The following is a 71,930-nucleotide window of genomic DNA, read 5'->3' as shown; positions in this document are numbered from 1 at the left end:
AAAAAAAAAAAAAGTTGAACCCCAACCTTGAGGGCCCCCACTGTTCCGCCCCTAGAGCCTTGTGAGGAAGGTAAATCGTGGGATGTACCTCAACAGGCCAGGGAACAAAAATTGCCTGTACACTGCGCCTGTGGGAGAGTGCTGCTAGGATCGGAAAGAAGATAGAGCCCCTATTTGTTTTGGACAAAAATTATAGTTTTAAAGGGTGTTTTTTAATAGTAAATTGATGAAAAATGTATGGTTGTAAAATAAGGAAAAGTTTTTTATTACGTGTAATATTATTTTAATAAAGAATGTGTGGTTGAAAAGAAGAGAGAGAAAAATGCATTTTGAAAAAAATGGGTACCAAACGGGGCCTTAATATATTTTGATAAAAATTGCATAAACATGTGATTACAAAGTTAATAAAAATTGTAGTAATCATAAAATGTAGGATCGAAATGAATTTTAAGAAATAAGGTCAAACACGGACTGAGATATTTTTTTCTTTATATGTTCTTTTTTTTTTCTTTTCCTTTTCTTCTTTTCATTTATCAATTATTTTTATTTTTATTTTTTAATTTGAAAACGCCGAGATTGTTATAAGACTATGAAAAAAGAGAGAATAATATAAGAGATTTGAGTAAGAAAAAACTCAGGAGTATTTTAATTAGAATGAGGCCTGGGAATAAACCTGAAAAATCAACCAAATCGATGGAATCGAACTGACTTGGATCGATTTGGATTAGATCGGTTTGATACAGCTAATTGGGTTGGGTTGATTTCGGGTTAAGACTCCAACTCGCCTATGAACCAACCCAACCCAAACCAACTAATTTTATTATTATTTTTTGAATTCCTTTGACTTAAAAATAATAATAATAAATCTAAGCCCGTTTAAGAATTTGCTTTTATTATACAGGTTATGATAATTAAACCTATGCAAAATTTGGTGTAGAACTAGGTAATTTATGCGTTAGTTACAAGTTATGAATCTGTTTTGATTGGAGGGTATGGATTTGTGTTAATTACAAAATTGAATCACCATTTTAATTATATATTATAGATTTGAGTTAATTACTGGTTGTGAATTAAGTATTTCCATTATTTCAAATTTCAATTTCAAGTGTTGTAGTAGTTTAAGTTTTATTCTTTTGATTATTAGCTATGAAGATTGAAGAGAACGTCAAAATTCAACACATTTTTTTTTTAAAAATTCAACTTGAGCCAAAGTCCAAACCAACTAATCGAATTGAACCAATTCAAACTGAATTGATTTGGGATGGTTCGATTTAAGAGCTAAATTGGGTCGATTTGGGTTGAAATTCACCCAAACTACTTAGTCGGTTTTGGTTTTGGGTTTGGATTGAAATCGACCCAATCTGAACCGTGCAGGTTGACAATGGGGGTAGGTTTGGGGTGGGACGGTCTCTCCTACCCCCCACCTTGTCAAGCATTTTCCTACGCCATTACCCATTTAAGGCGGAGCGGGGCGGTTGCATCATTTACGTATCCATTTAATTTTTTTAATAGTTTTTGATAATTTATTTTTATTGTTCACATTCATTCAAGTGAGACAATAATATAGTTATTAAAATTTTTAATTAATTAATTTATTATTAAATGTTAAATTATTCGAATATTTTTTATAAACAAAGGTTTTTATTGTTTATCATATTTCTTAGATAATCTTAGTTGTCATTTTCTATTAGAATTAATGGAATTTCGTAGAGTTTTTTCATTTAAAATATTGAATTCTTTATATAAAAAAATTAAACAGGATGGGGACGAGGCGAGGCCCCTGTGGCCCATACCCACATTAGGGCGGAATTTCCTGCCACGTACTCGACCCCATAATCTGATTAAGGGGGTAATTCTTGCACTGTTCGAGACGTGTCCCACGGATATTGAGTTTGACGAGTTTTTTTGTCATCCTTAATTTCAGTTAATGAAATTTTTTGTATCAACCCGTTAAGTCTTCAATGTCACAATTTTGATAAAATAAGTTCTATTTTTTCTCATTATAATCATTAAGTAATATCATCTTCATAAAAGATATTTATCAATCCTTAGTAATTGCAGTCAATCGACGAAAAAACACGTTGTTCTCCTCAGGAGATTAGTATAAAATTTATAACATATAAGAGTATTATATTGAGGATGAAATATCTTGTAGATTATTGACATTCATTCACACAAAGAAAATGCCTCGCCAAAACATTGATAGAAAAAAATCCCGAGGAAAATTCTTCTTAAATACGCTACGAAAATTGTATCATTAAAAATCTTGTCAGTAAATCCAATGATAAAATCTCGGTCAAGAAAAAGATAGAACAACACTTATTTGCTCTCCTCATAATAACATCACTTGGGATCTGTATCTTTTATTTATCTATTTCTCTGTTTTAGTAGAAAATGTCTTCGTGAACATGCACGACACATAAATTGTCATGATATCCTTATGTGAATAGATAAAAAGATTGATGACCCTTATGTGAATCAAATAATATGTAGTATCTTCTCAACTGCATAGTCTCGAACCATGAACTATTGACAAGATACAACACTGTATCTGTTCACTTGGGTATGTACTTCAAAACTAATAAGTATTCATTATCAAATCAGGATGAAAATAGTCATTTTGTCATTTCAAGTGACAAATAATTATCCGGATCAAATGGATATATCATTTTTCCATTTGAAATCTTTTCATAATTTTCTCTTTACAAGTTGCATGATGAACAAAAAAATGTAATAGATAATGTTCGATAAGCAAGTCGAAGTAAAATTTTTATTTTTCCAAGATCTTTTTCTAAAATTATTTCTTTATGTAATTAACTTCCTTCAAAATCTTTTCAGGAGTTAAATTCAATGATTGAAAAGTTTGGAGACTAAAGTGTAAACTTTCAAAACTTGCATCGAGTCAATTATTAATAGTTTTAGGATGAAGAAGACTTAATTTCAAATATTAGAGGAGGAATAATTAAAGTTGTATAAGAAAAGGAGTCCAATTGAAAAAGGGAGTTGTTTCATTTTTCTCATCAAACTCTGTGGAAATCAATTTGAGCATGAATTTGACCTAAATCTTGTTTTACAAATACGTACCTTAGTCCAATAATTGAATGAGGCTTGTAGGGTTTCATTTTACAATTATATTCAAGTCGAGGCTTGGGGATCCATTGTACACATATTTACAAGCCAAAGCAGTCTCAATGAACACGAACAGTCACATCAATAACAAGAAAAAAGAGCCAAAACGGGGAAGGAAAAAGAATCAAAGAAATCAATTAAGAAGTTAGAATTTTTACAAGAAGGCAGTGAATCTTGGTGCAAAATTTTCCATATTTTTCTTGTCTTCTCTTTAAGTCCGGTGATATACTTTAATTCATTCTTGTTTTATTCTTCTCTTGTGATGTGTCAACTAATTAGAATGAATGATTGTGACCTAGTTTTGAACCTTAATTTTACTAAAAAGTTCTAAATCTTTAATTGATGAATTGTTTTTACTTCTAATCTTAATGTTTTGAATTAATTGCCCATTAATTCATTAAGATTTTGAGCGATAATTATGTCGACATGCGAGTTATTTGCATATACCACGTAGTAAAACCTACAATTTGGATAAAGCAAATATACAATTTTATGGTTATCCCAATTGTCAAATTATTTTTCTTGTGATTGAATCCTCTCGATTGATTTTTATTCGAATTCACATAGACATAGTGGGTTGTCTATATTGGTAGGATTGACTTAAACTTTAGAGGTGTAAATTAATTAATAGAGAAGAAATCGACCATTTACACGTAATCAATTGTCATAAGATTTGTTGATTGAGATTAAGGGGATAGATATGATAAACTTGTAAATTCTAAGACTTAAATCATTATATAAAAATCCATTTTTAATTGTTTGTTTAGATCAAAAAAATTTAGGATAACAATTAAATTACATCTATTTCTCACCATTCGAATTTAAGTTAGGAATAGTTGAACCAGCGAATAAATAGTAGTCTTTGTGGAATGATAATCCAGATTTTTAGATCCACTCTCTTGTTAAGATCCGTACATTTCCATGATACGAAATCAATAAAAAAGGATCTAAGGAATTATTGAAGATAAAACTTGAAGATTTTCGGGTTCTGGGATTCAAGATAGAGATTGAAGAGATTACTTGAATATTTTTACTTCTAAAATAAACTGGTAATGTCTATGTCAACTTTTTCTAGTTTAGATTTTTTCACCATGTTTTTTGACAAGATTATTGATTAGGATGAATGATGTAGCTAATTGACTTCTACTCATATTAATCTTTCTTTAAGAAGTTTTATTGAATCGGCAATATTATTTTATTTTCATGTTTGTTAATAAGACTTAAATTGTAATGATATTTATTGCATGTTAATCAAGAGACTGCATGTTATAACAATCAATCTTACTTTTCATAAATTGTTGTTAAATTGAGAAATTTCTACTTATTTATGCGACTGTCCTATGTTTTTATGTATCACTTTATCAAATTATTTATCAACGGAGGAAAGTTTGATAATTAGAGATATATTAACGAATACTCGAGAGACAAACTTGAATATTTTATCTTGGATCTAATGATTGACAACACAATGAACCAAAATATGTATTGAATATGAGTAAGATTAATTAGTGAAATATGGACTTCTAACTATTTCATAGTCAATTTCTATCCTAATTTCTCCATTAATTATGAAAAATTCTATTTTTAAGACAAATTTTCATCTGTGTTCATGTTAGGGTTATTTAATTCAATTTTAAAACCAAAATTTTCATATGTATTCGTGTTAGTGTCAATTAATGTTAAATCAACAATCAATGCCTCGTACAAATAATTAGACCTTGAACTTTGGCAACTATTATTACGCATTTGTCTATGCGGCAAGGCATGGGCCATCAGCTAAGCAAATGCCATGCAGGTACTTTTTTGAGGCTTTGATCCTCTCCCTTGAGGCGACGTTGCAAAACACCATCGCCTCGTCCATTTATTGTCGAGGTGTTGAGAGCATAGCTCAATACCTTGAGACAACAGCAACATCCGAGGTGATATAACTCAAATCTATACTTAACAACTCCTCTCCGAGATGATCAACAACACTAGAGGTCTCCTTGAGGTCATAAATTCTGATGCCTTACTATAATATGACATATTAAACCATGTGCAATTTAAGAAGACATTTATAGACTTTATAGGCGACTTTGGTGGATTAATTCGTGAACTTTTAAGTGACTTTTATGGATTTGTAAAGAATTAATAAAAGTTTCTCATTGACTTATATTTCACTAAGATTTTTTAAAGGCTTTCTCCCTAACAGAAAAATATTAATCCAATATAAAATAATATTTAAAAAACTTATTGTATGTTAAAATCGTCCACGACATATGTAATTAACCTTGCGTATGGAGACATAAGGACAAGACAATGATGCGTGGATGGCCTGACGAGCTCCTTTTTGGAACGACTATATAGCCAATCGTGTCATTAATAACACATGCCATAATTGAAACCTCCTTTCGATTTGGTAGTACAACTATATGTTTAATGTCATATTCTTGATCAAATATGCAAAATAGTCATCCTATAGCACAGAAATTGACACTTATAAATTCGAACCATAAAGAACAAATTATTACTACCAAATTAATAAAATGAGCACACTAATTAAATTTTTAGGAAGCTATTTGTTCGTAGAAATCCCACAAACGTACATGTTCGTTGTACAAATAATAATTGTGATGAGAGAGTTATCATTCACAGGGAGTAATGCTCAATTTTAGTATATTTGATTTATCTAAATTCGTGTTTATAATCAAAAGACGATCGGTGAATATCTAACAAGGTTTTGTAACTAAAATTGTAAAATCAATAAGAAGTTTGGTTTAAAAATCAAATGAGTGAATGTATTGGATTTCTGACGTCATTAATCAATCCTTAGTTCTAATTCTCAATAAATAATAATTATCTCAATTGATGCGATTGTGACGAACAATAATTTCACTTTTATTTATTATTCTTTTCCAAGATATAATAAATCTATGATTATCACGAGACAATCCTATTTCTAGTTCGAATTCATATGGCGAACATGTATTAACATTTAGGATTATCACACATGATCCCACATGCCATAAATATTATTCCTAACATTTATTGCTCATGTGTTCCAATAACAGTGTTCTACCAACCGTGAGTTTTTCAACACTACGAATAAGCAACTTATTATCTAATGGTGTGCAAACATTAAAATAATGTAAATATACATATTAATGGAATCACAATGCAAGAATTAAAATAAAAACATCAAGTTTGGAATTAAGAACTAAGAATCAAATAGTTTTGTCATCCATCCATTGCAAAGGAGTTTAACCTCAGATGTTAATGTAAAAAATACAAGAAAAATAAAAGAAAGTCATCACTTGAATCATTAAAATATGAAGAGAATAGGGAAATCGTTAATTTATACCTTCAAATCCGGATCCAAGCAATGAATTCTTCATTCTTCAATGTATCCTCTCTCTATTTATCTCAAAAGTCGGCTTACAATTACGTCCTCGCCTCTTTCATGTGGTTCAAATTATGTATATTCCTCTCCTCCTTGTTCTAGCCATCTCCTCTTGCTTAAATAGTAGGTTGAATTTTGTTTCCATAAAAATTTAGGTTGAAAATGGAGTTTGGGCCGTTTCGGCCCAGAATTTGCCCCCTGTGCACCATACAATTCATCAAGCACCACTTTTTTTGTTTTACTCTTTCTATGCAAGAATTGAGCTCCCACGTGCGCACCATATAAAATATTTTCAATTTATGCACTTTGATTCCTCAATTTTAATCTTCATTAGTTTTAACTTTTTCTATGTCTTCTTGCTCCCCTAGCTTTCAATTCCATCTAATTGAATCAGCACCTTTTCCAGTCATTGACATTGGGTTTGAATCAATTATTGACACTTTGCAATTTAGTCCCCAAGCTTTGGATTCAGTTCCTTTTAGCCAAAATTTTGATCCTTTTGTCGGCTTTTATAATTTTTCATTTGTTTAGGCTATTCTGCACTGTTAAGTGGCACGGTCATCTTCTCATTGGAGTAGTCACCTCTCCAATAAGCTTTCAGTCGTTGTCCATTTACTTTAAACCTTCTCTATTGATCTTGAGACACCACCTCTACAACACTATGTGGAGACACGGCTACTATTGTGAAGGGACTTAACCACTTAGACTTTAACTTTCCCGAGAAGAGTTTGAGGCATGAATTGAACATCAACACTTACTGACCAACCTGAAACTCATTTTCCCTTATATGCCTGTCATGTCATCTTTTAGTCTTTTCCTTATAAATCTTTGCATCCTCATACGAATCCAAACGAAACTCCTCTAGCATATGAAGTTGTAGAACCCTCTTCTCTTCTGTTGCCCTCATGTTGAAATTGAGCATGTGTGTCGCCCAATATGCTTTATGTTCTAGCTCAACAGGCAGATGACAGGCCTTTCCGAATACCGGCCTATATGGAGAGATGCACATTAGAGTTTTAAATGTTGTTCTATATGACCAAAATGCATCATCTAATTTCTTAGCCCAGTCTTTATGTGATGCATTGACCATAACTTTGAAAATCATTTTTAACTCCTTGTTGGAGATTTCCACTTGCCCACTAGTCTGAGAATGGTATGGAGTCGAGATACGGTGTTTCACTCCATATTTGGCTAATAGCAAAGCAAATAGGCAGTTACAAAAATACTTCACATCATCACTAATAATTGTCCTTGGGGTTTCATATCTTATGAAATTGTTTTTCAGGAATTAAATCACCACACGGCTGTCGTTAGTTGGCAAAGCCATAGCCTCAACCCGTTTGGACATGTACTCCACTGCTACCAGTATGTATTATTGACCATAGGATGGAGAGAATGGTCCCATGATGTCAATGTCCCAAATGTCGAATATTTTCAACCTCCAAAATGCTGTTTAAAGGCATCTCATTCTTTTTTGAGATGTTTCCAATCCTCTGGCACTTGTCACAATTTTTCAGCATATGATGTGCTTCCCTGAACAGTGTAGGCCAATAAAACCTTATTGTAGTACCTTTGTCAGTGTCTTGAATGTTACGAAGTGACCTCCATATGGTACAGAGTGCCATGATTCCAACACTTGATGTTGTTCTACTTCGGGCACAAAACGACGTATGATCTGATCTGGACCCCTTCTGTAAAGAATTGAATCATCCCAAAAGTAGTGTTTTAAGTCACTAAAGAACTTCTTCATCTGATGACTCGAGTAGTTCGGTGGGATGATAGAACAGGTAAAAATAATTGACGTAGTTGGCATACCATGGTGTGGTGATAATCTGGAAAAACATTTGATCCAGAAAAACTCCATTGATCTTCTCTGTAGGGTTTGACTCATGTGATTTAAGGTGAGAGAGGCCTTCTTATCTCTGATCTCCAAATCAAACCCTTGTAATAGGAGTATCCATCGAATACTTCTCAGCTTCGCAATTTGTCAACTGCAAATATGATTTGAATTTGTGAACTACGAACACTACTGCCAAAAGCTTTTTCTCTATAGTCGCATAATTCATTTGAGCTTCATCTAAAGTCTTACTTGCATAGTGAATAACATAAGAAATTTTCTCCTTGCGTTGACCTAACACTGTCCCCACTACATGATCACTAGAATCATACATAAGTTCAAATGGATAATCCCAGTTTGGAGAAGCCAACACTGGAACAGAAACTAATTTTTCCTTTAAGGTGTTGAAAGCAGTCAAACACTCCTCAACAAAGTGAAATAGAGCACTTTTTTCCAATAAATTGCATAATGGCTTCGAGAGTTTGGAATAGTCTTTGATGAAGCGACGGTGGAACCCGGTGTGACCTAAGAAACTTCCAACTCCCTTCATTATTGTCGATGGTGGTAGTTTTTCAATGACTTGTATTTTAGCTTTATTTACCTCAATACCTCGTACTGATATCAAATGCCTTAACACAATCTCTTCCTGAACTATGAAATGACATTTTTCCCAATTTGATATAAGGTTTATGTCTTCACGCCGTTGTAACAATTTTCCCAAATGTTTAAGGCACTCCTTAAATGACCTTCCAAAGACTAAGAAGTCATCTATAAACACTTCAATGATATTTCCCACCATGTTCGAGAAAATGACATCATACAGCTCTAAAAGGTGGCTGGAGCATTGGGCATCCTTGTATGATCAAAAGTATTATAAGGGCATGTGAATATTGTCTTCTTTTGATCATTTGGCACTATAGGAATTTAGTTGTACCTCGAATAAGCATCTAAAAAGTAGTAGTAAGTATTTCTAGCGAGTCTCTGATCAATGAAAGGAAGGAGGAAGTGATCTTTCCTCGTGTCATTGTTAAGTTTGTGATAATTAATGCAAACTCTCCAACCCGTAACTGTGCGTGTAGGAATGAGTTGATACTCAACTGAAGCTTTGTAATCATCTTCCATCAGTATCTTCTGCATGCAAAGAGAAGGGCTGATCCCTTTTATATCCAATATAGTCCATTTTATAGCTGTTTTGTGCTCCTGAAGTACCATCGACAACTGATCCCTTTTGATTCTATAAGAGTATTAAAGATAATTACTAGAAGTGAATTCTTTTCCCCCAAGTATGCAGAGTGAAGATAAGTGGACGGCTGTTTGAGTTCAAGAGTTGGAACTTACTGGATAGATAGTAAAGTTGTTGTGGGTCCTTCATCGAGCTCTAAATGTGGTTGCTTGAAAAGTGGTGGTACGTTCTTTTGCTTTCTCCTTTCTGATAGTAGATCCTGAGAATGAATTGAACAAACCTCAAGCGGATCCTCAGGGTGATCAAGTATGAATGTCTCTAACACTATTTCTTTTATTATATCAATCTACGTGCAAGAATCCAATTAGCTCTGGAATTTGAAAGCTTTGAACATGCTGATTGTCAGTTCATCTTCATTTAACCTCAATATTAGTTGACCCTTTTGTACATCTATTAGAGCCTTTCCTGTAGCAAAAAAGGGCTACTCAATACGAAAGGGACGTCCCTATCTTTCTCCATATCTAGAATAATAAAGTCTATTGGGCCTTTACTAAAATGTCTTCACAAATACCTTGAAGGTGCCGGATTGACCCGTCAGCCAACTGCAGTGAAATTGTAGTCAATTTTGCTTTCCCAAACCTAGCTTCCTGAAAAGAGAAAGACATTAAATTAATGCTAGCTCTTAAATCACACAATGCTTTATCTATACATAAATTACTAATGTTACAAGGATTAGAAAAACTCCTTGGGACTTTTAACTTCAGTGGTAATTTATGTTGCAAAGTTGTGCTGCACTCTTCAGTTAGTATGATCGTTTCATTGTCCTCTAGCTTTCTCTTACTTGATAGAAAGTCTTTCATAAACTTGTTGTAGTTGGACATTGAGCTAAAGCTTCAATGAATGATATTTTAATGTGCAGTTTTTTAAAAACATCCAAATTTTTTTGGAATTGCTTATCAAGCTTGTGTTTTAGCAATTTATGTAGGAATGAGATCGGAGGCACATATGCTTTGATAGGAGCAGTTGCCTTCACCCGTGGACTATTCGATGACTCAACTTAAATTTCCTCTATGGCTTTGTCTGATTGATCCACTTGCTCCTCACCCATGGTAGGTACTTTTTCTATGACTGATGTTGGCTGCTTTACACCTATTTCTCGTAATTGGATGCCAATATATATAGTGATTGCTTTGAGTTGCTCTTTAGGATTTATCTCAGCAACGCTAGATAACATCTCTTGAGCTCTACTTGATAGTGCGGCTACCATTTGTCCCATATGTTGTTCCAAGTTCTTTATCGAGGCCTGTTGATTCTGAAAGTTGATCTCAGTCTTAGTAATGTACTGAGCTAGCAAATCTTCCAACGATGGGTTTCTCTTTTGCTGCTACTGTTGTTGTTGGAACCCTGGGGTTTAATCAGATTGTTTCCTCCCTATCCTTGTACCTGATTGTTAGACCATGAAAAGTTTGGAGAGTTCCTCCACCTTGGATTACATGTGTTGGAGTAAGGATTATTCTGTTGTCTTTGAAAGTTCTGTGTATAGCTAACTTCTTCAGGTTGATTTACATGTGTAGACGCTAAAGTGTAGCGTGTAGTAATATGATCCACTCCACAACCTTCACAAACTGGTGGCGATCGATGTTTCATGTTAATTGACTGAGATAGATTGTCTATTTTCATAGTAAAAACTTCCATTTGCAAAGCCATTGCTGTCATTGCATCCACATTGTGTATCCCTGCTGTTTTTCTTGGAGCTTTCCTATCAGTTGGGCACATCGACTTGTTTTTATCTATTTTTTCATACAAATCATAGGCCTCATCGACATCAAGTTTCATTACCGATCCTCTTGCTGAAGCGTTTATCATATTCCTAAACTCTTGTTGTAGACCGTAGTAGAAAAGAAACTATTGAGCCTACTTAGGAATGTCAAAGCTAGGGCATTTCCTAAACAAACTTAGGATAGCTCTCAAAATCTTTCTGCTTGAAAGTGTGGACTTTATTCCTAATTTGGTGAACTCAAGAGGATGGAAAGAATTTCATGGTGAACTTTTTAACCATGTCACTCCATGATTGGATGCTCCTTGGAGGTAACCAAAGTAACCACTTTGCGACGTCCTTCAAGGTATAAGGGAATAATCGCGTTCGAAATGCCTATGCTGATATTCCTTCGTGACTGATCACCTCATATAACATGAGAAACATTGAAATATGTTCATGAGGATTCTCTATGGCTTTTCAAAAGAACTTGATGTCATGGTGATTTTGAAACAGATTAATGACATTTGATCTGAGGTAGAAATTAGGTTGTCTGAAGGGAGAATATACCACAACGGGTTGCACTGGTACAAGAATTGGATTTACATAATCCCCAACTAAAATAAGAGCTTCATTCTAGATAGCTCTCTGTTGATTTGGCTATGGCATTTGCTTTTGAAGGTGAACTTGACTTTGTGGTTAATTCTGATTATCAGCCATTCTCCTTGCTTAACGTTGCACTCTTTAGCAATTTTTGAATGTCCTTTTGATTTCGTGATCTAACTGAATGAGATTCGGCTCGTTAGGATTTTACATAAACTAAATTCAGCTGAAAAGAGTCAAGACACAATAGAATTAAGCAGTATAATAGTATTCTAATCTAAAACATCTAATAACCAAAATTGACACTGTTATTTCCTAGCAACGGTACCAAAACCTTATTCGTAGAAATCCCGTAAGCATACGGTTTTATTGCACAAGTAATAATCGTGATGAGAGAGTTATCGTCACATGTGGAATAAGGCTCAATTCTAGTATATTTGATATGTTTAAATTCGTGCTTGTAATCAAAAGATGATCTATGAATATCTAACTAGGTTTTGTAACTAAAACTTGTAAAATCAATAAGGAGTTTCATCTAAAAATAAAATAAGTAAACGTATTGGATTTTCGACCTACTAAACAATTCTTAGTTCTAATTCTCAACTAGTAATAATTATCTCAATTCATTCAATTGTGACGATCAATAATTCTACTTTTATTTATTATTCTTTTCCAAGATATAATAAACTTATGATTACCACAAAAAGATCATATTCCTTGTTCGAATTCATATGGCAAACATGTATTGACATTTAGGATTATCACACATGATTGTACACGTCATAAATATTGTTCCTAACATTTATTGCCTGTGTTTTTCAATAACAATGTTCTACCTATCATGAATTTTCCAACACAAGCAACTTATTGTCTTAATGGTACACAAACATTAAAACAATGTAAATATACATATTAATGGAATCACAACACCGACTTAAAAACTAAGAATCAAATAGTTTTGTCACTCATCCAATACAAATAAGTTTAGCCTATAACGTTAATCTAAGAAATACAAGAAAAACAAAAAGAAAGTCATCATCTAAATCATTAAAATATGAAGAGAATCTAGAAATCGTCAATTTATGCTTTCAAATCCAGATCCAAGTGATGAATTCTTCATTTTTCAATGATCCTCTCTCTATTTTAGAATCTCTCGAAAGTCAACTTACAATCATGTCCTCGCCTCTTTCTTGTGGTGAAAATTATGTATATTCCTCCTTGTTCTAGCCGTCTCTACTTGCTTAAATAGTAGGTTGAATTTTGTTTCTGTAAGAATTTAAGTTGAAAACAGAATCTAAGTAATTCGGCCCAGAATTTGCACCACGTGCGCACACCATATATTTCACCGCATGCAAGTCACTTTGTTGTTTTGCTCTTAGTATGAAAGAATTGAGGTCCTCACACACGCCACTTTAAGCCTGCGTGTGCGCCCCATATAAAATATTTTCAATATTTACACTTTGATCCTCAATTTTGGTCTTCATTCTTTTAAACTTTTTTTTTATGTCTTCTTGCTCCTCTGGCTTTCAGTTTCATCTAATTGAATCCAAACCTTCTCCAATCATCGATATTGGGTCTGAATAAACTATTGACACTTTACAATTTAGTCCCCAAACTTTGGATTTAGTCCCTTTTTGCCAATTTTTCGCTCCTTTTGTCGACTTCTATCATTTTTTATTGAGATGCACCTAACAAACGAAACATATACAAAATTAAGCTTCAATTTATTTAAAATAACAATAATTGCTTGTTGAAGAGAGTAAATAAAAAATGAAAGGACAATATGAACGAAACAAAGCACAATCTATTATCAATTTACTAGAGAAGCCTTGCTTGACTACACATCAAATTTGGTCGTGTAAATTTGAGTTGATTTTGCACAAGAACACGTAAATGAGAATTAAAAAAATGTCCATCACAATTTACATCAATTATACAACAAATTCATTATATATATATATACACACAAGCATTCCCAACTTCATTTCACCTATCAAATGCTTTACTAATCTTCTACACATTAGCATTATCTCTTTCTCGTTCTTGTCTCTCAAAAGATGGTCCAAAATCTTTCCCTTCATTAAATGAAGAAGATAACGAAGTTTCATTATCATTTTCAGTTGGAAATTTATGAGATCAACACTCTTCGCAAAGAGAATGGTGTAACCCTACAAAGTTAACATTAGCTTCATTTATGTATGACATAAAATGGAGGAGCTACTTTGAAAATTGTGAATCGTGTTTTTAAATATACTAAATATCCTCTCAACTACGTTTCCCAAGGAAGCATGGAGGATATTAAACAATTACTTTGCATTTTCAAGATCAAGGTCTTGACTAGCAAAATCTTGAAGATTATAGCATATACCTCGAAAAGGAGCTAAGAATTGACATTGATTTGGAAATAAAAAATTTGCCAAAAAATATTTGCCTCAAAATAAATATTAGTTGTAGAATTAGCAAATAACGAATAACATGTATAATCATGATTAAGAAAAGTAAAAAGAAAAATGGAACTATAAAGTGATATCTTGTGACGTTTTAAGTTCATTTCTCTTTGTTAAAGTATCACTCAAAACTCTAGAATCATGAGCTGATCCTCCCACCCATTAAGTACATATATAAATTCAAATCAAAGTTATGAGCAGCTAAAACATTCTGCCAAATTGCTCCATGACGATTTCTATAACTAATCATGTCCAGTTACCATTGCTGGAATATGGGTGCGGTAATAGCTCCTATACAATCCCAAAGTAATATAATGGTACAAATAAATAATGATAACACCAACTATAATAACCAAAAAAAAAAAAAACAACTATAATAATAATAATAATAATAATAATAATAATAATAATTTCATTACTTAGTTTAAAGTAAGGATAAAATCTTGTATTTTGCCTTATTTTTTTGTAGATCCAGGTTTGACCAACACGTCTAAGGATAAAAATGCATTTTTGAATATTGTATTGATGAAAAAACGTGTGACTAAAAAATAAGAAAAAATTTGGATTTACATGTAATAATAAATAAATAATTTTTTTACCATACAATTATTTACAATATTGATTTTTACCAATTGTAATGGTAGACATTTATCAACGAAAAGTCGATTCGTATTGGTTAAGACTTTTTTGGTAAAATGTTTACTCTTTACCTACGGCATGATCCATTGATAACTATCAGCCACCCTCAAATTACCAACGGATTTGTGGTTGCAAATATTCCGTTGGTAAAGATATTAGTAATGGATATTGAGGCTTTAGGAACGGAAAATCCGTGCTCGAAACTCTGTTTTTTAGTAGTGAATGTATTTTTTTCCAAAGAATGTGACATAAACAGGGCCTTAGTGTCTGTTAATTGTTGAAACTTTGATTGGTAGTAAAATGTGTCGATCAAATTTTTGACGAATTGGGAGTATTTTAACCAATGGTCAGTAGGAATGTTGCAAGCGTTTCTTTAATACAAATATACTTGGCATCATGTAATGGTGTTTTCCTTTAATGATGTTGCTTAATTTTAGAAACACATTGGGATATACTCTATAAACTCGTTGAGAGGTTTCTGGATCCTCCTTTAATGGTATGTATATAATTATATCTGTTTCTAATTTTGGTTGCCTAGTTTTTTAATGTTTGACACATTTACGATACATATTAGCTATATGATCATTTAACACATAGAGGATTGCTTGAATGGGAAGCCGTGAATACCTAATGATTTCATATCATTCTTCTTCATTTCCATCTTCTCCAACCTCTTCCATATCTATTTCATGATCTTCATGCATGTTGACATTAGACATTATATAAATGAAAGTACCTAAAAATAAAAACAATGAAAATATAAAGACTTAAAAATATGTTAAATGAATGAAATATTACTAATTCAATATACGATAAATACATACAATCAATAGGGACTCGAAACTGTAGAATTCATTACTTTTTCAAAGCCAAAATATCCATTACCGGTAGACTAACAATGAAAAATTATAAAGTTCACTTCTAATAATGACTAAGAAAATGTTTCATTCAATTTAAAGATTATCCAATTAGAATTCTCTTCTGGATCTTGTTCAAGAACTTGGACTTCTTTGCTATTGTATTAAGCAAATCAAGGGCCTAAAAACGAGCATCACAAGTTTGGGATCTCCTTCATGTCATCCCAACAATTATGCTCTCTAGCTTCAATTAATTCAATAGCTCGAGTAATCATGACAATAGTATGGGCAACCTTGTCTCTAACATCTGATTGTGTACTTTTGGGATCAAGCAAGCTAGATTTTGCTTCAAACACAGTTCGACTTCATTTTTGAATTGTTGTAGTAGCCTCTGAACTTGTATGCTTTGGGAGTAATGGTTGACTAGAATGCTCAAAAGGTGGTGGTCGATATAAAGGGTCTTATTTATCAGTTTGTATAAATGCATTACTATAAGGATCATACATGAAGTCATCTATTAAACCGCTATTGTCTGTTCTTTCTTTTCTTGAAAATTTTCTTGCATTAGTGTCATCCCCTATTGCAATTGAGTGTACTCCAATAGCAATTCCACTTCCAATTTCAATTTTCAACTTTTCATTGTCTGTATAAATGTCTGTGCAGTGTGCAATAACTTCTATCTTTAGGATGATACTATTAAATAAAAACATAATTATAAGTGCTAATGTATGAAACATACTCATCACTAATTATTACTTTTAAATTTTATATATTTTCTTCAATAAAAGAAGCTCAACATAAAGTAATTGCCCCATACTTCATCAGTAGTAGTGAATTTCTTTGTACAGGGTCCCATCCAAACCCAGAGTTATGTCACATGGGAAGTACATGTTTTTCTATAGTCATCTTGCTCAACACACCATTACTATCACGTCGTCCAAGAGTGGCAGCAGGTTAACCTTTAATTATAATTAATTAATATGAAGCACCTAATAACCGTATATGCAATTTTGGATGGAAAATTGTACAAACTTCATTCGACACATGCTATTTACTTGGGCTTATGCAGTCTACTATGTAGTTCATTTAAAGCAGCAAAGTCAATTCAAAATTGTTTCAAATTCAAATGTGATTCAAACTTGCAAACGTGTGTTGAATTGCCACATCTCACTATAGATAGAATCAGGTATCTCTTTCGGGGAATAAATTTTTTTTCTTGGGTTATTTTTTTCTGTTGTGAATTTTTCCTTGCTATAAATTATTTATATATTCAAATTAAAGCAGTATATTCATTTAACTCAATTAAAAAAAAATTGATTTCAAATAGTTGTAAAACCATAGTTGAATTGTAGTATATAATTTCAATTCAAAAGTGATTATAAAAATTGATTACAACAAATTCTTACCTGAATGGAAGAGATACAAGAAAACTCTAGGAGCAGATGTATAAGAGTCGTTATTTATTTTGAGCTTTGGAGTTGTCACATGTCTCCCTTTATATGAGAGATTTGTTTTGAGAATTTCTATTTATACTTTTGAAAGTCTCCAAAAGTCCCGTAAGCCTGAGATTCCCCAAAAGTCATTTTCAATATGAATACCATCTGAATTATAGAGATTTCTTAAAAAGTTTTAATTTGTTGTAAAATTATGAAATAATTGTTGATGTCTATTTGCAATACAACATATCAAGTCATCTTTAACTTGAAAAGAATGCTATCTATCATGTTCTATAGCATTTTTTGAAATGTTATTTTAGGTGGGGTTATTAGAAGTCGTACATCTATTATAACTATTTTGAATGCTATTATAAAGTGTTGTAAAATTTATTTTTATAACATTCAGTTATCGTCATGGTTTTAGTATTTATAGCATTCTTTTCATGCATTCTTTTTCAATTTGCTAGCATTTTTGTTATAATTTTGACTTTAATAACATTCTTTAATCGTCATGGTTATATCTTCAATAGCATTCTTTCTCCATTATAATTTTTAATATTTATAGAATTTATTGAATGTAATGTATGATTTTCAATAGCATTTTTTGATTGTAATGTATACATATTGCATGGCCTTCCTAATTCCTTAATTGTCAAAATGTAAATATTCGGTAGCATTAATTTTTGGACGAAAAATATGAATAACAATAATCAAGTTAGTATTAAATTCCAAAACATGCATTAATATTGTCTTGTAGAAATATAAGTGTATTTGTTCAATAGAGAAATCTAAACATGTTCCCTCTCACATCAAATGCTAATAGTAATATATGCATGAAATTCTCAAACCAAGAAATCCATTAATCGGGATCCTAATGCATATAGATACAAATGGTTCAATGTGGAAATAAACAAAATTAAGCCCTTGTTTGAGTTTCATTCTTTTGAAAAAAATGCATTTTTAAAAGTGTTTTGACATCATTTCAACTACACATTCTTCAATAAAATAATATTACACGTAAATCCAAAAAAATTTCTTATTTTTTAACCACACATTTCTCATCAATACACTATTCAAAAATTCATTCTATCCCACAAAATGGGGTTGGGCTAAATTTGAACCATCTCATTCTAGTTTTCCAAAAGAAAATGTCTTGAACTCTTGCAACTTATTTGGATTATTTGAAAACCAAGGTCCTTCTGCCACACCTTCGATTGCTCCAATCCAATCTAGTAGATACACTTATTATTGAGTGTATTAGTATTTACACTCTTCAACATCACAAATTTAGGAATCAAGTTATAGCCAACTTTAAGAATATATATATGATGAATGAAAAGGAATGATAATTTTATCGATGAAGGTGGTTGTATATTAATAATTCTTCACTATGCTTATCTTGAGACTAAAAAGATAAAAATTTCATTGTTTACTGAATAACTAAAAAATGTATATAATTTATATTACACTTAAAGGAGCTTGTTAACCTATTTTTTCAACAAGTCATTGATTGTCCTCTCCATATTTGCCACTTGAGCCTTTAGATGATTTTGTTCCTCTTTTAAATGAGTTATACTAGACTCCTTTTGAGTTAATATGGAATAATTTTTATATCAAATCTCTCCTCCAGTCTCTCAAAATCACCCATGATTTTTTGGACCAAGTACTTTTGAAAGAGTGTTTTCCCTACTATATAAAAAGGAGAATGTAAATGTATTGTAGTTAACAACAGCGAATTCTTCAATTTTATCACACTGTAGCGTTCTTTTTTAATCGTGGGAGCAAAAACGACGTTGTGTTGTTTTCAATCATTTCTCCATTTTTACATGCCACTTCACATCAACCATCACCTCAACTGCATATTTTTCCATTTTCACACACTAATTCACGTTATCCAATCCAATACTAATAAAGAAAAGAAACTAAATGATTTAACAAATTAAAGAAAAAAATTGCAGGCAAAAATAAAAAGAACCAAAAAAAATGTTATTATAAATTTTTTATAATTAAATTAAATAATAAAAATTAAAATTATTTAATTAAAATTGAACAAATTACGTTCTATCATAAAATGAAAAGAACCAAAAAGAATTTTAAATTGAACAAAATATTATTTATAATATGAAGAAAAAAGAAATTTTAAAGCAATTTTCAAAAAATATAAAGTTTTTAAATTAAATTTAAATAATTAAAATTAAAATTAAATATTATTTAATTAAAATTAAACAAATTACGTTCTATCAAAAAACGAAAAAGAATTAAAAAGAAATCGAACAAAAAATTATTTATAATATGAATAAAAAGGAAATTTTAAAATAATTTTCAAAAAATATATAATAAAAAAAAGTTACAAAAATTAAATAAGGAATCCGTGTGATAGAGAGAGCTCTCCATGTGATAGAGAGAAAATTTCCATATTCTCTCTTTTTTTATTCATATTATAAATATATTTTTTTATTGATTTAATTTTTTTAAAATTCTTTTATCTTTATGATAATATGTAATTTTTTAATTTTAATTAAATAATATTTTTTTAAATTTTAATTATTTCAATTTAATTAAAAAAACTTTATAATAATTATTTTGTTTTGTTTTTCATTTCCTTTTTTTTTTTTTTATCTCTTTTTACTTGCATTTACAGTACAAAATGATATCGTTTTCCTATGTTGAATGATAAAACGAAGCCGTTTATTTCATTAACATGATAAATGATGGACCATATCTTATATATAAATATTGAAAAATATTAATTATTTAATTAATAATAATTATTATATCTTCATCAATGTATGTTATATTCACTCCTTACCTTAATGTTTGAGATGAATTTTTCTTCCAAAATTGGAAAAAATAAATCAAGAATTTAATCTTAACAATGTATGTTATATAACTTTTTTCCTTCTTTTTTTTTTTTTTAATTTTCTTTGTTCATATTATAAATATTTTTTCAGTTCAAAATTCTATTTAATTCTTTTCTTTTTATAGTCAAACTCAATTTTCAAATTTAATTAAAAAATATTTATATATTCTTTATTTAATTTTCGTAACATTCTTTTGTTTAATTCGTTTTGTTTTGATTATATTTTTTTGAAAATTGTTTTAAAATTTCTTTTTTCTTCATATTATGATTAATTTTTTCCATCTAGATGTGGAATGGATAGTCCTTAAGATTAAGACTCTCGATTTTAGTCATTATCTTGATTTTTTACATTTTTGAAAAAAAATTCATCTCAAACATTAATGTAATGAATGAATATAACATACATTGATCAAGATTTAATTATTATTAATTAAATAATTAATATTTTTTATAATTATTTATAAGATATATTCAATCCTTTATCATATTAATGGAATAAAACGACGTTATTTTGTCATTCAACATAGGGAAACAATATCGTTTTGTAATGTAAATGCAGGTAAAAAGAGATTAAAAAAGGAAATGGCAAAAAATAAAGTTATTATAAAGTTTTTTAATTAAACTGAAGTAATTAAAGTTAAAAATAAATATTATTTAATTAAAATTAAAAATTAAAAATAACATTTTATCATAAAACAAAATAAATTAAAAAAATTTTAAATTGAACAAAAAATTATTTATAATATGAAGAAAAAAATAAATTTTTGAAACAATTTAAATATATATATATAAAATAAAAAACAAAACGAATTAAGCAAAAGAAAGTTGCGAAACTTAAATAAAGAATATATAAATATTATTTAATTAAAATTGAAAAAATTAAGTTTTATTATAAAGAGTAAAAGAATTAGAAAGAATTTTAAATCGAAAAAAAATATTTATAATATGAACAAAACAAATTTAAAAAAGAAAAAATAAATGAAGAAAAAAAATGAAAAACAAAAAAAAATCTCCGTGTATTCTGCGATAATGCAATGAACCAAACGATCGGACTTCACCACACACTTCGAATCTTCAACAAGTTTTGAAAAAATCTACAATTTTGATGATAATAAAAATACAATAAATACAAAATTCGTGCAACGCACATGACAACGATTGGTGTTTTATATTAGTGCTAGAGGAATGCTGACTCACTTCTTTCAAATTTTTTCACAAGACAATATACAACTATATATATGCGTACAAACACACAAAAGCACATGCACAAATATATAGAACTAGAAAAAATAAAATTATGATACACTTATAAGCGTCTTTCAATAAGTTTGCATATAAGTTCACCATTCTTTTTTATATGTGTTGTCATCCAAACCTCATTTCTACTTATAGAAATGTATTGTTACTCTTCTTTTGCTACGAAAATGAAGAATAATATAATAAGAATCTAGAAAAAAAAAATGATACTTAGTCAAATTAAAGAAGGCTGGTGGAATATTACCATATCTTCACGCACTCTAGCAAATTCCTTGCGGCTACATGGTGTGGGATTTATTTTTCTCAAATTTCTCTAAACCTTTGAATTTTAGCCTAATAATTAGATTACCGAACTTATTATAAATGCAGCAACAAGTAATAATATTTTAGTATAAGTTTGATCTAAAAAAAAAGGAAAATTGATGAATTTACCATAAATTCTGTACTCGTCTTTTCTTTCACAAATTTCTTCGATTGTTGGGGTTCAAGTATATTTTAGGGTTTAAATTTCATTTTTCACTTCTTTTGGTGCTTTTCTAATTTATTTATTTTTTCACAAGTCGAGGCTTTGACGCCCATTAGAGACCACCCATTACTTTAAAAATGTAATTTTTTGTTGTTCTTCATCAATTTTGAACCATTGCTACAAGTTATAAATTTTCAATTTAATGCAATATCTAATATATATTACATTGCATTATATAACCACGAATTATTTTGATGGATGTGCCTGAATATCTATCCACATAACAAGTTTCATAATATCTGAAAGATATCGCCAATCAGCAATAGTATATGGTATAGTCTCCCTCACAAGACAACCTAGAAAGGAAGATAAAAATGGCTGATAGCAATTGTCTCATTTTATTAAATTTTACATCAACTGGAGTATGATTTCGTTCAAGTTTTTCATCTGGGAAGAGCCTCTCTTCTTCTTTTTGGACTTGTTGAATCTTTCCTTGAGATGGTGCAATATTTAGTTGTAAAATACTCGTATTGTCCACGCTTTCTTTGATTTTATTACTACTCATGGCTACATCATCTTCTGGGGTAACCTCATGTTATGTCTCACCTGTAAACGTTCTAGTGATAGACCTCTTTGCACATTTAGTAAAATGTAATAGGTGGGTGACAATTTTTTAGAGATTCCTCACTCATTTTCATGTTGTAGAAAGATCTAGTGGGAACATCCAAAGAACTAGAATGTCATTAAAATGCATTGGGTGCTTCAAGCTATCCACCTATAGTTTTTCGTAGTGATCTCTTTTTACATGGAGTATTTGAATCATTAACAACCTTCTTTCTTGTATTCAACATAATGTCCAAACTATTTAAGAAAATGTGAAAACCATGATTATCATTCTATGTCAAATGTTCAGAAAAATGGCATTTGAAATGAATAAACAATACTCACCATTGCAGGTCGACAAAACATACAAATAGAAATAAAAGATTAAAATTAAAATATTTGAAGGTAGAACAAAAAAAAAACAAAAAATAAAAAACAAAAAACAAAAAACAAAAAACAAAAAACAAAAAACAAAAAACAAAAAACAAAAAACAAAAACAAAAACAAAATTGAAAACAAACAACAAACCTATGTTAAGCTAGAACAACAACAACACAAGTAATAATATATTTTATAAAAAATAAAAATATAAAGCTTAATTACTAAAGAAGAAACGTAACATGGTTCCATTTATAAACTACAAGTCTCAATCATCAAACTAAAGTATCCTCACAGTCTTCTCTTACATAGCTAACTTCCTTGTTCACATCATCAATGTTCAATGGAAACTATTTCCAATATTGACTTCCTCGTTCTTATCATATATTTCTAGATCATGAAAACCTTGAGATGGTGCTTTCAAAATCACGTACCAATTATATGAGTCATTTTCTCTTGAATAAAACACCTTTTAAGCCCGTGTTGCTCATAAAAAAGAATCTTTTAGAAAATTGATTTGACCTTGGTGTAAATTAACAAGTATAAAGAAATCATCCACATTAACACCATAACCAACATTTGCCCAATCACACCTAAAAGAGTGATATCTTTATTATGTTGTAATCTAATGAAATTAGCTCTCTAATGACTCCATAAAATGCACACATCATAAAATGCATTATCATGTGCATTGGCTCTACATATGGTTGTCGCTTTAATTAATATATCACTATTTTGTGGAGATTTCTCAAAATTAAATATTTCAATCTTATTTAGCAATATTGAGCAATGCAGAACAATGACAAAATCATGTGTCTAGAAAAGCTATGTCAACAATATTTGTGTCCAATGCCACAAAAAATAAGAAATTACAATGATTTCAAATTCAAACATATGTATATCTGATCGAAGACTATTCCTCGACTTGATACAATTTGTCTTGCACAGTTTTTAGGCCAAGTTTTTCTATGTTTCACTAATAAGGACAACCATAGCCTTTTTTTCGTCTCATGAATTACTGAAACTGCCCCACTTAAAGATTATTTCTGCAAATTATTGTCTACATTGGCGGATCCAGCACCTGGCAAGCTCTCGCAGCCGCGCGTGCTGGATCCACCGGGAGCCCTTTTTTTGGTTGACAGTAGACAAAATTTTACATTATATTTCTAGTAATTCCTTTTCATTTACAACGTTTCTCCTAGTTTAGTTGGTTAGAGTTTGCACACACATTTTGGAGGTCCTGGGTTCGAATTTTATACCAACCAATTTATTGTATAATAATTTTAGTTCTACAATTTTGGTAAAAAAATTGTCGCAATAATGAGGCTGCTAGAGGGAATCGAACCAATGAGCTTTTGATAGTGCTATTGATAACTTAACCATCAGGGCACTTTGTTAGATTGTGACATTTACTTTAACAAATTAATATATGTTAGATGTTAGATTTTTAACGGTTTTTAATGCAATTGTAAATATTCAAACTCATACTCTTTGTTTGAATTATACAAAACTTGATAACAATGTCATTTGGTGAGTACGGTTTATTCTTATAATAGAATTATATATGTTCAATTTCAATAAAATTTTTGTTATATTTAAATTTTAGGCATTATTTGATTCTCGTACATTTCAGAACATATTTTTTTTTCTCTATTTTTAAACATACATTCTTTGATAAAATAATATTACACACAAATTTAAAACTTTTCCTTATTTTTAATCACACATTCTCCATTAAAATCACTATTTCAAAATATATTTTTTGCAAAAAAGGGACATCAAATGAGCTTTTAATGTTTTATTGTGGCCGACGGTCGACAATCAACGGCCACCCGTGCTGACTCAAAATCCTGGATTCGTCACTGATTGTCTACTTAGCTAGTTTTGCATGTGCATATTTTCTAGCATTATCTGATGATGCTTTTATTTTATCTATGTTTTTCTTTTCTTTTCTTCAATTTGAATGCCCTATAAAATATGGTAAAAAAATGTCACTGATCTATGCTGCCTTATTTTCCTCTACATGATTCACTTGGTACGTGTTTACATTTATTGTTTGAGCAATAAAGTTAGTGTGATGCCTAAGAATCATTTTTGGCTTCATATTTTTACTATGTTAGGCACAATAAGATTAATGTAATTCCCTATAATTTTCTTCTTTATCGAGTGAACTAGTAGATTAAAAGGGAAAATCATATCAAATAAAAGATATATCAGAAGGTAAATTGTCAAGTAAATTTTTCTTCCTTAAACATTATGGAGACATGATTCATTTATATAACTGAGTTTAGATAGTTAGATGATTGGGAGGTACCATTTTTATTAATAGCCTTATATAGCATTTCTTAATTTATGCATAATATTGTTTATTTTCCTTCTAGTGTATGTTTCCTTGTCCGTTTACTCTTCTTGTATATATATACATAATTATTTATTAGAAACCTATTTTTTAGTGGCTCAATTATTTTTTTCTGCTTCTGCTTCTTTGTTCTTCTCCTCTATATGTTTGATTCTATGTTATCATGGTATCAGGGCCTAAGCATTGAAGTTGTTTATTTCTTCCATCCATTCTCCCACCATTTGTACAATTGAAAAACATAACCTTGCAATTGGAAAACCTAACCCTAGCCTTGTTTTTTATATAGAACCACCAACTTTTTTTCACTATAACTCTTTGAAGCGACCTCAGTTAAGAGATTGGTGACCATATTTGGGTTCACGAAGATGAGACAAATCTCCTTGACTAGCATGTGTAGCACCATGCGCGACACTTTGACAGTGATTGAACCAGTACACATAGGCACATAGGTAGCACGTAAAAGCTCGTGGATCAATTTTTAGCGGAGCTTCAACTGGATATGTATTCCTAGGTGAATTTCTTATTGTCTAGTGGTCTTGGTTTGGTTGTACGTACACTGTGTGATATATGTTCGAGGTAGTTTGTGACGGTGGGTTGATTGTTGTGGGAGTCTAGTTCTTTATGATTCAATTGCTACTTATTTGTTGATTTCATAATGGCAACTAAAAGGAATGATTCGCTTCAATTCATTAATGTTAGACTAAATGGTAAAATTTACTTATATTGGATTACAATGATGAGAAACCTTCTGAAGTTAAAAAGATTGTGGGGTTATGTTAGTGAAACTATTGTGAAACCCGAAAGCACTACACAGAATTATATGACATAGATAGATAATTGGGAGTCAAACAACGTGAAAATTCTCGCTCATATTCATAATTCTATTGAGCAATCCATTGGTACACAGTCGGCGAAGTTTGAAATAGCAAAGAAAGTTTGAGATCACTTTCGGAAATTATACATAAGTCTAACTTTGCAAAATGGTATCAATTGGAGATTTGATATATAGGATTTACAATAGAAGAATATGAGTATTCTCAAGTTTTACGTTGCGATAAATTCAATTTGAGATAAGTTGGCTCTTACAGAATTACCAAGAGCGAAAGCATGTGAGGAATATATTACTTTTAGAAAGGAGCAGTGGATAGTTCAGTTTTTTATAGCACTTTATAGTGATTTTGAGGGACTTAGAGACTCTATCTTGCACTACATTCCACTTTTCTTAGTTAATTTAGTGGTTAGTGAACTTTTAGCTGAAGAAACAGGTGCTAACATAGCTACCACCATGCTATCTAGTGACTCGTCTATACTCGGAGCACCACCTTCTTCTTGTCATATGTTGACTAATTTAGCCTAGCTGTTTCAGAAGTTCTTAGCCATACATCCATTTACTATGCCAGCTACTCATATAGGTTCGTCATCTCAGATCACTAAAGTTTTTCTTCCTTGTAGATATTTAACTCAGGTGCTTCCAAACACATGTCGTCTAACTCAAAATTCTTTAATGACTTGTGTCCTTCTAACTCATTTGTATCTGTTATGATTTTTTATGGAAGACCATTGCCTTTAGCAGTGTTGGTTCTATTAATACATAATTTATCGCTTTTAGACGTCTATTGTATTCCAAGTCTTACTTTGAATCGTATTTTTATTGGCCACTTGGGTGATTCTAGATATTTAGTTCAGTTTTCTTCTACTGTCTGTCATGTTCAAGATCCTCGATCTCAAAAGCTGATGGGGTTAGGCCATAGACAAGGAGATAAATATATTCTAGACAATCTAAGACCACCACATATTGAAGTATCTAGTGTAGACTTGTCATATTTCTCTTTGTATTCATCATCTTCTAATTTTTATCTGTGGCATTTTCGCCTTGGACATGTTTTTGCTACTCATTTGAAATTTTTAGTTTTTAAGGGTTAATTGGGAGATTTGCAAACTCATGGCATTTCTTATTGTAATGATTGCAAATTAGGTAAATTTTTTGCTTAACCTTTTCCTCGAAATGTTTCTTATTCTTTTGCACAATTTGATCTTGTTCACTTTGATGTGTGGGACCTGCTCCTATTACTACAAAAGGAGGCTCTAGATATTATGTATCTTTTATTGATAATTATATTTTTACTGTTGGTTTTATCTTAGGAAACAACATTTTGAATTTCTTTCTTTTTAACATTCTTCTAGAGCACTTATTAAAACTCAACATTCTGCTGTAATTAAGTACTTTAGATTTGACTTAGGTGGAGAGTATACTTTGGTTGATTCCTTTGAGTTTCTTGCTCTTGATGGCACAATTCATCAAACCTTGTGTTGAATGAAAGCATAGACACATTGTAGAAATTGCTCATTCCCTTGTTTTGTTTGCTAAAGCTCCCAGTGAATTTTGGGGTAAAGTAACTCTTACTGCTATTTCTTTAATTAATAAAAGATTCATTCTTCCCACGGTTCAAATTTATCAACATTTGAAAACATTGTATGGGCATCTTCCGGATTACTTTTCATTAAGTCTTTTGCTGTATTTGTTTTGTTTTTCGTCCTTGTTGCATTTTTTGTCCTGAAGTCAAACGTAGTAAGTTAATATTTCACTTTGTTACATTTTCTTGGGTTATGGATAGGGACAAAATGGTTATCATCCCATTAATGAGAAATTATATGTTTCTCGTCATATCATATTTCTTGAGCAAATTCATTTCTTTTTCTATTTTTGATAATACTCGCAACTTGATTAAAACTGACCTTATTCATATCGATCCACTCTCTGATGATATTGGTAGACCACTTTCCTATACCCCATGTACTATTGATTCTTCATGTCCTACAGGTACACATGCACCGGCTCATGACACCCCTCCGTTTCTCAAGTATCGCCTGATTGTTGATCTAGCCCTCGCTCCTTCTATTCTTCGATATCTTCAATATATTCATAAGTCCAATCAGTTGATCTGAGTTCTTTTACTATTTTCTAACCTCCAGTCACAAGCTATCTGAACCCCCTTCCTGTAAAAAAGCTATTTTGGATCCTCTTTGACAACATGTTTTGGCTGATGAACTCTTTGCTCTACATATATGACAGACACTTGGGACTTTGTTGAATTATCTTCAAGTAAACATGCTATTTTTCTCATTAGGTTTATAAGATTAAAACCAAATATGAGAGTTACAAGGCTAGATTGATTACTAAGGGTTTTAATTAGTTGTATGGTCTGGAATATGAGAAGAATTTTGCTCCTATTGCCAAGACGATCACTATTCGTACACTTATTGTAGTTCCATCCATTCGTCAATGGAATCTCTCTCGGTTGGATGTGTAAAATGCCTTTTTGAATGGAAATCTTCACAAGAAATTTTATATAGTTCATCCACCTCGTCTTTTTACACTTTAGGATATGTTTGCAAGATCAAGAAGGCACTTTATGGCCTCAAATGAGCATCTTATACCTGGTTTGAGAAATTTTCCACTGTTGCTAACTCTTTTGATTTTGTATCTAGTCATCATTACCCTGCCTTATTCATTAGATGAACTTCGGCTGGCTACATTCTACTTTTAGTGTATGCTGACGATATAATTATTACTGGTGATGATGTTGATAGAGTTACATATTTGAAACTAGAATTGACTCGTCATTTTGAAATGAATGACTTAGGTGCGTTACCTTATTTTTTGGAAATCGAAGTTACTTCTTCTCGTAAAGGTTATCTTCTCTCTCAGTCTAAGTACACTATGGATGTTATTGAGCGAGTTCGTCTTACTAATGCTTAAATTGCTAATACTCCTCTTAAGTCCAATGCTCGATATTCACCCTTTGATGGTGTACCCTTGACTGATCCCACTTTATATCACACCATTGTTGAATGTATGGTTTATCTTACTATCACACGTTTCGATATTGCTTATGTTGTTCACTTTGTTAGTCAGTTTTTTTCATCCTACTATTGTTTATTGGGTGCTTGTTTGTATTTTGTGCTATTTTCACGATACTTGCTTTCAGAGTCCTTTGTTTCCATCGACATCCACTTTAGTGCTTCGTACCTACTCTGAAGCTGATTGGGCCAGAACACCACTGATTGCAAGTCCACCACTAGTTTTTATATATTTTTAGGTAATTCTCTTATCTCTTGGAAGGTAAGAAATAGACCGTTGTTTCACGTTCTTCTACTAAAGCAGAGTATCGAGTTATGGCATCCACCACCACTGAGATTGTGTGGTTATGCTAGTTACTTACAAACATGGGGTTCCTTTGTCTTATCAAAATCGTATGTATTGTGATAATCAAAGTGTTATTCAGATCTCTCACGACTCTATTTCCATGAACATACGAAGCATTTTGAGATTGACTGTCATCTGGCTCTCCATTATTTGTAGAATGGCACTATTTTCCTACCTTTTATTTCTTCATCATTGCAGTTTGCTGACTTCTTTACGAAGTCTCATTGATTCATCGTTTTCACTTCTTACTTGACAAACTCTCGTTATTTTTTGCTGTTGCATCATGAGTTTGCAAGGGCATGTTAGCCTTATATAGCATTTTTTAATTTATTCATAATATTATTTAGTTTCCTTCTAGTGTATGTTTCCTTGTTTGTTTACTCTTGCAATATATAAACCTAATTATTTATTAGAAACCTAATGTTTTGTAGCACAATTATTTTCTTCTTCCTCTTTTGTTCTTTTCCTCTATATGTTTGATTCTTATGTTTGATTATTTGTTATCATTTACAAGTATAATTAGAAGTAATAAGTCACTTTGTGCCAAGTTTTAGGGTGTTTTATCTTGTAAACACTGAGCAACAACAATCATGTTTTCAAAGTGATTATTGCTCTCAAAATGTAGTGGACAAAAATGTTTTAATAATGGACATGTTTCCAACATAGCATTCACCCTCAAACTATTGTTGCTTTATATGAAAAAGAGTCTACTAATGCAATAAATATTTTTCTTGAAAACTGATTTTAGGCATGAAAGACTTTTTTTAGAAAAGGCTACCGCACACAATATGCGGAATTTTTAGAAGCAACTACTCCCATGTGCAAAATACCCTTCTAGATAAAATCACAAACTTGTAACAAGAGAAAACTTTTAGTTTCTAGAGTTTAATGAATGATAAGGGGGAACAAACATTAGCGTTAGCTTAATAATACATTCAAATATTTAAGTCATAAAATATTGGTAGAAATCCTGCAAGCGCATGGATATTTGGTATATTTAGATTCACGATTGTAACCAAAGATAATTGATTTCTATCTAACTACATTTTATAGCTACAAAAGCAATAAAAATTGGTTTTAAATCAAACATGGATGAAAGTATTGAATTTTCGACTCCACTAATCAATTCTTAATTTCAATCCTCAACCTATGATAATTAATTCAATTAATGTAGTTGTCACGTTCGATAATTTCACTTTTGTTTACTATTTTTTTCCAAGATACAGTAAATCTACGTTTACCATGAGATTATCTTATTCCTAGTTCGAATTCATATAATAAACATGCATTGATTTTTAGGATTATCACATATAACCGCACATGCAATAAATATTGTTCCTAATATTTATTGCCCCTGTATTCCATAAATAATATTTTATGTATCGTGAATTGTCTAACACTACAAATAAGAAACTTATTGCCCTAATGGTGCGCAAGCATTAAAACATATAATTATGCAAATTTATGTAATCATAATGCAAGAATTAAATTAAAAACACAAAGTCTTGAATTAAAAACAAAAATCAAAGAGTTTTATCATCCATCCAATACACTAAGAAGCTTAGCCTAGTATATTAATGAAAGAATTACATAGAAAATAAAAGAAAGACATCACCTGAATCTTAAAACATGAAGAAAGTCTGAAAATCTTTAATTAAAGTCTTCAGGTCCGGATCCAAGCGACGACCTCTTCGTTTTTTGGTGTAAATTTTCTCTATTTTATTTCAATTAGCTTAGGAGGTGTGGCCCATGTCTTTATTTTTTACAAAGAAATTCGAATGGCCTTCAAAAAGAGTTTCAATCAAATAAGAAAAGTTGCCTGGATGAACATAATTTTATCTCTGCAAGCTTTCAATATTTTTGTCATAACTTTCTCTTTCAATATCTGATTGAGGTGATTCAAAATACGTTTCAAAGATAACTCAAAGGGCTACCATTCTTGTAAAAATAAAAATTTTCCACTGTGAACTTTACTGTTCCAAAAAGGGGTCTCAAACTCTTTTTAAAATTTTGGAATATGCCTTTTGCACTTGGAAATTGATTTGTAAAGATCCTTTCATTATAATTCATTCATTTTTGACTTTTTATTGCATCTAATTGATCTTAGTAATCTCCAATCATTGATTTAATGTCAATCACAAGTTTGAGTGTTGCACTTTAGTCCCGAACTTTGAATTTCGCCATTTTTTCTATTCTCCGTTCATTCTTCCAATTTCTTACCCTAAACATGGATTTTTCCTAATAAAATTAATAAATAATAAATTGGGCACTAATCTAACCAAAGAATAACAAAATATCATATTTAGGACCTCAAATAAGTGTAGAAATTATACTTGTCAAACCCTAAATTTGAATCTTTGTTTGTTCTCAAATAAAACTAAAACCAAACTATAGAACAAACACACAAACATGCGAAAATATTTAGCTAACTAACCTAGTATTTTATCTCATAATTAAAATCATGGCATTAAATCTAAGCATAGCTTTAAGATCACAATACAGAATCAAAGTCCATTTTTCCAATGCAAAGTCGACAAGTGTGAAGAATTAAGCATAGTATCATGAATTCTGAAGTTGTTTCATTTCCGCCCTTAATAGTCAAATATATTCTTATCTTCACCTATAAATTTACACATCCCCAAACCTCTTTTTTTTTTTTTTTTTTTTTTTTTTTTTTTTTTTTTAAATAAGGCACTTGGGAATTTTATTCAAACCTAAGTCAACAACATCAACAATTCCACAAAAATTACATTGTGTACCAACATAAGTGATAAATCAATATGGCTATGTGCTCAATAATCAAATCTAACATGTTATTTATTAATTTTGATTAGTTCATTCTCAAGGACTAAACTAAGCTAATAATTTCTTATCAAAAGTCAAATTTCAATAAGTGTTTAGGACATAAGGCATTTGGTGCGTCTTTTATTTCATGCACCTGCTTTTTTTTATTTTTTATATTTTTCCTCTATTTTCTACTTTTCCACACCGTTTTTTCCCTTTATTTGGAGCATTCTCTTCCTTAGACTTTCTAAATGACCCATGTAATAAGTTTTAGGCTAATGACTCCTAAGTCAATTAACTTTAGGGCAACAAGTTTTAACACCCTTACAAGCTTTGTAACTAGAGTCATAAAGTCTACGAAGAGAAATTTTTAAATAAAATATTTTTTATACCATGATTAGTGCAATATCTCTCATTAAACACCTATCCAAGTAAATCCTCCTCTAGTTTGAGATTTTTAACCAATTTCATCCTATTGACCTTAGACAATCCCACATGAGATTTTTAACTTAACACATAGAAAAGCAAAAATTAACATATGTAACCTATTCGCCATTCATTTATCAATTCATAATTTAATTTATTCCTTATTACCAGCTAGTCCAACTAACTTACGCATGCAAACACAGAAAATATTTTTGGAATTTTTCAAAAATTTCAATTTTTTTTTATTATTTCTAATATCTAAAGTAACAATATACAAACAACAAAAGAAAAACTCATATTTTTCATCCAAAAATATAAACTAGACATTATCCTCAATGTTTTAAATCCTGAGTCTACATCTAAAGGGGTGATGAAGAAAATGAAGAGAATATTCTCCTTATATGGAGTGAAATCCAATGGCTAGTTTGTCTTATTGCTCTAGTTGTCTCCTTGGTTAATGTTGGTTTACGTGTTCCACGAAGTTGTGTTCCTATAAATTCGGTTAGATAAAATATTAAATATCAAATGCCTAAAACAAATGTTATTTAGCTCAAACATCTAATTAACCAACTAAATCTTAAGGAACTAAGAGGAAATGGAATATGGATGATGAGTTCCTAATAATTAAATAAAAACTATTCTTAATTTAAAAAACATAATAAATAAAAGGGATACCAAAGTTAGGTTGCCTTTCAACAAGTGCTTGTTTATAGTCTATAGCTCGACTTTGTTCCTCAAGCTATTATGCATTCTGAAGGGGCACGATTGTCTTCTCATTGGAGTAGTCACCTCCCAAATAAGTTTTCAATCGTTGCCCATTAACTTTGAACCTCCTTTGCTAATCCTGAAATACCACCTCCATTGTACCATGTGGAAACATGGCTACCGCTATTAAGAGACCAAACCATTGAGACCTTAGCTTTCCAGGAAAAAGCTTGAAGCGAGAGTTGAAAATGAGAACCTGTTGACCACTTCGAACTCATTCTCCTTTGATATACTTATCATGCCATCTCTAGGTCTTTTTCTTGTACAATTTAGCATTCTCATATACCTCTTATCGAAACTCCTTGAGCTCATGAAGTTCAAGAATTCTTATTATCTCCTTCTGCCCTTATATTGAAATTAAGCAAATGTGTTACCGAATATGCCTCATGCTCTAGCTCAAGCTGTAGGTAACAAGCTCAATAAATACCAACCTATATGGGAACATGTCAATTGAAGTCTTAAGTGTTGTTCTCTACGCCCAAAATACATTATCAAGTTTATTAGCCCAATCTTTACGAGAGGTATTAACCATAATCTCGAGAATCTTCTTTAACTCCTGTAGAAGATTTCCACTTGCCCACTAGTTTGAGGATGATATGGGGTCGAGACTTAATATTTAACTCCATACTTAACCAATAATGAAGCAAAGAGCTGGTTGCAAAAATGGTTCCCACCACCACTAACAATCATCATCGGAGTGCCACATCTTGTAAAAATGTTCTTCTTAAGGAAATGAGTCACCACTCGACTGTCATTAGTTGGCAAAGCCATAGCCTCAACCCTCTTAGACACATAATCCACTGCTACCATTACATACTGCTGACCGTATGAAGAAGAGAACAATCCAAACATCAAATATATCAACTTCTGGAATGCTATTTAGGGACATCTCATTCTTTCTTGAGATATTTTTTTTTTATTCTTTGGCACTTTTCACAACTCTTCACCATATAATATGCATCCTTAAATAGCGTAGGTCAATAAAAACCTGATTGTATTACCTTTGCTACTGTTTTGATTATTGTGAAGTGACCTCTATATGGTGTAGAGTGGCATGATTCCAACATCTGATGCTGCTTTACTTTCGATACATAACGGATTATAACCTGATGTGGACCTTTAGTATAAAGAAATGGATCATTCCAAAAATAATGTTTCGAGTCACTGAAGAATTTCTTTTTCTGATTAATCGAGCATTCCGGTAGGATGATGGAGTGGGCTAAATAATTCACGTAATCTATGCACCATGGTGTAGTGATAATCTAAAAGAGCATCTCATCTAGGAAAACTTCATTAATCTCCTTTGCAGGGTCTTAATCCTATGATTCAAGGCGAGATAGATGATATACAACAACATTTTTGTTCCCATTTTTATCTATGATCTCTAATCAAACTCCAGCAAAAGGATTATCCATCAAATAAGTCTTGACTTTGTATCCTTCTTGCTCATCACATATTTCAAGCTAGCATAGTCCGTGTAAACAATCACCCTTGACCTAATCAAGTATTACCTGAGTTTGTCAAAGGCGAAAACCATTGCCAAAAGTTCATTTTCTATCCCAACATAATTCATTTCAGCTTCATCTAAGGTCTTGTTGGCATATTGAACGACATGTGTGATTTTCTCTTTGTGCTAGCTCAAAACTACCCATATTATGTGATCACTAGCATCACACATTAACTCAAACAGATAGTCCCAATCTGGATAAGTCAATATTGGAGCAGAAAAGCCTTTCTTGCAGAGTGTTAAAGGCTGTCAAACACTCGAAAGAAAAGTGAAAAGTAGCCCTTTTCCAAAAAAATTTATAGGGACTTCATGATTTTGGAGAAGTCCTTGATCAAGTAATGGAACTCTGCGTGACCCAAGAAACTTATAATTCCCTTTACTGTTATTATTGGTGGTAGGTTCTCAATAACCTATATTTTAGTTCTATCCACAGTTCTATCCACCTCAATACCTCTTGCTAACGTCAAATGCCCTAACACTAAATGTGATTTTGCACACTTATTTAATACTTAAACTAAATTTATTATTGATTGAATGAGTGGATTTCTACTCACAATTATCTAATTTATGATTTTATAGGTAAAAATCACGAAAGGAAATAAATCAAGCCAAAATAAAGTGAAAAGGGATAAAAAAAAATACAAAATTGTAAATTTGGGGATCAAAATGCAAAAATACAAATCCTAAAGGACCTTGAATGCAATTTGTGGAGGGATAATTGAAAGAAAAGTCAAAATTCGATGGCCATATTGTACATAATTAAAGCCGAGGGACCTTGGGTGCAAATTGCTAGAGAACTTGTGTGTAAAAAGAAAAAGACAAAAAAATGACAAAAGATTGGTGTTGGAAGAGAGTTGGCACTTAGGTGCCACATTTCTCGTGCCTAGGCACCACTTTGAAGTTTAGGGACCTTTTTGCTTTTTGTCCAAAAACTTGGAGACTTGGGTTGCAATTTAGGGTTAATATTCTAGGGTTTTAAAAGGAAAAAAAGGGGTTTCCTGGGGGGTGCTTCTTTTTCATTTTTTTTTTTCATTCTTTTACTTTTCCCTTTTTTTCTTTTCTTTTATTTTCCTCAACATTTTAAGAGTGAAATTTAGAGCAACAAAAGCAGAATACATCAAGAAAGGTGGACAAATATTTGGGGAACATAAGATTCAAGCAATTATCATATTCAAGAATCCATATAAAAAGGGTTTTATCTATAATATTGTATTTTCTCTATTATTTTGTCATATTTGCAATGTATTGTTATAAATATTCTCCTTTTTATTAGTTGTATAATATGGGCTAAATTTTATGTTTGGATTGATGGTTGAAATTTAATCTAGCTTTAATTAATTTTAATAGTTGCTTTTTAATTTTAAAACATTGATTTTCATGTGTTGGTACTATTGTATTTCTTGCATTTTCATTTATAGGGCCAATAAATGATTATGTTTAGTGATTTGTACACCACTGGAAAGAAGACTGTATACTTTAGACCAAATAGTAGAAATCCTAAATTTGTGTAGAGGATAAAGATATACCCTTAACCCTAATGACCCATTTAGTTATTTTCACAAATATTTAATGTAATTTTTGGTTTGAATCGACATAGAAATATAGCAGTTAAACTAATCAATTAGAGTTAATTTCGCTCAAGAGAGATAATTAATTAAAATTAAAAAAATCGGGTCTAACATCGTAAATGAATAATTTTTTAATTAGCTTGTGAAGAAATTAATTAGACAATGGATAAATGAAACCATGAATTTCAACCACGTTTTCTTCCGAAATTTTCAAGATTTTTATATTTTTATATTTTGTAGATTTTTAGTTATTTTTCAAAATCAAAATCTTTATTGTGTGTTTGTTTTCATTGATTAAATTAAATTCTTTAAAGTTGTGTAATCGGAAGTGTACATTCTTTGAAAGATCGACAACTCGGACTCAAAATGTCCACTTTATTACTTAAAACGCTACCCTGCACTTGCAGTTTGCACTTTCTTAGCTAACAAGTTTTTGGCGCCGTTGATTAAAAATGTATTTACTTTGATTACGACTTTAATTAATTTTAGTTTTAGCCATTTCTTTTTAATTTCTTTTATTTTTGTATATTTTGGATAATCCCCGTATTGTTAATTGCCTTGTGTTGGTATTCTCTTTTTATACTTTTTAGATATTTGTGTATGATTCTGACATTGGTAAAGCAACAAAATTATTGTAATGACAAATCTCTATATGAATAGTCAAGATATACTTGGAGAATATGCAAGTTGTGAAAATTGCTACGCGATGCAATGTACTGGGCAATGCTTGTTCTCATACATTAGTTTACACATGTCAAAACTTCTGAGATTTAGAAAATACCTAAGTGTCAAAAACAAGCAATTGACAAGTCTGATGAGGAGTGCATGCTTGTGAGAGATTATGTGTCTAACGACTAGGATGGGGACATTAATCTCATAGGAGATGGTCTTCCCTTATTGAACAAAAATGTAATTGAAACGTATTTCAAAGAGCTTACCTAATGGGATGAACGCGATATGCTTATGGGAGATTACATATACTGGGAAGGATTTCAACAATAGGGTATAATACACTTGAAGCAATCAATGAGATCGACATCTCACTGCCTATGGATTTAGATTGTGGACATGTCATTTAACTCGAGGATATATCGACTATGGTAGAAGAGATTAAATAGAATGGTAAATTGATCACAACAGATCAAGTAAAGATGTAGTAATTTATGAGGATGAAATCATCATACATCTTTTGACTTTATTGGTTATCCAAAAATTGATTTTGTGATTAAGTCCGACGTAGGGGTAGAAGTCTACATAGTTGAAGTTGAGTCAGATGGAATAGATAATCCTATTATGTTGAAAAGGACAAGGTAGAGGTGTAGAGATCAAATGTATCAAAGCCAAAAGAAGAAAAATGGGTAAGGCATCCAAAGCCTTCTTTAGGTGGTCGCGATTCAATTGTCAAAGTCAAGTTAAAGATTATAAAAAAAAGGCTTATTGGGAGGCAACCCAATTCTCTTACTATTATTCTTTTTATTTACTTTTAGCTATTTTCAAACCTTTATTTAATTAGCTATCATTTTTTGTAGGTAATTTTTAAATCCCCAATTATCCATGGTTCCTTACAAGTTTAGGGGTAATTGGTGTACAAGAGGATCATTTGCCAAAATTCATCAAAAGTATCCAAGTCCAAATCAAACATCGGCACCCTTCACAAATGTTTAATTGGGGAAGTCTCATTAACCTCCATTTCACTTTTATCTTGTTTTTTTACACATTGAGGACAATGTATGATTTAGGTTTGGGATGATTGTGCTTTAATTGTTATGAGATTATGTTGACATGTTAGATAGCCTTGCCAGCTTAAGATTGTTTGATGTTTAAAATTGTTATTGATTCATGATCTATGACCAAACATGATATTTGTGCCTAAAATTTTTCTTGTCCTTGTGAGATCTCAAGTTACTTTGAGCATAATAGTCAAGATTGTTATCTAGATGTGAATTTTTTTTTTTTTTTTATGGAGAGATTTTTGAATTAGTTGAATTAGGTTGTGAATTGTGTATAAATTTTTGGCAATCATATGTTCTCTTCTCTTTCACTTAACCATACTATGAGATAAGTTTGGGGTGGTTGAGTTGATGAAGGATATTATGTAGAAGTGTATTGATTCTATGCATGTCAAAAATATTTGTGTGGAGTATCTTTTGTCAAGCATAAACTAGGTAATGACCATATGTGACGTAGCGGAAGTTATAGGGAAGATGAACAAATCTCACAAAGAAAAAAAGTCACGAAAAGTTTTATTTCATTTAAATCAATCTGCGGCCTCAAGAGGTTTGCAACATATTTATAGCAAAAACCTAGAAAATTCGAAAATTAAATAATAATAAAAAAAAGATTTTTTTCCAAAAATTGAAAAAATCAAGATCATGACGAAAATTAATAGTCATAATCTTTGGGATTACTCTCCAACAAACGGAATGTAAATCCGAATTTATTTGATTGAGATATACTCAAAATAAGAATTACCAAAAAATGAAAAAAATGCCTAAACGAGGGCCTAAACGAAGAAATTTGTCCGAAATTGGTCCTACATCAAAGCAAGGCCTTTGAGTTTAATTTTTCAGCCCATTTCCAACCGAATTAGACTATAAATTCGTCAAAAACAGACAACTCCAAATTTCCTCCAACTTATTTTTTCTTGCATCGGTCCCACTTTGCCATAAAGTCCAATTCCTTTTGCACTACATCAATATGCTAGGAATCTAAACCTCATTTTGTTTTGTTGTGCTTAAAAGGATGAAATTGCACTTGTTGAATTTAGGTTTCACTTCATAGCCTTTTTGACTCGCGTTATTAAATCCACCAGGGTATCACAAAACCTAGTACCTCTTAATCTAAACAACCGAGGAGCTACCGACAAAAAAACTCGCTAAAAAGGGTCAAAAAGAAAATTTAAAAGAGTGAGGTAAAACATGAGATTTAATTGGAAAAAAATTTGTCATGGTACAATTGTTTTGATGTTTGGGCTTAGATAACTTCTGGATTTAAATTACCTAGTATAAGCTTGAATATGAAAGCACTCATTAGTGGAGAATTAACACGTGTCTAGATGTTGAGATTGCCAATTAGATCCAACCGGACTAGAGTAGAAAAAGAAATGAGTGATTGGAGAATAACATTTAAATTTACACCTTAAGAAAAAAGATATATCTATTTGATGAGTATGAATTTCACGAGTGGGGAAGGAAATATTTCACCACAAAGGGTCGGATTGGAGCCAATTTGAAGATTTTTCCGTCTTAACAATTTTTTTTCCTAATTTAGATGATAATCGAAAATGACTGTGCGCACTCACCAATCAAACATTGAATAAGGTTAAATTATTTTTGTTATCAGTATTGGAGTATATTTGTGAATTGATTATACAATTTTACACTCATTGATTATTATAGCAAGCTATCTAATGTTGTTAATCTTTATTATTTGTTACTTTATTGCGTTAGTACGTAATCTTACTCGGGACGAGCAAGAACATCAGTTTGAGAGTATTTGATGAATGTGTTTTTGCATACTAATTTAATACATAATCTAAACTTATTATTGATTAAATGGGTAGATTTCTACTCACGATTGTGTAAATTATGATTTTATAGGTAAAAATTACCCAAGGAAATAAAACAAGCCAAAAGGAAGTGAAAAGGGACAAAAAACGTACAAAATTGTGAAGTTGGGGACCAAAATTCACAAGTACAAGAAGTTGAAGGACCTTGGATGCAATTTATGGAGGGCTTAATTGAAGGAAAAGTCAACATTTGAGGATTAAATTGTGCTAAATTAAAGTTGAGGGACCTTGAGTGTAAATTGCTAGAGAAATTGTGTGCAAGAAAAAAGAGAGAGAGAGAGAGAGAGAGAGGAAAAAAAATAAAAATAAATAGAAGGTTGGTGTTAGCAGTGAGTTGGCGCCTTAAGAGCTATCTTAAAGTTTAGGGACCTTTTTGCTTTTTGTCCAAAAAATTGGGGACTTTGGTTGCAATTTAAGTTTCTTGCTTGGTGCTTCTTCTTCATTTTTTTTTTCTTTTTTCTTTTTGCTTTCCTTTTTCTTTTTATTTTATTTTCTTTTTCTTGACATTTTGGAAGTGAAATTTAGAGCAACAAAAGGAGAATACATCAAGAAATGTAGATAAATATTTGGAGAACACAAGATTCAAACCATTATCATCTTCAAGAATCCAAACAAAGTGCTTTATCTAATATCTATAATCTTGTATTTTCTCTATTATTTTTCCATATTTGTAATCTAATGTTATAAATATTCACATCTTTATCATTTGTATAACATGGGTGCTAAGTTTTATTGTTGGGATTTATGGTTGAAATTTAACCTAGCTTTAATGAATTTTAATATTTACCTTTTAATGTTAAAATGCTTATTTTCATGTGTTTTTACAATTGTATTTCTTGCATTTTCATTTATATCACCAATGAATGATTTTGTTCAATGATTGGTACACCATTCGAGAGAAGGTTGTACACATTAAATCAAATAGTAGAAACCCTCTAGGTTTGTGTAGGAGATAGAGACATACACCTAACATTAGGTGACCATTGAGTTATTTTTTACAAATATTTAATGCAATTGTTTGGTTTGAATCAACATAGAGATATAATATGTTAAACCAATTAGTTAGGATTAATTTCACTCGAGATGGGTAATTAAGTAAAATTGGAAAATTGGATCTAACATCGTAAATGAGTTATTTATTAATTAACTAGTAGATAAATTAATTAAGTGACAATTAAATAAAGCCATGAATCACAACTAAGTTTTCCTTCGAAATTTTCAAGACTTTTATATTTTCTTAATTTATAGATTTTTAGTTATTTTGCAAAATCAAAATCTTTATTATGTGTGTGTTTTCATTGTTAAAATTAAATTAAATAAAATTGTGTAATCGAAAGTATACATTCCTCGAGGAGTCGACAAATTGGACTCAAAAGATCCACTTTATTACTAAAATGCGCCCTGTGCACTTGCAATTTGCACTTTCTTAGCGAAAACTATCCCTCCTGAACCATGAAGTGATACTTCTCCCAACTGAACACAAGATTGGTGTCATAACATTGCTGATATAATTGTCCCAAGTGATCAAGGTACTTAAATGACCTCCTAAAGATCGAGAAATCATCCACCAGTTCCTCAATGATGTGCCCCATCATGCTTAAGAAAATAGATATCATACGACGCTGAAATGTAGCTAAAGCCTTACACAAATCAAAGGGCATTCTCTTATAAGTAAATGTGTATTAAAGGCATGTGAAGGTAGTCTTCTTCCAATCATACGGTCCTATAGAAATTTAGTTGTACCCTATATATCTATTCAAGAAACAGTAATATTCATAACCTGCGAGCCTCTCCAACATCTAATCAAGGAAAGAAAGGTAAAATGATCCTTCCTAGTAGCATTGTTAAGTTTGCCATAATAAATACAAACCATTTAATCTGTAACTGTGCGCGTAGGGATGTCATGTGATCCATGGAATGAATGCAATGAAGGCAAGTCTGGGCAAGGATCCGTTGATTGTTGAAGAAGGGTCGATGACTAGGTCGAGAGCAAAGCAGGTGAAAGAAGCAATGTTATTGTTCGTTCAAGCTACGGTGGATGAAACGTCGATCATGGCGAGCAAACGAACAAGTCTCATGTTGGACTTGAGAGATGAAACAATGTGGTTCAACTTGATTCAGGCAAAAGACGAGGGAGTGGAAAATTAAGACCACAGAGTCACAAAAACCATGCGGCCACATTAGACGAAACAGCTTGACACCGATTTCCAAAATTTGCGAAATCATTCATTTTTGTTAAAACTCTACTTTTTAGCGACTTCTGTGATATTTAGATTTTAATTCCATTTAGAATAGGGTTTATGAGTTTCCAATAAATAGGATCCATTATTCTCCATCGTAGACAACATTCATTCATACAATTAGAGAGAGTAATTTTGTGATCATATTTTGCTTTCAAATCTTGTTTTTCATTGAACTAAATTTCAAACTTATCAAGAAGTATTTTCTTGTGACATTTAAACATTCCGGGTGAGATTCTTGAATCTTGTGATCAAGGGGTCAATATATTGTCGGTGTTTGTGTTGATTACTTGGTTCAATATTTTTTTGGTCAAACTCTAAACGTTGATTATTGGCTTTCTTAGGTTTGATTCAATTTCATACGGGTTTCATAGCTACTATTGTTATGTGAGTTTACATTAGTTGGTAATAGAGTTTGGGCTCCAAAAATCAATGTTATATTCTTTTTTTCATTTTGTTTGAGTCTTTTATTTCTTTTCTTTTGTTTTTCACGTTCTTCGTCCTTCTTCAGTCTTTAATCCATATAAGTATCAAAAAAATTGAAAGGTCGTTTTTGTGCTCATTTAACATTCAAATCAGACTTCGTTTCCTTCGTTGTATCGTAGTTGAATTTTGAAGCAAAAAATCTGGAAAAAGAAATTTTAAAAACTATATATATCAGTCTTTTCTAATCTAAAATTTAAGCCCCACTTTCTTAAATTAATATAGTTGCTATTCAAGATTGTCAAATTCTTTTGCTTCTTTCTTTTCTTTCTTAAGTTTTCTAAAGTTACAATTTTCATTCACATCCTAGTTTGAATATTTCTAGAATAAAAAATTTGTTTGAAATCAAATTAGTTCTTTGAAGCATTTGAGTGAAAGCATTAGTGGAGAAAAGCAAGAATTGTGAAATTATTAGAGGGAAATAGCCAATTTGAGTGATATACGAGCGTATACATGCAAGGTGAAATACTCTGTAGATTTAGGATGCTTGACAAAGACGATTCTACATTAAGCAGGAACAACAATCAAGTCAACATGTCGGACGAGGTCTTACGACTGTTCGATAGGTTATTTGAAGATTTGAAGGACATGTTGGATAGGCAGGAGACGTGGATGGAAACGCAAGACCAATTCCTTGCTAATTTACATAGGGGAGTTCCTAATGTAAGGAAGGCAAGAGCCTAGGGCCAAGAATCGTAGTGATTATAAAGCGAGTAGTGACATTGATGAAGGGACGTTGGTGGATGTTGAGCTGGAAGAATGAGGGATAGAGGAGAACGGACGGGTAGAGATCTCTTAGGGATAGAGTTGAGGTAGTATGGACAATAGCAAAATGACAATTCTTTCATTCAAAGGAAGGAGTGATTTGGATGCCTACTTGGAATTGGAAAAGAAAATAGAATTGACATTTGATTGCCACAACTGTTCGGAGAAAAAGAATGTAAAAATTTCAATACTTGAATTAACCGATTACTCTATTACTTGGTGGAATCAAGTAGTGACAACTATGAAAAGGAATCGTAAGAGACCCATTAATACATGGGAGGAATTGAAGGCTATCATGAGGAAAATGTTCATTCTTCATCATTACTATATGGAGCTTTATCAAAAATTGCAAAGCCTCTATCAGGGTTCTAGAAGTATGGAGGATTATTATAAGGACATGGAGATGATCATGATTAGGGCAAATGTTGAAGATGATAAGAAGGCTACTATAGCTCGATTTTTGAATGGTTAGAATAGGAAAATAGATAATATAATTGACTTGTAACATCATGTGGAGTTAGAGGATATGTTACATATGGCTATAGTGGTCAAGAGACAATTGAAGAGAAAGGTGATGGGTAGGTGTCCATCAAGTTCTTTGGGTTCTAATTCTTCATGAAAATCCAAATGAGATGATAACAGAGGTGATGGGGCTGTTTCAAATAGCAAAATTGAACCACTAAGAAGAAAGGAGAAAGTAGCTAGCAAAGCTGCACCTAAAGTAGAATCCCAACCAATAGAAGTCAAGACATCAAATGTTTTAGGTGCTTGGGGTCGGGACACGTTGCTTCTCAATGTCCAAACAAAAGGATATTGATTCAATCTGCGGTGATTCTCAATTGAAGCTTTATAATCCTCTTCTATCAGAATCTTGTGCATACAAAGAGAATGACCGTTTGATATCGGATACAGTCAAACCAATTGCTATTTTGCTCCAAATTCTTGATAGAAGCCTGGGGATTCTGAAAATTGGTCTCAGTTTTAGTGATGTACTGAGATAGTAAATCTTCCAACAATGGCTTTATATTTTGCTGATTTTGTTGTTGTGCGAACTCTGATGGTCTGTTCTAATTGTTTTCTCATTGTCCTTGTTCTTTATTGTTAGACCATTAAAATCCACACCAATTATTAATGTTGGCATAGAGATTGTTTTGCTATCTCTAGAAGTTCTGTACGTAGCTTATTTTTTCAGATTGATTAACATGTGTAAAAGCCAACTGGTAGCTTACTATATTGTGATCTACTCCATAACCTACAAAAATAGGTGGCGATTGATATATCGTGTTAACGAACTGAGATAGATTTAAGTCACTACATCCACGTTGTGCACTCCTGCTGTTTTACTTGTAGTTTTCCTCTCCGATGGCCACATTGATTGATTCCTTACTATTCGCTCGCTCATACAACTCATCAGCCCCGTCTATGTCTAGCTTCATCATTGATCATCTAGTTGAGGCATCTATCATATTCTTGTACTCCTTGTGTAGTCCGTGGTAGGAAAGTTACTGCTAAGCCTACTTAAGAATGTCCAGATTTGGGCATTTCCTAAACAATTTCGAAAGCCCCTCCCATGTTTTCAAATAAGTCTTGAGATCTTTTTGCCTAAAAGTGTGTATTTCATTCTTGACCTGATGAACTCGAGTAGGCAGGAAAAACTTTATGGTGAATTTTTTTACCATGTAGTTCCATGACTGAATACTCACTAGTGGTAAAGAGCGGATCCATTCCCTTGCGGTATCCTTCAAAGTATGAGAGAACAATCGCATTTGAATTGCATTTGCTGAAATCCTTTCGTTGCTTATAACTTCACACAACATCAAAAAAGTTGAGATATGTTTATAAAGGTTCTCCATATCCTTCTTGAAAAACTTGATATCTTGGTGATTTTGAAATAGGTTAATGATATCCTGCTTGATGTGGAAGTTGGGTTGCCCAAAGGAAGGATAAACAATAGCAGGCTATACTAGTATTGGAATGGAATTTACATAATCCCCAACTAGAATCGGAGATCCTTCGATGATAACTTCAGGTTGATTTGGCTATGGTATCTGATTTGAAACTTGGCTTGCTTTTATGGCTGATTATGATTGTTGGCCGTCTCCTTACTCGACGTTTCATTCTTTTGCGCTTCTCTTAATGTCCTTTCGATTTCATAACGTATCGAAACTAGACTGGACTCGTTATGATTTTGCATACACCAAATTCGCCTGAAAATAGTCAAGACATAAGAGAAATAAGTAGTGTAATAATAGTCTAAAAAAATAAAATGAAAATGAATTTGAAATATTTAATAACTAAAATTAACATCTTTATTCCCTGGTAGCAACGCCAAAAACCTGTTTGTAGATATCCAACAAGTGCATGGGTTCATTGTACAAATAATAATCGTGACGAGAAAGTTATTGTCCCACGGAAAATAAAGTTTAATTCTAGTGTATTTGATATTTTTAAATCACGATTTTAACAAATTGTATCTAACTATGTTTTATAACTACGAAAGCAATAAAATTAGTCTCAAATCAAATGTAAAAATTACATAGAGTTTGAGACCCTCGCTTTCATCAACTTACAAACCATCCCGAGAAACAAAATAGCCAAGGAATAGTACACTACCTATGAGGAAAACACACTTATGTTTAAGTGTAAAGAAACAATTGCACCAAAGAACGTATAGCATTTGATAAAGTAAACAACCATATAATCAAACTCAAACTCAAAAAAAAAAAAATGATGTTGAGAAAAAATAATTAGAGCCCAAATTTGTAAAGGTTTCTCTTTGTGCAGCAGATTCTAGTGCATAGAGATGCGACAATCCAATTTAATAACCCAAAAAAAAGAGAGGAAAAACCTTCTTAAGGAAGTGAAGGAGAAACATGTTGGGAATTTACTTAAACATGCACAGCGGAATTTAACAAGTTTCAATTCCCATTCAGGATTCAGCTTTGTATTTAGATAAAAACTGTGATGAGAAATATACCTCTACTTGTGATTTGCAAACTCTTTCGCGTTATTCCTTTCCAGCAGCTTGAATATGCCTCCCACATCTGTCCAATTGTCCGGCCTCCAATGAAATCCACACAGAGAGTAGACAGCAACTGCTAGGGTTTCTTTCTTGTGCTAGCAAGAATAATGAATAACTTATGGACCTCAAACCCTAGCTGCATATATATATAAACCCAAACGGACCCGACCCGGTCCGGTCCAATATTTAATTAATCCAATTAATCAAACCCGGTCCGTGAATTAATTAATCCAATTAATTAATTCGGGATTATAACTAACAAATTCAATTAATTAATTTATCAAACGATTGTCAAATTAATCAATTAAAAATTTGCAGTCTTCCAATTCTCTTTTGTGTGCGACCCATTAGGTTCCCGACCACGATGCCTAACGTCGTGAAATATTATTTTGATCTAATCAAAATCGATAAATTAATACACCCTTTTAATTTATCGTCAATTCACATTCGCCGTCCTTGATTGACATCTAGCAATGTGGCAGGGCAATACATGTGACGGGAAATGTCACGTGGTATGACAAAACCAAATTCGTTCGTTTACCGTGGAACTATTATCCCTTCGTCAATACGATCCGATCAATTACGAGATATGGAATTGTGTCAATCTCGATCATCGATCATATCTTTCATTTCACTATTAAATCAATATAAATCGAAAACTCCTTTTCGACTTATGAGTACACCTTGGCCAAGGATTTCATCATCGACTTAATTGAATGAAACGCAGATCATAATCTCCTACTATCTAAGAGTGACGAATCATTTATTGATCAATCACAACCTTCATACGATTCTTGACGCACCCGAACGATGTCGTATTAGCGGCCCCTTTCAGAGCAACATCCAACACCGCCAAAGTATGACTATCCTCATATAAGGTATCATGACGACCTCAAATCAAAGGACCAATTCCACTACCGAACATTAGAGATTAGCCACTGACACTCAGATAGTTATCCATGTGAAATCTCTTAGCGGGTCTCCAATGTTTTGTTCTATAACAAAACATCCACGTGTTCATTTAAATATCACCACACTTTAGCTCGTGAGATCAGCTACTTACTTCACAAGTAAGAAATATCACACGTGATGGTCTAACTGTATTAACGATATCCGTATCTCGTTATTACTTACGACCATGGTTTATTCAAGATCCAATTATATGTAATTTGTATCTCACAATCACAACTCCTTGTGATCAACAGATTACCTAAAATTGGATCTTCGGATTCTATTATTTAATATTATTTATTACAAAATTAATTTAAATAAATAATAGATCTCGCCAAAATCAAATGCATTAAATATACTAAAAGCGTTTACAACCTAAATCGATTGGATCTAGGGCATAACACTTACAAAACAATCTCCACCGATCTCACAATTCAAATTATAAATGCTTCAAACGTTTTCTTTTACAGTTGAAGAAAAAAATTCAGAACAACGAGAATGATAGAATTAGCTGGGGAGAGAAAAAAAATTGGGATGAATTCGTGGTCATTTTATAGGGGAAAAAAGAACGAATTGGGTGGGAAAAGAGAGACACAAATGCGAAGAAAAGAGATAGAGTCAGACAAGATTTGTTGAAAGAAACAAAATAAGGTAGACAAGGCGGAATTCAATATTTGGATAAATTATGGAGCGAAGCACTTTGGGCTCCTTAATTTAGTAGGCTTTTTAATAAATGCTATTATATTATGTACAGATAAAATTTAATTTAATTTTGTAGGATTATCAACAAGAATGCTAAATTTGAATATTATAAAATGTTGTAGTGTTGGTCTTATCAAAATAATTTTAAGTCATATCTTCTCTAGAAGAGTATTTTTTTCCCTAATTGTTACTATCATTTTGAACCCCATAAATACTAGGAATTGGTTCTCAATAGAATACGCATTTGAGTTTTGACTTTTACTATTTCTTTTATTATATTTATATCTTGTTCTTTTAGTTTTATAATACATTTTTAGCAAGATAGACCTCTCCATAATGGAGAGAATATTCAAAATTAAGAATGCAAAAATTCGCATGATCTCGAGAGCATACGTAGCGATGATCAAAATGTGGATATCTCCACCTCCCGTGATTTGATCATTTTGAAATTTAGATAAAATGTTCAAAACTTATCATTTTTCAAATCCAATAGTTAAGAATAAAATTCTACTGTTGATTCATTATAAATCGGTATGTACGTAAATAGTAGCCAAATTTCTACAAAAACATTTCATTAATCAATGTTCCTAATGTCAAAATATATATTTTGTAACACTTACAGAACCCATCAATTTCTATCCACAAGTTTATATATTCTTTGAATTGGATGTTCATTATAAAATTTCATATTGTCTCAATTACATAAATTACAAGATTATTTCAAATAATTATTCTAATGCACGCATTCAACTATCAATTTCAATCGATAAACTGACGTGTTTCCTTAAATTCATCGTCATGTATAGATTATAACCATTACACTGTTCATATTCAAATTTTTTTCAATTTTCATGTTATAATTGATCACAACGTAAAGTATATTAGTTGTACAATTAAAATGTATGTAATGATTGATATTATACAGATATTGGTACAATTGAAATAAATATTGCATTGAACTGAAAATTCAATTATTGAATTTATTATTGTATGGCATGACTAGTTGAATTATCACTAGATCAATACTGATGCTAAATTACATTCAACGAAAAATTATAATGTTCTTCAATACATTGAATTCGTATATAATTCTTGTTCTTTATGATTTTTCATTGACCATCACTAGTTAAGGTTGGACTAAATCCTTGTATTTCTGAAAAATATTTAGGACAATATATGGGCCCATTACCCTCCATGTTGACAATTTAGATTTTATTTGTATCTAATAAATATGATACGTTTACTAAATGATTGCATGGTATTCATAGCACGGAGTTTGCAAAATTATTGTTCGAAATCTAAAATATGAGAATAATTTTCATAGTATACAATCAACACATTGTTTCTTGTTAATGCTAGTCGGTCCAAATCTTAACATTTTAATAAGTGTTAGTTGAGATGACGATAAATGATTTAAAACTATTGTTTATTAAATACCTTCAATTAATTTCTAAACCATTACTATTGGAAATAAAGTACTTTCCATTTTTTCTAGAGAATGTTATTATTATCATGTCAATATCAAAGTTTTTTTCACTATATTTGACTTATGATCAGAATATAATTTTTTTATCTAATTATTTTCATAGTGCAGTATATGTGTAATGAAATCACCGCAATGTACTGAGGTGAGAAGTAAAAAATGATGAAAATAAATGCCTAGTTTGAAATCGTATACAACATCTAAAGCCCTAATGGGCGATATTTTATAACGAGATTTGTTAATTGTGAATATGATTGAACAATTCTCTCAACATTAAGGAAATAAATTAAAAAGTTGAAAATAATACACAAATGCATTAATATATTATCTAGATCCTTGCAATGACAATTCAAACAAGAAGTTTGAAAAATAATATATGTAGATGCATTTAATAACCAAAGAGATTAACAATATTTCGTACACCAATTTTAAATAAAGAATTTTCAATTTAGGAGGTTTATACTCTTGGAGAATATATAGACGTAACTAATTATAAAAGGGGTTTAAATATTTGAAATATAAAAATTGAGATATCTCAATAATTTATGTTTTTATAAAAATTAAAAAAAAAAAGAAATAGAATCAAAAAGGAAAATTTATCGACAACACTTTTGTACATAATGTACGCTTCTTATTATCAATAGCGAAGGATATTAAAATAATGCATGTCAATTGAAGTAAAAATTGATTAAATAAAAGGATGCAACCTATCGAAATTGAAATTATTAAAGAAACTGAAAGCTTCTAGATTTATAGTCTGAAAATTTAAAAGTGTATACTTATATGAAAAGAAAAATGAGAAATAAAATCATAATAAATAATGCACGACTCTCAACATAATAAATTTGGCAAAGATCGTGGTAGATGAAATTTCAAATTTGTATCTTGATATATTGACTATGCATAAAATTTAAAATTCTATTGTAGTCAACTCATGTGACATGATTATCAATGTTCTCATTGAAGGATTTAATATATTTGAAGTATATAATTCGAGTGATATTATTATGAAACAAAGTAAATATGTATCGTGCTCTTTTTTCCTTGATCAAGTTTATCTTATTGTATTTTTCTGATAATGTTTAATGAGGTAACTTTGGTGGTATATTTAAAGGAATGATGTACTATTTTTTTCCATCATTATGATTTTTTTCACAATATTTTTCTTAATAAGGTTTTAACAAATCATATTCTTTGTGTAATTAATGTCTATTACCTACAAGATATTTACCCTCAAAATAATAATCTTAGAGTATCTCTAAAAGACTCTTTATTTTTAAAGAACATATTCTATTATTTGAAGAGTATCTATAAATTTAGAGAGTTAAAATTTTGAATTACTCCAATAAACTCTTTATATGTAAAACTTAATTTTCTTACTCCCAAAAAATATTTATTATTTTTCTCTTTCTTTTATTTTAACTAGTTTTTCTCTAGATTATTTTATTATTTTTCACATTGAAAATTAAAACACTTTAAAATGCATTTAATTATAGAGAGCGGGTTTGACTCCACAAGCTTGATACGATCAAAGGTGGAAGTACACATGCTGAGCAGAGAAGCTTTGTGTGGGAGGAGATCATTTAGTGTTTTTTTTTTTTTTTTTTTTTTTTATTTTTTTTTTTTTTTTTTTTTTTTGAACTTTTTCTTTTTTGGTTGATTGTATGAGTGATTTTTTTCCAAAGTTGGAGAGTCATACCCACTCTCTAAATTAAAATGTTAATTTAAAGATTCTTTTGAAACATAATTTTGAGGGTTGACTCTTTCATATAGAGAACATCTCATGTTTAAAGAGTCTCTAGGAAATACTCTTGCATGTAAAAGACTCTTGAAGAGAATAATAAGAGATATTTTTTGAATCATCATATTACTACAATTATCAAAGACCGATAAATATCTCGTATGAATTCAGTATTATTTGAAGACTAAACAAGACAACATGAGACATAAACTTAATTAGAAATGTGAAATTGAATATATTGGCATATAAGATATAGATGGCTTGATACAATGATTTTCATTTATTGAAATCAAGGAAGCAATTATACTCTTTTTTCTTAACCCATATTTTGTCCCATTGAATTTTCTTGACAATATGTTAACGAGATAACGTTTGATTACTTCAAGTTGTTATAGCTTTTTGTACTTTTTTTTTTCATTCTTTTGATACGTTTATCTCATTGGATTTTTATCAAACTAAATTTTTAACAAAGTAGTTATTGTACAAGTAGTGATCAAAGGGGAGTGTTGTAAAAGTCGGAAATAATTGTTGATGTCTATTTGGTCTTCTCAATAGGGGTGGGCGCGGGTCGATTCGGTTTGGTTTTAAAGAGAATCGAACTGAACTGAACTTTTCGGGTATCTAATAAATGGAACCGTCGGGTCCAAATATAATTATGGAACCGTTCGGGTTCGGTTCTGTTCGGTTCAATTCCATTCGGTTCTGTACTATAATTAAATTTTTTAACATTTATAACAACATTATATAAATACAACTAATGATACATTCAATGATTTTGGAATGTTAGAGACTAGTAAACTACCTTGTTCAAATGATTGCTACGATCAAAGTTTCTGTTGGCGAAGGTCACAGTTTCGATCGGAGGTCACAGTGTCAGCTGATGATTGTATAGGTTTTGAAATATTAGCGAGGCTGCGAGAGTCGAGACAACGTTATGCACTTTAGTGTTGGTGTTTAAGGTTATTTAGTAGATTTGATTTTGCTTTGCTAAGAAATGAAATAATAAAATGAGTAATTGGGTCAAAAATTAAAAAAGAAACAAATTATTGGGGCAAAAATTTGGATTTAGAAATCATTAATTTGTTAATTTGTTTAGAAAAAATTAAAATTAAAATAATTTGATTCACTCATTATAAAAAAAAAAATTAGAAAGGTTCGGTTCTTATTCGATTTTTCGGTTCTTGGTCTAGAACCGAGAATCGAACCGTACCCGTCGGTTCTCAATTCAAATACCCGTTCGGGTATTTAATTTGACAATAACCGTCGGGTTCGAGTTCGGGTTCGGGTTCGGTTCGGTTCAAAAAATTAGCCCAGCCCTACTTCTCAACATACTTAGATAAGCTTTATCTACTCTAGAAGAATCTATTCTACTTTAATTGTAACTAGGGCTGGGCAAATCTCCTGAACCGAACCGACCGAATCAAACTGAACCGAACCTAACGGTTCTTGTCAAATTAAATACCCGAACGAGTATCTGAATTGAGAACCGACGGGTACGGTTCGATTCTCGATTCTAGACCAAGAACCAAAAAACAGAATAAGAACCGAATCTTTCTAATCTTTTTATATTGAATAAATCAAATTATTTTACTTTTAATTTTTCTAAACAAATTAACAATTTCTAAATCCAAATTTTTGGCCCAATAATTTGTCTCGTTTCTAATTTTTGGCTCAATTACCCATTTTATTGTTTTATTTCTTAGCCCAACAAGATCCAATCCACTAAATAACCCTAAACACCTACACTAAAGTGCATAACGCTGTCTCGACTCTAGCACTTACTCTCGCAGCCTCGCTGACATTCCAAAACCTATACAATCGTCAGTCGAATCTGTGACCTCCGCCGACCGAAGCTTTGACCGTAGCGATCATTTGAACAAGGTAGTCTACTAGTTTCTGACATTCCAAAACCATTGAATATGTCATTAGTTGTATTTATATAATGTTATAATAAATGTTAAAAATTTTAATTATAGTACAGAATCGAACTGAAACGAGCGGAATCGAATCCGAACGGTTCCATAATTATATTTGTACCCGACAATTCCATTTACTGAATACCTGAAAATTTTGGTTCGGTTCGATTCTAAAGAGAACCGAATCGAACCGACCCATGCCCACCTCTAATTGTAACTCCCATTTTGAACTCTATAAATACGGAGTCTTGGTTCTCAATAAAATAAACACTTGAGTTTGGACTCTTGATATTTCTTCTATTATGTTTCTCCTTTGTTCCTTTAGTTTTACAATATAATTAAATATTGTGTGATTTTTGAAGACTTTTTAAAGTCTATTAAAGTCTCTTCTAAATACATTAATTTATAATCTATTAAATATGACATCAAAGGAGAATTATTTTTTGGACAATTTTAACCATTTTACAATTCAATTATTTCAATAGTACTTTATTTTTCATTTTTCGATATGTAATAAATACTATAAAATTTTTGTCATTTGTGAATTTTGTGTCATTAATTCCCAATTAATTAATATTTACATGATCTAGATTCAATGAATTTTCACTCGATGAATCTTGAATTATATGAATTTAGAGTTATTATAAATGAATTTATTCATATTCATATATCTGAAAATTTTAATGGGTGTTTAAATTTATGTATTAAATGTAATATAAAAAAAGATTGCTCATTTATATTATTTCATCATTACAAAAAATTTGAATAATAAAAATTGAGTTTTGAGAGTTCAATTTGAGTATAATTTTCTTCTCTTAAATTTCTGTACTTAATTTTATTTTCTTTAATTTGTTCGAAACTCATCAAGTCCTTCAACAAATTGGTGTCAAATATTAGTTTTACGTCACTTATAAAATATCTTAGAATAATATGCAATGCTCATTTAACTTTGACTAGTACTTTTTAAAATATCTTTAAAATGTTTAAGTTAAATATCCCTAAATTTTTTAAACCTCTAATAGTTTTTAAAAGCCAATTGAATAACCCAATTCTAAGTATACTTATAGTTTAACTAAATAGAATTGAATAGCTTTGAAGGGAAAAGAAAATGTAATAAGAATTAGCATTTCTCTTCTAATTAATTTTATATAACTTGGTGTACTAAGCAAACATTGATATCCCCGTCATTAACTATTATTATTTTCTACTCAGAATACATAATGGTGTGTGAACAGGTATGCTTCCACGAATCCTATCCTAAATCAAATAAAAATTGGCACGCGAACATGTATGGTCAGTCGATAAATCCTAAACCAATTAAAAAAAAATGATTAAAAAATATAAAGCAAAAATTTGAAGGCAGACGCCGAAAAGCTTGAATTTTTTTTTATAAATCCAATTTTGTCACATGACTTGTAGACTTTCCTTATTCAAAAAGAAACAACTGACCAAGAATTATTTCATCAACTAATTTTGTCTACAAAATAAAGAAAAAATGTAACTTCTATATTTATAAGAGCTCAAAATATGGTTTAGTTAACAAACAATTAAACAAAATTTCAAGGTTAATTTATCGTATATGCACATTGTATCCCACTTGTTATTTAAATGTAAATTGCATTGGGACATTCCATTAGTCCATGCACAATTTTCATTAAATATGACTGGTAGGTTGTAAATCAAGACATTATATTTCAATTTAGATGTCTTACGTCCAGAGTCGAAGTTTGCCCTTGACAGTTCCACAAGCACTAAGAAGCGAATGCGTTAAATGAACATAGAACTCATAGAAGTTAAAGACCGAACACAAACATGACAATGGCACAATGCACTTAGGGTTCAATCTTTACTAGAAAAATTATTCAACAACTAACTTATCGTACCAAAATTTTGAGGCGTGTCCACTCGACAACCTAAATATGACCGCGAAAGTACATCTCTAATCTTGCCCCTCTCCCACTCAAAAAAATTCACTATGCCACGGTAATTAGTACATAACAAGCCCTTGTTTGACACATTATTTGAAAAATTAAGGAGTTTTGAATAGATATTTTGGAAAATGTATGGTTAAAAAGTAAAGAAACTTTATTGGGGTGTGTAGAATATTTTATTGTGTGAATGTGTAGTGAATAATGATACTGTAGCAAACAGTTTAAAATTTTAAAGGGGACCAAATAGAGGCTAAAATAGGAATAACCTTTTGTTGGAGAAAGAAGTTGACAATTATGATACTTCAACATGAAGTCACCGAAACAAACGTAGGATTACAGTCATCAAATTTCATAGAAACCAGTTCACATGGGAAAAAAAATATTTCCAAGAAAATTCCATAAAATTTTGCTTTCTTTCTATGAACGTGTTAGGCAAGCTGTCCACATCTACACTGCCTCCCAAAAAGATGGAGACCGTTTCTTTAACAAATTGCCCAATAAATGAATTTGTGAATAGTATATTGATGGAAAATGTGTGGTTAAAAAATAAGAAAAAATGTTAGATTTATGTGTAATATTATTTCATTGAAGAATGTATGGTTGAAATGATATCAAAACACTGTTGAAAAATACATTATTAAAAAAAAAAAAAAAGGGGCTCAAACAAAGGCAATTTCTCGGTATTTCATTGTCAAAATTTCCTTGAAATTGCGTGGCATCAAGTCCTGAACTTCCCATACTCTTCACACACAGACACCGACCAAACCCTTTTTTTTCGAGGTAACAATCAGTCACCTTCAAAGATATCCTACTCGATTATTTATTGTATAAATATCGGAGCATGTTGTGATGACAGAGAACAGAGATAATAGAATACATAACTCTCCACCCACCAAAAAGAACAAGAAGCATCATTGGTTTTAACATGGAGTTGACACAAGCAAACGCCATTTCATCCTTGATCCTTTTCCTAAATAGAATTCTTTGTTGGGATATTGAGAAATTATTTGTATGTATCCATTTCTTCCTTCATACTTTTCCAAAGTTTGTATCTACCAAATGGAAGCTTTGGAGGAAATCCATAGCATCTAACAGTGAACAATCAAATAAAGAATCAAGAATTCCAGAGAGCTCAATCAACGTATACTTTCAGAACACAGAGCTGAACATGGTGATGGATAGGCTGAATATAGTGTGTACAGAAGATGGAGAAGGCAGCATTTTTGGTGTGGCCGAGTTTTCGGTGCTGCTTGATGAAGAGCCCAGTTTGCAAGAAGTTAAGGAAACTTTCGATGTTTTCGATGCAAAAAAAGATGGTTTCATAGATGCTAATGAGCTTCAGAGAGTTCTGTGCAGCCTTGGCCTGAAGGAAGGATGTGAATTGGAAGAATGCAGAAGGATGATCAGAGCTTTTGATGAAAATGGAGATGGACTAATCGATTTTATTGAGTTTGTGAAGTTCATGGAGAAATGCTTTTACCCTTCGATTTAATAGAGATTTGTGAGAATTTTCAGCCAATCTGGATTTGCTGATTCGAAATGCCATTTTATTCGACGTCTACATATACAAATTTCAGATTACTTGTATCGTTGGTCTTGTGGTAGCACCCGAGTCATGACCACGTGTTGTGTTGTCTTTCAACTCATTTAGTGTTACGACATTTGTAGATAGATTAACTACATTGCCGACATTAGGAGTGAAAATGGGATAAAAAACGTGGAACTAAAATAATAATAATAATAATAATAATAATAATAATAATAATAATAATAATAGGGTCTTAATTATTTATAACATACAAACAGATGTTGCTCGAATTTCGTTCAAACGGACCCCGATTTGATTTCGCTAGAAAATCTGATTAAAATCTATGACAAAATCAACAATCAATTCTAACCACACATTTATTGGAATAACAACTTTTCAACCTCAAGTTCGATCAATTTTCATCAAAATCTGCTAAAATTTAATTTTAATATATATTAAACATGGGATATTAGAAATCAAAATTGACTTTTGGAATCCCTTAACAAATATTTAAATACTCAAAACAAATTCTAATCAAATCGAAATCCTAATCCGTTAGACAAATCCGAATAAAATTAAAATATTACAAAAATGACTAAAATACCCTTCAGGTAACTATAAAGTAGAAAGACGCTAAAATGGACCCTCAAATTATGGAATTTGACCTCGAAAGTTTGACGATAATAGTTGAATGCAGAATCGAAAAACATATTCAGATTTTACAAGCTCGCCAAAATCTGACAATTGAATTGAAAATTACGCATATTTTTCTTCTCTAATTGATTTATGATTTTCTCTTCTGATCCGCACCAAAACTGGTGCTTTTCATTCTTCAAGAGTGCTAAATTGAAGTATTGAACTACCTGTCCCTCCCCCAACTCAAAAAATGCCACCATGCCACATTAATTGATAAGGTGGTAATTACTAATTAGCTACCTCCTCCTCCTTCTTTCTTCCTCTTCTTCTTTAACATACTAAATTTATTTTAAAAAATACATTAATACTAGATGAAATCATACCTTTTTGTTTAATTATATACTATCAATAATTAAATCACTTTTCAAATTATAAATATTTAAACCTCATTTTTTGGATCTATTCTAATCTTTCCCATCTTTTGAGTCTATCATGTAAATCTGAAAATGCTTAATTAGCCCAATTTGACAACCATTATTTGGGTAAAATAGAATTTTGAATGGTGATTTTTGAGAGAATGTGTGATTAAAAAGTGAAAAAAAATTTGGATTTACGAGTTCAATATTTTAGTGATAAATGTGTGGCCGAAAATAAGTACGTAAAAAAATAGTTTTAAAGTAATGGTTGTCAATCAAAGGCACAATAAATAACGGATTTAAGTGTCTCTCTAATAAAACTTAGTAGCAGATATTTCATCTAAATAATCGCCCTTACTTGGTTCATCAATAGGGTTGGCAACGGTTCGGTTATGGGTCGGTTCGACCAAAATCATAACCGCACCACCAATTTTTTGACAATACCATAACCGCACCATAACCACATAAATCGATTCGGTTCGGTTCGTATCTCGATTCGACACGGTTCGGATTGTATCTCGGTTCAGCACGGTTCGATTCGGTTAATAACCACGAAAATAAATTATTTTTTATAAGTTCATTCGTCAAATTGATATAAAACAATTTATGAAAAAAGTCAATGAAAATAAAAATACAATATTGCAAACGAAAATGCAAACATTATCCCAATTTTCAATTGTAAAATACAAATTTAACAAACAATAATATAAATATAACAATACTAAACTTTTCCTTCATTCTTAATTGTTGTGCATCAAAGTTACTTGAGTCATTCTTCCCCACAAGTCCTACTAGCATAAACCAACACTCAAAGTTGATTCCTATATAGTAAATAAGAAATGTAAGTAGAAAATACAACGATACTATCTATTCCAGAATGGTCTTAAGTAAAATTTAAATAAAAAAATGTACTTCTTCGTCAGCTTCCTTCTCGTTAAATGTTGCACAAGTTCTAGAGTATGATGAAAAAGTAGAATTTTCTAGACACAATAGGAAAAAATTAACAATAAAAGGAATCGTGCGTGAGTTTGTGGTTTGTGGAGAGTAGAGTTTACATTTATATACTGTCATACTAATGTTATTATTATGGGCTAATGGTAAGTGGATTGACCGGCTAAGTTAGGTAGATGTAATGGGGGGAATTTTGTTTTGGGCTAGATTGAAAAGTAGTGTAAAGTCCAATTATCAATTCAATTTTTTTTTTATTTTTTTTAACGAGTAATCGGTTCGGTTTCGGTTCGACGGCGTAAATATCATACCAGCACCGCCACGAACCAGTTCATTAAAGTAAAAATCATATCCGCCCCATTACACCATCGGTTAGGTTTTTTTTGCCCCATTCGGTTCGGTTAACCACGATTTTCGATTTTGACGGTTCAAATTGCCATCTCTAGGTTCATGATTTATTTACCTGTGGCATCATAATATTATTGCATGTTTGCTTGTCTAGAAATCATTTTCCTGAGAATTGTAAATTATTGTGTTTGATTGGTATAATTTTCTACGTGAAAAATATTAAAATAAAAGTGTTTTTTGGTGTTCGTTTGGCTTTATTTTACATGAAAATTGTCAATTAAAGGGATAAAATTTACTGATATTAGGGATGAAATTTGTTTCGATTGTCAAAATTCAAAAAAAAAATTTCAAGAAAAGCATTTATCTTTTAGTGTTCGTTTGGCTTTCTTTTATATAAAAATTGTCAATTAAAGGGAAATATGTTTTTATAATATTTTTTAAAATTTGTTTTCATTACCAAAAAATAATAATAATAAATAAAAATAAAATAAAGACTGGAATTTAAATTCTCACCATTTTGGTGAGAATGAAAATTCTATCAATAAAAAGAAAATGCTAATGTGGCGACAGTTGATGAAATTCCAATTCCATGTAATTAAAAGACTATCAAACAAGCCATTTTATAAAAAAAGGAATTTCATTTCCATTTTCTAGGGAAAACAAGGGCAATCAAATAGGCCCTAATACCATTTGCTTGATAGTAATACCATTATGATTTACGGTAATTTTATATTTTTGATTTTTAAGTTTTTACAGTAAAAGTTAGACAAGGGAAAAAAAATTGTTATTTATCTAAACTCCCGGATAAAAGAGACCAATTTGAGCTTAGCAATTATCTAACTAGGTTTATAGTTCAACTTGAAGTCATCAAACATACGTAGGATTAAAGCATTAGAAATTTCATAGGAACCTTTTCAACATGAAAAGTAAATTAATATTTCTAAGTAACTTCTTCACCTTTTCTTAACCGTCTAGAAGAGAATTTTTCTTTTACAATTTTTCGGTGCTCCATCATAAAAAATTCGTGGCATTAACACACTCCAAACCCCCTAAATTTGTTATGTAATAATGTGACACCTGCCAAGATAACCTAATTCCTTAGGTATAAATATGATGACAAATTATTATTAATTTGCTAAATTTGTGTAAATCAAATATATTACAGACATTTATAATTTGGGAATAACACATAACTCCGACATATAAGAATCACATTTCACAACTAACAAACTTTCTAAAATATTTCATAAATCAGGCGGTAAATTCACCCAAATTCACCCCCATCCCCACCCCACCTCACCCCACCCCACTTTCAGAATGTTTTCCTAAAATTGAATTTGTAAATTGCACCATTACCCCCACGGAACCACCCTACCGCACTCCCGCGCACCCCACCACCAAAAAATTTCCAGAAGTTGAAAATTGGAGATTACACCCCACCCCACTAAAGAAAAATATTAAAAAATTGAAATTAATTTCTCTCTCTATACCACACTCCCTTTGTAGAAAAATCTCCAGAAATTGTGATGGCAGTACTGGCGCATTAGAGGTGATTAGATTTGTGACTATTTGTGTTATTTGTGAGCAAATTTGTTGTTTGTGATCCTACTTGTCTTGTATGTAACTATTTGTAACCAAGTTTGCATTCGATACTATGATCATCTAATTTGTGACTGTACGTAATCAAGTTACTAGCCTGTGCTATTTGTGATTAATTATGACAATATTTGTCATCAGTGAAACAAACTATGACCAAATTTGTTTTCAATGTGACTGTCCATAATCAAGTCAATTTTAATTATAACGTATGTGACTGATGCAGGAGGATCCGAGTCGAGTGATGCTGATTTGTCAGATAGCATGATGATGGCCCTGAGATACCATGAGATGGTGGATCAGAGCAAAGATGGAAACTGAATCGCCATTATTTCCTTAATTTGAGGAATTTGACGCGTCTTTGATAATTTGGCCATAACTTTGGCTACGGTTATCGGAATTGCTATTATGACCCCCAATCCGGAAATCTCTCTTCGGCGCGCACGTCGTGATATGCTCGGTGGATGTCAATTTCGAGCCCAAAATCCATTGTTTTCCTTTCCAAAATTCAATTTTAAGTTATTTTTTACTATTTATGGTAATATTTCGTTTCCTTTTTTCCATATGTTAGAAAACTCGAATTGAGCCAAATTTTTGGCAACTTACTTTTTTTACTTAATATTTTATTTTGGTATAGTTTCAGGATTTCGCCATTTTTGGTAATTTTCTCATAATTTAGTATTTCGCAGCTATTTAACCCGGCTTGTGGGTTAATTTTGATCATTCTGCATTGTTAATAATATTGAGTTGAATTCAGAGTATTTTCTCTTATTTTTGGGCGTTTTCTGTCGTTCTTTTCTTGCGAATCATCTGCTACAACAAACCAATAGGATAATCACTATCCTACCTGGCGTCAGTTGGTATCAGAGCGTCAGCATCTTCTTGGGAGATAAATTTCATCAGTTATAATGGTTGGTGGACGTGGTCGTGGTCGTCGAGGACAGGTTCCGATTGAGGAAGTCCCTCATCGTGATCGTCATATTCAGGATGTGATGATTTAAGATTTGCAGAGACAAGTTGCGGAGTTAACCCAACGTTTGGCGGAACAGGAGTTCGGTAATCATGATGTGGAAGGTCACGATTCCGATACCAGTTTCGAAAACCCGTATCACCATCGTGCTCGAGTTTGGGAGCATCGTGGACGGGAGGATCGTCATGTAGATCTCAGTTTCAGAGTGGATCTGCCCAAGTTTTTTGGTACGTTGCAGGCTGAAGGATTTATTGACTGGCTGAATGAAGTGGAGCAGATTTTTGAATATAAGGAGGTTCCAGATCGTGTCAAAGTGAAACTGATCGCCATCAAACTCAAAGGTAGGGCATCTGCATGATGGGAACAGTTGAAGCATTCACGGGAGCGACAGGGGAAATCCAAAATTACTAACTGAGAGAAGATGAAGAAGAAGATGAAAGGGTACTTCCTCCCTTTTAGCTATACTCAAACCTTGTTTCAGAGGCTTCATTCACTAAAGCAAGGCGCAAGATCAGTCAATGATTATACTGAAGAATTCTATCAGTTGGGGGCTCGGAATGATTTATCTGAGACAGAGGAGCAGATGGTAGCACGGTATTTGGGGGGATTAAGGCAGCCCCTGCAGGATGTTCTCAGCCTTCATTCATTGTGGATAGTTTCTGAGGCATATCAGCGAACACTTGCAGTAGAGAAACAGCAGAGTAGGAGGCCAATGGTCAGAGGTGAAGGAAGTCAGCCAGTTCGCCCTCGAGAATCTCGTCCTGCTTATCAGCCACAGCGGGATAGTTCTAGCTCAAGTATTAAGTGCTTTAGGTGTGGTGAACAGGGGCATAGGGCGACTGATTGCAGGAAGCCTGCTGGTCAGAAGAATAAAAATCTTCTGATTGAGGAGGATATGATAGAGGAGTTCGAGGAAGTTGGGGAACCCGTGTATGATAAGGGTGAAGATGAGGACGTGCTATATGGAGATGGTCAGGAGACCCTGGTCATTCGAAAGAGCCTGCTGACTCCCAAGGGCGACTCAGGGGATGATTGGTTGAGGACCAACGTTTTTCACACAACTTGTACAGTTGCTGATAAAGTCTGTAAGCTGATAACTGATAGTGGCAGTTGTGAGAATGTAGTGTCTGAGGAGGCTATCGAGAAACTGCAACTGAAGATGGATCGTCATCCCAAACCATACAAGTTGTCTTGGCTGAATAAAGGCAGTGAGGTAACGGTAGAAAAACGAAGCTTAGTATCTTTCTCGATTGGAAAAAATATTTTGATAATGCTTGGTGTGATGTGGTATCAATGGACGCGTGTCATGTTTTGTTGGGATAACCTTGGCAGTATGATCGCAGTGTTATCCATGATGGACGGAAGAATACTTATTCTCTTAGCATCAAAGGGAAGACAATTGTTGTGGTGCCTCGCAGGGAAGGAAACATCCCTGCCCCGGTAGTTAATAACCCCAATCTACTTTCTATGTCCAGGTTCTTGGTTGAGGTTAGGCGTGAAAAAATAGTTTATGCTTTAATGCCTCGTGAAAATAGTACAGCGAATGTGGATTTAGAATTTCCAGCAGAAGTGCAGCAACTACTAATGGAGTTTTCTGACTTGATGCCGAAGGATCTTCCTCTAGGACTACCACCTATGAGGGACATTCAACATCAGATCGATCTCATTCTTGGGTCGAGTCTACCAAATCGACCAGCATATCACCTCGGTCCCAAGGAAGCTGAAGAGTTGCAACGGCAGGTGGTAGAATTATTGGAAAGGGGCTACATTCGTGAGAGTATGAGTCCTTCTACAGTTCCTGCTCTACTAGTGCCGAAGAAAGATGGGTCATGGCATATGTGTGTTGACAGCAGGGCAATTAACAGGATTACAGTGAAGTACAGGTTTCCAATTCCCCATTTGGACGACATGTTGGATCAATTATCCGGTTCTCAGGTCTTCTTAAAAACTGACCTTAAAAGTGGATACCACCAAATTAGAATCAGGCCTGGAGATGAGTGGAAGACCGCGTTCAAGACACAGCATGGGTTGTACGAGTGGATGGTCATGCCCTTTGGACTATCCAACGCACCCAGCACTTTTATGAGGTTTATGCATCAGGTTTTACGGCCTTTCATGGGGAAGTTTGTGGTAGTTTATTTTGATAACATACTTATTTATAGTCTAACATATGAGTCACATTTTAATCATCTTCGTGCTCTCTTTGATGTAATGAGGACGGAGCGCTTATTCATCAATCAAAATAAGTGTTCTTTCTTCACAACTTCTGTAACTTTTTTGGGTTTTGTTGTGTCTACTGATGGTGTTCATGCAGATCAATACAAAATTGAGGCAGTTTTGAATTGGCCAAAACCAAAAACTTTGCATGATGTCAGGAGTTTCCATGGATTGGCATCCTTCTATCGCAGATTCATCAGAAACATCAGTACCTTGATTGTTCCTATCACAGAAAAGGCGTGATTTTCAGTGAATTGAGGAGGCAGAGGCTAGCTTTCAGTTGGTTAAGCAGAAGATGACGGAGGCCCCAGTCTTGGCACTTCCGAATTTTGAAAAGGTGTTCGAGGTAAACTGTGATGCGTCTGGAGTTGGTATTGGTGGTGTTCTGAGTCAGGAGGGATGTCCAGTAGCCTTTTTTAGTGAGAAGCTATCGGGATCGAAGAAAAATTATTCCACTTATGACCTGGAGTTCTATGCCATAGTTCAGACTCTAAAGCATTGGCGCCATTACCTGGTACAGAGGAAGTTCATCCTTGTTACTGATCATGAGGCTTTGAAGTAGCAGATGCATTGAGCCGTCGCACATTACTCCTCACCACCATGAGCACCAAGATTGTCGGATTTGAGGCATTTCCTGATATGTATGTTGCGGATCCTTCTTTTGGGAAGATAATTCGAGAGGTGACTGATAATCACAGACATGATTTTGTTTTACATAATGGCTACCTGTTTTGTGGATTTCAGTTATGCATTCCGAATTGTTCACTAAGGCAGCAGATTATTAGTGAACTGCATAACGAAGGACATTTTGGTCTAGACAAGACATTGACATTGGTCTTTTCTAATTATTACTGGCCCAAGTCGAGCAGTGATGTGGCGCATTATGTGGAGCGGTGTTATGTATGTCAGCGGTCTAAAGGGGCTCTTACTAATGCTGGATTGTACATACCATTACCCATACCTGAAGCTCCTTGGTTTGATGTCAGTATGGATTTTGTCTTGGGCTTACCTCGTACACAGCGGGCGATGGTTCCATTTTTGTTGTGGTTGACAGATTTTCAAAGATGGCTCATTTTGTGGCTTGCCGGAAGACAATGGATGCTACTCGGATTGCTCATCTTTATTTCAGAGAGACTGTGCGTTTACATGGTGTTCCGCAGTCAATTACTTCTGACTGTGACTTTAAGTTTATGAGTCATTTCTAGAGGAGTTTGTGGGAGAAACTTGGAACGAAATTGAATTTTGGCAACGCATATTATCCCCAAACAGATGGTCAGACTGAGGTGGTGAATAGGAGTTTGAGAAATCTTTTGAGAAGCTTAGCCGGGACTAAACCGAAGCAGTGGGATTTGGCATTACCTCAAGTAGAGTTTGCTTATAACCGGTCGACGAATAGAACCACAGGACTGAGTCCTTTTGAAATTGTCTACGGTCGGAACCCATCCGGAGTACTTGATTTGGCTCCAATTCCACGTGTGGGTCGCTTCAATAACAAAGCTGATGAGATGGCTGAACATCTTCGAGGTATCCACGAGCAGGTTAAACTGTCCATACAGGATAGTAATACTAAGTACAAAGTTCGGGCAGATAGTCATCGACGCCAAGTGTTGTTTGATGTTGGTGATTTTGTTTCGGCAGTATTAACTCGTGATCGTTTTCCAGCTGGGGAATACAATAAGCTAAATGAGCGGAAGATTGGACCTTTTGAAGTGCTGCAGAAGATCAATGATAATGCTTACAGGTTGCGCCTCCCTAGCCATTTGAAGACCTCTGACGTCTTCAATGTAAAACACCTAAGCCCTTGTTTTGTGGAGTCCGATGAAGTTACTGTGAACTCGAAGGCGAGTTCTTTCCAACCCGGGGCGACTGATGCAGGAGGATCCGAGTCGAGTGATGCTGATTTGTCAGATAGCACGATAATGGCGCTGAGATACCATGAGATGGCGGATCGGCGCAAAGATGGAAAGTGAATCGCCATTATTTTCTTAATTGGGGGAATTTGACACGTCTTTGGTAATTTGGTCATAACTTTGGCTACAGTTATTGGAATCGCTATTATGACCCCAATCCGAAAAGCTCTCTTCGGCGCGCACATCGTGGTCCACGTCAATTTCGAGCCCAAAATCCACTGTTTTCCTTTCCAAAATTCAATTTTAAGTTATTTTTTACTATTTATGGTAATATTTCGTTTCATTTTTTCCATATGTTAGAAAACTCGAATTGAGCCAAATTTTTGGCAACTTACTTATTTTACTTAATATTTTATTTTGGTATAATTTCGGGATTTTGCCATTTTTGGTAATTTTTCCATAATTTCGTATTTCGCAGCTATTTAACCCGACTTGTGGGTTAATTTTGATCATTCTGCATTATTAATAATATTGATTTGAATTCAGAGTATTTTCTCTTATTTTTGGGCGTTTTCTGTCGTTCTTTTCTTGCAAATCATCTGCTACAACAAGTCAATAAGATAATCACTATCCTACCCGACGTCAGTGACCAATTACAGCTGATCACAATTAATACAAATTTGGTCACAACCAATCAAAATAAGCACATCTTTTGTTATATAGGGTTAACACTAACAAATTTGCACACACCATAGACCAGCACCACAATCTACCACTAATAACCACCACCATCATTTCCAATGCACCACTACTACTACCTTCAACCCAAATCCTCAGCCATAAATATTACCTTCACCTCAAAATCCACAATAGCAATCATCGCCACCACTACTTCCACCAACACCTTCAACAAACACATCGACCAGCACCCCCGTACTACCAAATGTAGATAAACATAACTCTGGATTTACCCCAACCACAGGTCTACACATCACAATCATGGCCTCAATCGAAGGCGGTAGATCGTCGTAGTGCTCCACTCAATAGTTACGAATGGGATCAAAGCTTCACATTTCGATTCCAATGGGTTGCTATGTTAGTACCACCACCAACTCAACCACTCCAAATTCTTCCATTGTGAAATCCAAAAGTACCAAAAAATGCCCTAGTAAATCTCTACCATCTACACAGCCATTGCTAGAAGAAGAAACAGTTAAAGATGCCCGCCAGAAGTTAATACCAAATTCAAGAACCAATCATTTTTTGACAAAGTAGAGCAATGAAGAAACCTTCGATGAAAAGGCCCTAGTCATCACTAGTTCAAGTCGGGTCCGGGAGGGAGGGTCTGATAACCAGCAGCCTTCATTGCTGCTTCTGTAAGCAGGGACGAGTGCTGCTTGCAAAAGGCAGCGACGACGCGAGTATCTTATGGTGGTAAAGAAAGAGAGGATAGAGAGAATGAAGATATGGGAAAATATTTAGGTTTGGATTTGGCAATGAAATGGGGGTAGGGTCGTGGTGGTATGTAGATTATGTTTAGTTAAATTTTTATTGATTATAATTATTAAAATCTAATTATCACCTGATTTTGTGAAATAAAAATTAATTCCCCTTTTTTTTGAAAATTACTCTTTAAATATATATTTCTAGGTGATTATTCCATATTATTAACAACGTATAATGCATTACATAACGTGTTATAATGGATGGACTTGACTTATTTATTGATGAGTCTCACGAGTGTCAAATTCATCATAATGTTTCACTTAGCCATTAAACTAAAGAGTAATATTATTTAGTTCCACTAGAATTACAACTCGAATCTAGGTGGCGTTAATGTGGCATTAAATGATACTGAAATTAAATAAATCATTTAATTTCATATTTCATTCAATCTATCATTTAACATCACCTAAATTGATGTTGTAAACCCGATGAGGCTAGATAGCATTATTCTAAATTGAATAACCGGGAAAAAAAACGTCAACTACCTTACATATAAATAAAAACTCACTTTTTACTATACTAAAATAAACTTGGAAATACTATATTACTTAAAAAGAACACCTCAAATACTTTACCTAAATCTTTCCATATTACACTCGTAATTGTACGCACAATTAAGCTAGCAAAATAGAAACGAGTGTATCTAATTGATGAGTAATTATATTACTACCACAAAATTTATTAAGTACACCACAATTTTTAAATTTTTTCTTATTTACTTAAATAGCTTTAAGTAAAATTACTAATTAGGATTTTAATATACTTTTAATTAATCACACCACAAACATAAACCTAATTTCTTCTTCTTCTTCTGCTCCTCCTTCTCCTCCTCTATATATGGTTGGAGTCTTATGCAGTCATACCATAGATAAGAATTCATTATTCGCTATTAGTCAAAAAAAAAACATTCAATTTATTTTATATGAATTCTGAATCAATCTGTAATTATCGGCAAATTGAAGTTCATTGAAGGACACGTATGTGGTTTAATGAAATATTGAAATGTTACTCAACTTAAATAGTGATATTTAAAGATTTTTTCATTTTACTTCAATTTTAATGTTCAAAGGAGCACTGAAAAAATTCAACTGTAATGAAATATTCAATTACTGATTTAATTCAATCATAGACATCGTATCCTCCAAGCATTAACCTGAAACGTAAGCTTCAATAACAATATTGAGAAATAAAACCTTTCCTCACACTTTTTACTTGACTCTTTGTATGAATTAGTCTATATTTCATTATATTGTTCTGATTCCTCAGTCATATTATACACGCATCAATTCACTACCAAAAAGCCTTCCCGTTCATCTTACCAATTTTCGACACATCCCTGCGAAAGTAGGTATCTATCAAACAATGCAACTACAATTGGAAAGCTTAAGAATCAACAATTATTGCAAAAGAAAATTCAATTACTTACAAAAAGTGGAGACGGAAAATAGAAATAAAAATAAAAAATTGAACTTACAATAGCATGGTAATTTATAGCCCCATGTGAAGCGGTGTTGAAAATCCCTTGTTCCGCACATAAGTACGGAGAAAAAAACAAATCATTATGTTCTATAATCGAGTTACTTTCAATTTCTGAGATCTGAGAAAGGTTAAAATAGAGTAAAGAAAATATTTTCCCAAATTTTGAAAAAGTTGTAGCAATTACCAAATTCCAAACAATAGTTGCAAGCAGAGGTGTTGTAATATGCCTCTAGTTGAAACTTTCTCCTTCACCAGGAGTAGTCTCCTTTGCTCGGACTATGAAGATTATTGTTTTACCAGTACTAAAAGGATGTGTACACCATATATTTATTTATTTTTAATTTTTAATTTTTATTGTATTAAGAGTTATTTATTTTTTTCAATTTTAGTTTCCGTTGTATTAAGAGTATAATTATAAATTTTTTGTGGTGTATTTATTGAAATTATATTTTAATTGTGGTGTGATTATAATGTGACGTAGTAATTAAATTTTGTGGTGGTAATATAATTATCCTTAATTGATAACACTGAAAAAGATGGGAATTCATAATCAAATCAAGAAATTGAAGATGGAATACTAGCAACAATGGTGAAAGTGAAGAATCCAACTCCGATTCTGTGGAAAATTCGCCTCTAGTATATGTATCATTTGTTGTAACTACTAGATTGAGAAAATCATATTCAATACACATATATAATCTGTTCTAATACATTACATTGTAATCTTCTTGTCAGTGTAATTTTTCATTGAATTTCTTTGATGACATGATTTTGGTTGTTATTGATGATTACTTTAAAATTTGTTTACAGCATACACGGGATTATCTGTCTTTAAATTTTGGCTTTTTAATGAAAAAGATAAAGAAGCGCAAAAGCGGTACGGATCTTTCGTGTAAGAACAAGCATCTTGCAAATGGATTGTCAGGTGCCGATGACCTAATGTTTTTATAGTATAGAATGTTGACTGATGAATATGATTTATGAAGACATCCTTTAGAATAAGTTTGAATTTTCATATTAATGTAACCTATTACAAATCAGTCAACATCCATTGATTATGTTTATAGTGTCATTCGCAATAAAATTTCATTTATGTTCATTTTGAGATGAAATAGATTTAATGTACACTTTGGTTGCTTTTGTAAAAAAGAAGAATGGTATCTATTGAATAGGTTTAATGTACACAATGTGATGATGCATAAATGAAACCGATGTTTAACTATCTTTTTCCGACTGTACATAATACTTTAAGGATCCATTTAATAGTATTAAATTCCACGAAAAATGTCACATTCCAGGAATTCGTTTTCTACTTTGGCTATTTGATACGAAATAGAAATGAAGTTCAAATTCCAAAGTACAAACACTTAAAGCATGTTTTTGGCCAATTGAGTGAATCAAATTCTCATGGTTCTAGTGATTTTTTCTTTTCCAACTTACATTGAATTGGTTTGCATTTTTCACATTTGCTATCAAACGGACCTTAAAATCTTGGAGGATGCTACCCATTGAAACAAGTTGATATACCTGTGTTTATATTACATTGGTTGATTTGTGACACTATATCGGATATTTTTATGATTGTCGTAAAACGTAACCCCTTGTAACTTGATTTAAAAATTTGGGTTTTTGTAATATAGTTGAAATTGTATATCATTGTAATGAAAAAAATATGGTATTATACCTACAACTTATTCATAACAAACGAAACGGTATATCACATACAACTTGTATGAAATACGGAATTTGCTTAAAGTGATAAACATATTTCTGACCATGATATGCAATTAATACTATAATTCGTATAAGTTTATGAACAACATTTCAGTTTTGCTACCAAAAAATATACCACTGTCGGGCATTTCATTCATTCGTTCAACACTAACATGGTAACAAATGAACCCATGAGTAATGGACGATTTCGAACACCTATTATTGGCAAATCTCTGACGGACATCCTAAAGCAATTATTCAACTAAATATACTGGATTATAGACTGATATCTTCCATATTAGTGTGCTAAACCTTCCTCGAGTTGTAACGATCTACTACTTCAAATAGGGTTTTATATTCTTGAACAAATAACGCGATTATCAACAACAATGAACGATAGAGATCATTTCTTGAAATAGAGATTATGGATTTCATGATATAGGTGTTGAAGGTGGGTGATCTGTGGGATGATTTGGGCTTTTTTGGATTGTATGATTTCGAAAGTTTAATATGTATGTGTGGTTATTGTGTTTCACTTCTTTTAATATAAAAAATGCAGTAGAAAAAGTATAAAAAAATGATACGTTAATATAATGTATTATAAGAATTAATATATTATTAAAGTATTACGTGTAATTTCCTCTAACGAGTGGTCTAGTTACTGTGTGGGTTCTATACAATATGTTTAGAGCTTGCTTAATATTACTATAAATATAACACATTTTTGGTTCTCAAAATGTGATCTTCGACGAAGAGATTTGGCGTGATACGGATGAATCAAACACTATTCGAGGTGACAATTCAATCTTTATACATGTCTCTTGAGTTATTGACTGTGTCGCCCTTCCTCTGAATAAGCAATCCGCTTTTGTTTTATTTGCACGTGCCGCCTATTAGTTTATTATTTTAATATGCTTTTATGGATATGTAAATGGAATTGATTATCTTGAGTTTTGCATGCCCATTTGGCCGATCTAAGTGCTTATTTAATTTTAACTTTTTTTGGGAAAGCGTGTCTCGATTTTAATATAGACTAAGTTGTTTAATATAGACTAAGTTGTTACTTCCAGTTAGATTGATGTCATATAATTGAAGAAGATGAAATTTGGAATGAAACCCTTTTGAATAATTGAAGTTGTTACACTATTCATATGTTCGTTCGTTGAAATAATAAAATTAACAGTTTGGATGTGGGTTGCGAGAAAGTCGTTGGATCAGAATTTCATATTGTATGCAAAACATACTTGGTCGCCCATATAGTCTCCTTGCAAAAAATTAGTTGCTTTTTTTATTTGGATGCATAATTAATTGCATTAGTGATTAATAATTAAATTCTATAGAATAATTAGGGCCGGAGAAAACTCCCGAACCGATCGAACCGAACTCGACGGTTCATCTCAAGTTAAATACCCGAACGAGTATTTGAATCAAGAACCGACGGGTGTGGTTCGGTTCTCGATTCTAGGCCAAGACTC

At 32.0% G+C, this 71,930-nt stretch overlaps 3 protein-coding genes across 3 annotated transcripts; 1 reads left to right on the top strand and 2 right to left on the bottom strand.

Moving 5' to 3' along the window:
- Positions 1–7,307: 7,307 nt before the first annotated feature.
- LOC111406835 lies at positions 7,308–8,133 on the bottom strand. The gene is made up of 2 exons (XM_023036203.1): positions 8,079–8,133; positions 7,308–7,699 (listed from the first exon to the last, which is right to left on the bottom strand). Exons 1-2 carry the CDS (start codon positions 8,131–8,133, stop codon positions 7,308–7,310), a joined length of 447 nt encoding a protein of 148 aa, XP_022891971.1.
- A 108-nt stretch (positions 8,134–8,241) lies between these two features.
- LOC111406834 lies at positions 8,242–11,364 on the bottom strand. Its single transcript, XM_023036202.1, has 8 exons — positions 10,972–11,364; positions 10,646–10,840; positions 10,100–10,175; positions 9,977–9,993; positions 9,684–9,874; positions 9,280–9,579; positions 8,449–9,181; positions 8,242–8,340 (listed from the first exon to the last, which is right to left on the bottom strand). Exons 1-8 carry the CDS (start codon positions 11,362–11,364, stop codon positions 8,242–8,244), a joined length of 2,004 nt encoding a protein of 667 aa, XP_022891970.1.
- Positions 11,365–54,537: 43,173 nt separating this feature from the next.
- LOC111406833 (calmodulin-like protein 6) lies at positions 54,538–56,740 on the top strand. Its single transcript, XM_023036201.1, has 2 exons — positions 54,538–54,552; positions 56,105–56,740. Exons 1-2 carry the CDS (start codon positions 54,538–54,540, stop codon positions 56,738–56,740), a joined length of 651 nt encoding a protein of 216 aa, XP_022891969.1.
- Positions 56,741–71,930: the final 15,190 nt, after the last annotated feature.

The sequence above is a fragment of the Olea europaea genome, chromosome 12 (assembly GCF_002742605.1).
Source record: "Olea europaea var. sylvestris chromosome 12, O_europaea_v1, whole genome shotgun sequence".
Taxonomy (NCBI): Eukaryota; Viridiplantae; Streptophyta; class Magnoliopsida; order Lamiales; family Oleaceae; genus Olea; species Olea europaea.
The sequence above is the reverse complement of the archived record's forward strand: the minus strand, read 5'-3'. Positions and strand labels throughout refer to the sequence as shown.

Bases quoted from the DNA above. Each gene is read 5' to 3' on its own strand.
- LOC111406835 (XM_023036203.1), bottom strand. From the start codon at position 8,133: ATGGCACTCTGTACCATATGGAGGTCACTTCGTAACATTCAAGACACT. The intron at 7,700-8,078 runs GTACTACAATAA...CTTTGCTATTAG, and splicing joins CATTCAAGACACTGACAAAG to CCAAATATGGAGTGAAACAC.
- LOC111406834 (XM_023036202.1), bottom strand. From the start codon at position 11,364: ATGAAACTTGATGTCGATGAGGCCTATGATTTGTATGAAAAAATAGAT. The intron at 10,176-10,645 runs GTACCTACCATG...TTCTCTTTTCAG, and splicing joins CAACATCAGTCATAGAAAAA to GAAGCTAGGTTTGGGAAAGC. The intron at 9,182-9,279 runs GTACAACTAAAT...CCAATGCTCCAG, and splicing joins TTTTTAGATGCTTATTCGAG to CCACCTTTTAGAGCTGTATG.